General features: G+C 38.0%; 3 long non-coding RNA genes across 3 annotated transcripts; 2 read left to right on the forward strand and 1 right to left on the reverse strand.

Moving 5' to 3' along the window:
- The first annotated feature begins 20457 nt into the window (after positions 1–20457).
- Positions 20458–23871, forward strand: LOC309691376. The gene is made up of 2 exons (XR_014271982.1): positions 20458–23220; positions 23350–23871. It is a non-coding gene; the product is annotated as an uncharacterized lncRNA (long non-coding RNA).
- A 430-nt stretch (positions 23872–24301) lies between these two features.
- LOC309691466 lies at positions 24302–34242 on the forward strand. The gene is made up of 3 exons (XR_014272009.1): positions 24302–24534; positions 32753–32796; positions 33866–34242. It is a non-coding gene; the product is annotated as an uncharacterized lncRNA (long non-coding RNA).
- Positions 25454–32454, reverse strand: LOC309691463. Its single transcript, XR_014272006.1, has 2 exons — positions 25756–32454; positions 25454–25630 (listed from the first exon to the last, which is right to left on the reverse strand). It is a non-coding gene; the product is annotated as an uncharacterized lncRNA (long non-coding RNA).
- Positions 34243–71411: the final 37169 nt, after the last annotated feature.

Genomic DNA, 71411 nt, shown 5'->3' on the forward strand with positions numbered 1-71411 from the left:
TGTCAAAGTTGGCCTCTGTGCTTTTTCAGTGTTAGAAAGACTCTTTCTTGCACTGAGGTCTGCTTATTGTAAATATCTTGTACTTGTTTGAACACCTTTTAATGTCAAAGTTGGCCTCTGTGCTTTTTCAGTGTTAGAAAGACTCTTTCTTGCACTGAGGTCTGCTTATTGTAAATATCTTGTACTTGTTTTTACACCTTTTAATGTCAAAGTTGGCCTCTGTGCTTGTCAGTGTTGGAAAGACACGTTTTTGCACTGAGATCTGCTTATTGTAAATATCTTGTACTTGTTTGAAGACCTTTTAATGTTAAAGTTGGCCTCTTTGCTTTTTCCGTGTTGGAAAGACTCTTTCTTGCACTGAGGGCTGCTTATTGTAAATATCTTGTACTTGTTTTTACACCTTTTCATGTCAAAGTTGGCATCTGTGCTTTTTCCGTGTTGGAAAGACTCTTTCTTGCACTGAGGGCTGCTTATTGTAAATATCTTGTACTTGTTTTTACACCTTTTCATGTCAAAGTTGGCATCTGTGCTTTTTCCGTGTTGGAAAGACTCTTTCTTGCACTGAGGTCTGCTTATTGTAAATATCTTGTACTTGTTTGAACACCTTTTCATGTCAAAGTTGGCCTCTGTGCTTTTTCAGTGTTGGAAAGGCTCTTTCTTGCACTGAGGTCTGCTTATTGTAAATATCTTGTACTTGTTTGAACACCTTTTCATGTCAAAGTTGGCCTCTGTGCTTATCAGTGTTGGAAAGGCTCTTTCTTGCACTGAGGTCTGCTTATTGTAAATATCTTGTACTTGTTTGAACACCTTTTCATGTCAAAGTTGGCCTCTGTGCTTTTTCAGTGTTGGAAAGACTCTTTCTTGCACTGAGGTCTGCTTATTGTAAATATCTTGTACTTGTTTGAACACCTTTTAATGTCAAAGTTGGCCTCTGTGCTTTTTCAGTGTTGAAAAGACTCTTTCTTGCACTGGGGGCTGCTTATTGTAAATATCTTGTACTTGTTTTTACACCTTTTAATGTCAAAGTTGGCCTCTGTGCTTTTTCAGTGTTGAAAAGACTCTTTCTTGCACTGGGGGCTGCTGATTGTAAATATCTTGTACTTGTTTGAAGACCTTTTAATGTTAAAGTTGGCCTCTGTGCTTTTTCAGTGTTGAAAAGACTCTTTCTTGCACTGAGGTCTGCTTATTGTAAATATCTTGTACTTGTTTTTACACCTTTTAATGTCAAAGTTGGCCTCTGTGCTTATCAGTGTTGGAAAGGCTCTTTCTTGCACTGAGGTCTGCTTATTGTAAATATCTTGTACTTGTTTGAACACCTTTTAATGTCAAAGTTGGCCTCTGTGCTTTTCAGTGTTGGAAAGACTCTTTCTTGCACTGAGGTCTGCTTATTGTAAATATCTTGTACTTGTTTTTACACCTTTTAATGTCAAAGTTGGCCTCTTTGCTTTTTCAGTGTTGGAAAGACTCTTTCTTGCACTGAGGTCTGCTTATTGTAAATATCTTGTACTTGTTTTTACACCTTTTAATGTCAAAGTTGGCCTCTGTGCTTGTCAGTGTTGGAAAGACACGTTTTTGCACTGAGATCTGCTTATTGTAAATATCTTGTACTTGTTTGAACACCTTTTAATGTCAAAGTTGGCCTCTGTGCTTTTTCAGTGTTAGAAAGACTCTTTCTTGCACTGAGGTCTGCTTATTGTAAATATCTTGTACTTGTTTGAACACCTTTTAATGTCAAAGTTGGCCTCTGTGCTTTTTCAGTGTTAGAAAGACTCTTTCTTGCACTGAGGTCTGCTTATTGTAAATATCTTGTACTTGTTTTTACACCTTTTAATGTCAAAGTTGGCCTCTGTGCTTGTCAGTGTTGGAAAGACACGTTTTTGCACTGAGGTCTGCTTATTGTAAATATCTTGTACTTGTTTGAAGACCTTTTAATGTTAAAGTTGGCCTCTTTGCTTTTTCCGTGTTGGAAAGACTCTTTCTTGCACTGAGGGCTGCTTATTGTAAATATCTTGTACTTGTTTTTACACCTTTTCATGTCAAAGTTGGCATCTGTGCTTTTTCCGTGTTGGAAAGACTCTTTCTTGCACTGAGGGCTGCTTATTGTAAATATCTTGTACTTGTTTTTACACCTTTTCATGTCAAAGTTGGCATCTGTGCTTTTTCCGTGTTGGAAAGACTCTTTCTTGCACTGAGGGCTGCTTATTGTAAATATCTTGTACTTGTTTGAACACCTTTTCATGTCAAAGTTGGCATCTGTGCTTTTTCCGTGTTGGAAAGACTCTTTCTTGCACTGAGGGCTGCTTATTGTAAATATCTTGTACTTGTTTTTACACCTTTTCATGTCAAAGTTGGCCTCTGTGCTTATCAGTGTTGGAAAGGCTCTTTCTTGCACTGAGGTCTGCTTATTGTAAATATCTTGTACTTGTTTGAACACCTTTTCATGTCAAAGTTGGCCTCTGTGCTTTTTCAGTGTTGGAAAGACTCTTTCTTGCACTGAGGTCTGCTTATTGTAAATATCTTGTACTTGTTTGAACACCTTTTAATGTCAAAGTTGGCCTCTGTGCTTTTTCAGTGTTGGAAAGACTCTTTCTTGCACTGAGGTCTGCTTATTGTAAATATCTTGTACTTGTTTGAACACCTTTTAATGTCAAAGTTGGCCTCTGTGCTTTTTCAGTGTTAGAAAGACTCTTTCTTGCACTGAGGTCTGCTTATTGTAAATATCTTGTACTTGTTTGAAGAGCTTTTAATGTTAAAGTTGGCCTCTGTGCTTTTTCAGTGTTGAAAAGACTCTTTCTTGCACTGAGGTCTGCTTATTGTAAATATCTTGTACTTGTTTGAACACCTTTTCATGTCAAAGTTGGCCTCTGTGCTTTTTCCGTGTTAGAAAGACTCTTTCTTGCACTGAGGTCTGCTTATTGTAAATATCTTGTACTTGTTTGAACACCTTTTCATGTCAAAGTTGGCCTCTGTGCTTCTGCAGTGTTAGAAAGACTCTTTCTTGCACTGAGGGCTGCTTATTGTAAATATCTTGTACTTGTTTTTACACCTTTTCATGTCAAAGTTGGCCTCTGTGCTTTTTCCATGTTGGAAAGACTCTTTCTTGCACTGAGGTCTGCTTATTGTAAATACCTTGTACTTGATTTTTACACCTTTTCATGTCAAAGTTGTCCTCTGTGCTTTTTCCGTGTTGGAAAGACTCTTTCTTGCACTGAGGTCTGCTTATTGTAAATACCTTGTACTTGATTTTTACACCTTTTCATGTCAAAGTTGTCCTCTGTGCTTTTTCCGTGTTGGAAAGACTCTTTCTTGCACTGAGGTCTGCTTATTGTGAATATCTTGTACTTGTTTGAACACCTTTTAATGTCAAAGTTGGCCTCTGTGCTTTTTCAGTGTTGGAAAGACTCTTTCTTGCACTGAGGTCTGCTTATTGTAAATATCTTGTACTTGATTTTTACCGCTTTTCATGTCAAAGTTGGCCTCTGTGCTTATCAGTGTTGGAAAGACTCTTTCTTGCACTGAGGTCTGCTTATTGTAAATATCTTGTACTTGTTTGAACACCTTTTAATGTCAAAGTTGGCCTCTGTGCTTTTTCAGTGTTGGAAAGACTCTTTCTTGCACTGAGGTCTGCTTATTGTAAATATCTTGTACTTGTTTTTACACCTTTTCATGTCAAAGTTGGCCTCTGTGCTTTTTCCATGTTGGAAAGACTCTTTCTTGCACTGAGGTCTGCTTATTGTAAATATCTTGTACTTGATTTTTACACCTTTTCATGTCAAAGTTGGCCTCTGTGCTTTTTCCGTGTTGGAAAGACTCTTTCTTTGCACTGAGGTCTGCTTATTGTAAATATCTTGTACTTGTTTGAACACCTTTTCATGTCAAAGTTGGCCTCTGTGCTTATCAGTGTTGGAAAGACTCTTTCTTGCACTGAGGTCTGCTTATTGTGAATATCTTGTACTTGTTTGAACACCTTTTAATGTCAAAGTTGGCCTCTGTGCTTTTTCAGTGTTGGAAAGACTCTTTCTTGCACTGAGGTCTGCTTATTGTAAATATCTTGTACTTGTTTGAACACCTTTTCATGTCAAAGTTGGCCTCTGTGCTTCTGCAGTGTTAGAAAGACTCTTTCTTGCACTGAGGGCTGCTTATTGTAAATATCTTGTACTTGTTTGAAGACCTTTTAATGTTAAAGTTGGCCTCTTTGCTTTTTCCGTGTTGGAAAGACTCTTTCTTGCACTGAGGTCTGCTTATTGTAAATATCTTGTACTTGTTTGAACACCTTTTCATGTCAAAGTTGGCCTCTGTGCTTCTGCAGTGTTAGAAAGACTCTTTCTTGCACTGAGGTCTGCTTATTGTAAATATCTTGTACTTGTTTGAACACCTTTTAATGTCAAAGTTGGCCTCTGTGCTTATCAGTGTTGGAAAGACTCTTTCTTGCACTGAGGTCTGCTTATTGTAAATATCTTGTACTTCTTTGAAGAGCTTTTAATGTTAAAGTTGGCCTCTGTGCTTTTTCAGTGTTGAAAAGACTCTTTCTTGCACTGAGGTCTGCTTATTGTGAATATCTTGTACTTGTTTGAACACCTTTTAATGTCAAAGTTGGCCTCTGTGCTTATCAATGTTAGAAAGACTCTTTCTTGCACTTAGGTCTGCTTATTGTAAATATCTTGTACTTGTTTTTACACCTTTTCATGTCAAAGTTGGCCTCTGTGCTTATCAGTGTTGGAAAGGCTCTTTCTTGCACTGAGGTCTGCTTATTGTAAATATCTTGTACTTGTTTTTACACCTTTTCATGTCAAAGTTGGCCTCTGTGCTTATCAGTGTTGGAAAGACTCTTTCTTGCACTGAGGTCTGCTTATTGTAAATATCTTGTACTTGTTTGAACACCTTTTCATGTCAAAGTTGGCCTCTGTGCTTTTCAGTGTTGGAAAGACTCTTTCTTGCACTGAGGTCTGCTTATTGTAAATATCTTGTACTTGTTTGAACACCTTTTCATGTCAAAGTTGGCCTCTGTGCTTTTCAGTGTTGGAAAGACTCTTTCTTGCACTGAGGTCTGCTTATTGTAAATATCTTGTACTTGTTTTTACACCTTTTCATGTCAAAGTTGGCCTCTGTGCTTATCAGTGTTGGAAAGACTCTTTCTTGCACTGAGGTCTGCTTATTGTAAATATCTTGTACTTGTTTTTACACCTTTTCATGTCAAAGTTGGCCTCTGTGCTTATCAGTGTTGGAAAGGCTCTTTCTTGCACTGAGGTCTGCTTATTGTTAATATCTTGTACTTGTTTGAACACCTTTTAATGTCAAAGTTGGCCTCTGTGCTTATCAGTGTTGGAAAGACTCTTTCTTGCAATGAGGTCTGCTTATTGTAAATATCTTGTACTTGTTTGAACACCTTTTAATGTCAAAGTTGGCCTCTGTGCTTTTCAGTGTTGGAAAGACTCTTTCTTGCACTGAGGTCTGCTTATTGTAAATATCTTGTACTTGTTTGAACACCTTTTAATGTCAAAGTTGGCCTCTGTGCTTATCAGTGTTAGAAAGACTCTTTCTTGCACTGAGGTCTGCTTATTGTTAATATATTGTACTTGTTTTTATACCTTTTAATGTCAAAGTTGGCCTCTGTGCTTTTTCCGTGTTGGAAAGACTCTTTCTTGCACTGAGGTCTGCTTATTGTAAATACCTTGTACTTGATTTTTACACCTTTTCATGTCAAAGTTGTCCTCTGTGCTTTTTCCGTGTTGGAAAGACTCTTTCTTGCACTGAGGTCTGCTTATTGTGAATATCTTGTACTTGTTTGAACACCTTTTAATGTCAAAGTTGGCCTCTGTGCTTTTTCAGTGTTGGAAAGACTCTTTCTTGCACTGAGGTCTGCTTATTGTAAATATCTTGTACTTGATTTTTACCGCTTTTCATGTCAAAGTTGGCCTCTGTGCTTATCAGTGTTGGAAAGACTCTTTCTTGCACTGAGGTCTGCTTATTGTAAATATCTTGTACTTGTTTGAACACCTTTTAATGTCAAAGTTGGCCTCTGTGCTTTTTCAGTGTTGGAAAGACTCTTTCTTGCACTGAGGTCTGCTTATTGTAAATATCTTGTACTTGTTTTTACACCTTTTCATGTCAAAGTTGGCCTCTGTGCTTTTTCCATGTTGGAAAGACTCTTTCTTGCACTGAGGTCTGCTTATTGTAAATATCTTGTACTTGATTTTTACACCTTTTCATGTCAAAGTTGGCCTCTGTGCTTTTTCCGTGTTGGAAAGACTCTTTCTTGCACTGAGGTCTGCTTATTGTAAATATCTTGTACTTGTTTGAACACCTTTTAATGTCAAAGTTGGCCTCTGTGCTTATCAGTGTTGGAAAGACTCTTTCTTGCACTGAGGTCTGCTTATTGTAAATATCTTGTACTTCTTTGAAGAGCTTTTAATGTTAAAGTTGGCCTCTGTGCTTTTTCAGTGTTGAAAAGACTCTTTCTTGCACTGAGGTCTGCTTATTGTGAATATCTTGTACTTGTTTGAACACCTTTTAATGTCAAAGTTGGCCTCTGTGCTTATCAATGTTAGAAAGACTCTTTCTTGCACTTAGGTCTGCTTATTGTAAATATCTTGTACTTGTTTTTACACCTTTTCATGTCAAAGTTGGCCTCTGTGCTTATCAGTGTTGGAAAGGCTCTTTCTTGCACTGAGGTCTGCTTATTGTAAATATCTTGTACTTGTTTTTACACCTTTTCATGTCAAAGTTGGCCTCTGTGGTTATCAGTGTTGGAAAGACTCTTTCTTGCACTGAGGTCTGCTTATTGTAAATATCTTGTACTTGTTTGAACACCTTTTCATGTCAAAGTTGGCCTCTGTGCTTTTCAGTGTTGGAAAGACTCTTTCTTGCACTGAGGTCTGCTTATTGTAAATATCTTGTACTTGTTTTTACACCTTTTCATGTCAAAGTTGGCCTCTGTGCTTATCAGTGTTGGAAAGACTCTTTCTTGCACTGAGGTCTGCTTATTGTAAATATCTTGTACTTGTTTTTACACCTTTTCATGTCAAAGTTGGCCTCTGTGCTTATCAGTGTTGGAAAGACTCTTTCTTGCAATGAGGTCTGCTTATTGTAAATATCTTGTACTTGTTTGAACACCTTTTAATGTCAAAGTTGGCCTCTGTGCTTTTCAGTGTTGGAAAGACTCTTTCTTGCACTGAGGTCTGCTTATTGTAAATATCTTGTACTTGTTTGAACACCTTTTAATGTCAAAGTTGGCCTCTGTGCTTATCAGTGTTGGAAAGACTCTTTCTTGCACTGAGGTCTGCTTATTGTAAATATCTTGTACTTGTTTGAACACCTTTTAATGTCAAAGTTGGCCTCTGTGCTTATCAGTGTTAGAAAGACTCTTTCCTGCACTGAGGTCTGCTTATTGTTAATATATTGTACTTGTTTTTATACCTTTTAATGTCAAAGTTGGCCTCTGTGCTTTTTCCGTGTTGGAAAGACTCTTTCTTGCACTGAGGTCTGCTTATTGTAAATATCTTGTACTTGTTTTTACACCTTTTCATGTCAAAGTTGGCCTCTGTGCTTATCAGTGTTGGAAAGACTCTTTCTTGCACTGAGGTCTGCTTATTGTTAATATCTTGTACTTGTTTTTACACCTTTTAATGTCAAAGTTGTTGTAAATATCTTGTACTTGTTTTTACACCTTTTAATGTCAAAGTTGGCCTCTGTGCTTATCAGTTTTGGAAAGGCTCTTTCTTGTACTGAGGTCTGCTTTTTGTAAATATCTTGTACTTGTTTTTACACCTTTTAATGTCAAAGTTGGCCTCTGTGCTTATCAGTGTTGGAAAGACTCTTTCTTGCACTGAGGTCTGCTTTTTGTAAATATCTTGTACTTGTTTTTACACCTTTTAATGTCAAAGTTGGCCTCTGTGCTTTTCAGTGTTGGAAAGACTCTTTCTTGCACCGAGGTCTGCTTATTGTAAATATCTTGTACTTGTTTTTACACCTTTTAATGTCAAAGTTGGCCTCTGTGCTTATCAGTGTTGGAAAGGCTCTTTCTTGCACTGAGGTCTGCTTATTGTAAATATCTTGTACTTGTTTTTACACCTTTTAATGTCAAAGTTGGCCTCTGTGCTTATCAGTGTTGGAAAGGCTCTTTCTTGCACTGAGGTCTGCTTATTGTAAATATCTTGTACTTGTTTTTACACCTTTTAATGTCAAAGTTGGCCTCTGTGCTTATCAGTGTTGGAAAGGCTCTTTCTTGCACTGAGGTCTGCTTATTGTAAATATCTTGTACTTGTTTTTACACCTTTTAATGTCAAAGTTGGCCTCTGTGCTTTTTCCGTGTTGGAAAGACTCTTTCTTGCACTGAGGTCTGCTTATTGTAAATATCTTGTACTTGTTTGAACACCTTTTAATGTCAAAGTTGGCCTCTGTGCTTTTTCAGTGTTGGAAAGACTCTTTCTTGCACTGAGGTCTGCTTATTGTAAATATCTTGTACTTGTTTGAACACCTTTTCATGTCAAAGTTGGCCTCTGTGCTTTTTCAGTGTTGGAAAGACTCTTTCTTGCACTGAGGGCTGCTTATTGTAAATATCTTGTACTTGTTTGAAGACCTTTTAATGTTAAAGTTGGCCTCTTTGCTTTTTCCGTGTTGGAAAGACTCTTTCTTGCACTGAGGGCTGCTTATTGTAAATATCTTGTACTTGTTTGAACACCTTTTCATGTCAAAGTTGGCCTCTGTGCTTTTTCAGTGTTGGAAAGACTCTTTCTTGCACTGAGGGCTGCTTATTGTAAATATCTTGTACTTGTTTGAAGACCTTTTAATGTTAAAGTTGGCCTCTTTGCTTTTTCCGTGTTGGAAAGACTCTTTCTTGCACTGAGGGCTGCTTATTGTAAATATCTTGTACTTGTTTGAAGACCTTTTAATGTTAAAGTTGGCCTCTTTGCTTTTTCCGTGTTGGAAAGACTCTTTCTTGCACTGAGGGCTGCTTATTGTAAATATCTTGTACTTGTTTGAACACCTTTTCATGTCAAAGTTGGCCTCTGTGCTTTTTCAGTGTTAGAAAGACTCTTTCTTGCACTGAGGGCTGCTTATTGTAAATATCTTGTACTTGTTTGAACACCTTTTAATGTCAAAGTTGGCCTCTGTGCTTTTTCAGTGTTGGAAAGACTCTTTCTTGCACTGAGATCTGCTTATTGTAAATATCTTGTACTTGTTTGAACACCTTTTAATGTCAAAGTTGGCCTCTGTGCTTTTTCAGTGTTAGAAAGACTCTTTCTTGCACTGAGGGCTGCTTATTGTAAATATCTTGTACTTGTTTGAAGACCTTTTAATGTTAAAGTTGGCCTCTTTGCTTTTTCCGTGTTGGAAAGACTCTTTCTTGCACTGAGGTCTGCTTATTGTAAATATCTTGTACTTGATTTTACACCTTTTAATGTCAAAGTTGGCCTCTGTGCTTTTGCAGTGTTGGAAAGACTCTTTCTTGCACTGAGGTCTGCTTATTGTAAATATCTTGTACTTGTTTGAACACCTTTTAATGTCAAAGTTGGCCTCTGTGCTTATCAGTGTTGGAAAGGCTCTTTCTTGCACTGAGGTCTGCTTATTGTTAATATATTGTACTTGTTTGAACACCTTTTAATGTTAAAGTTGGCCTCTTTGCTTTTTCCGTGTTGGAAAGACTCTTTCTTGCACTGAGGTCTGCTTATTGTAAATATCTTGTACTTGATTTTTACACCTTTTCATGTCAAAGTTGGCCTCTGTGCTTTTTCAGTGTTGGAAAGACTCTTTCTTGCACTGAGGTCTGCTTATTGTAAATATCTTGTACTTGTTTGAAGAGCTTTTAATGTTAAAGTTGGCCTCTGTGCTTTTTCAGTGTTGAAAAGACTCTTTCTTGCACTGAGGTCTGCTTATTGTAAATATCTTGTACTTGATTTTTACACCTTTTCATGTCAAAGTTGGCCTCTGTGCTTATCAGTGTTGGAAAGGCTCTTTCTTGCACTGAGGTCTGCTTTTTGTAAATATCTTGTACTTGTTTTTACACCTTTTCATGTCAAAGTTGGCCTCTGTGCTTTTTCAGTGTTGGAAAGACTCTTTCTTGCACTGAGGTCTGCTTATTGTGAATATCTTGTACTTGTTTGAACACCTTTTAATGTCAAAGTTGGCCTCTGTGCTTATCAATGTTAGAAAGACTCTTTCTTGCACTGAGGTCTGCTTATTGTAAATATCTTGTACTTGTTTTTACACCTTTTCATGTCAAAGTTGGCCTCTGTGCTTATCAGTGTTGGAAAGACTCTTTCTTGCACTGAGGTCTGCTTTTTGTAAATATCTTGTACTTGTTTTTACACCTTTTCATGTCAAAGTTGGCCTCTGTGCTTATCAGTGTTGGAAAGGCTCTTTCTTGCACTGAGGTCTGCTTATTGTAAATATCTTGTACTTGTTTGAACACCTTTTAATGTCAAAGTTAGCCTCTGTGCTTTTCAGTGTTGGAAAGACTCTTTCTTGCACTGAGGTCTGCTTATTGTAAATATCTTGTACTTGTTTGAACACCTTTTCATGTCAAAGTTGGCCTCTGTGCTTATCAGTGTTGGAAAGGCTCTTTCTTGCACTGAGGTCTGCTTATTGTAAATATCTTGTACTTGTTTTTACACCTTTTCATGTCAAAGTTGGCCTCTGTGCTTTTTCCGTGTTGGAAAGACTCTTTCTTGCACTGAGGTCTGCTTATTGTAAATATCTTGTACTTGTTTGAACACCTTTTCATGTCAAAGTTGGCCTCTGTGCTTTTTCCGTGTTGGAAAGACTCTTTCTTGCACTGAGGTCTGCTTATTGTAAATATCTTGTACTTGTTTGAACACCTTTTCATGTCAAAGTTGGCCTCTGTGCTTTTTCAGTGTTGGAAAGACTCTTTCTTGATTTGAGGTCTGCTTATTGTAAATATCTTGTACTTGTTTGAACACCTTTTCATGTCAAAGTTGGCCTCTGTGCTTTTTCAGTGTTGGAAAGACTCTTTCTTGCACTGAGGTCTGCTTATTGTAAATATCTTGTACTTGTTTGAAGAGCTTTTAATGTTAAAGTTGGCCTCTGTGCTTTTTCAGTGTTGAAAAGACTCTTTCTTGCACTGAGGTCTGCTTATTGTGAATATCTTGTACTTGTTTGAACACCTTTTAATGTCAAAGTTGGCCTCTGTGCTTATCAATGTTAGAAAGACTCTTTCTTTCACTGAGGTCTGCTTATTGTAAATATCTTGTACTTGTTTTTACACCTTTTCATGTCAAGGTTGGCCTCTGTGCTTATCAGTGTTGGAAAGACTCTTTCTTGCACTGAGGTCTGCTTTTTGTAAATATCTTGTACTTGTTTTTACACCTTTTCATGTCAAAGTTGGCCTCTGTGCTTTTTCAGTGTTGGAAAGACTCTTTCTTGCAATGAGGTCTGCTTATTGTAAATATCTTGTACTTGTTTGAAGACCTTTTAATGTCAAAGTTGGCCTCTTTGCTTTTTCCGTGTTGGAAAGACTCTTTCTTGCACTGAGCTCTGCTTATTGTAAATATCTTGTACTTGATTTTTACACCTTTTCATGTCAAAGTTGGCCTCTGTGCTTTTTCAGTGTTGAAAAGACTCTTTCTTGCACTGAGGTCTGCTTATTGTAAATATCTTGTACTTGTTTGAAGACCTTTTAATGTTAAAGTTGGCCTCTTTGCTTTTTCCGTGTTGGAAAGACTCTTTCTTGCACTGAGGTCTGCTTATTGTGAATATCTTGTACTTGTTTGAACACCTTTTAATGTCAAAGTTGGCCTCTGTGCTTATCAATGTTAGAAAGACTCTTTCTTGCACTGAGGTCTGCTTATTGTAAATATCTTGTACTTGTTTTTACACCTTTTCATGTCAAAGTTGGCCTCTGTGCTTATCAGTGTTGGAAAGACTCTTTCTTGCACTGAGGTCTGCTTATTGTAAATATCTTGTACTTGTTTGAACACCTTTTAATGTCAAAGTTGGCCTCTGTGCTTTTTCAGTGTTGGAAAGACTCTTTCTTGCAATGAGGTCTGCTTATTGTAAATATCTTGTACTTGTTTGAACACCTTTTAATGTCAAAGTTAGCCTCTGTGCTTTTCAGTGTTGGAAAGACTCTTTCTTGCACTGAGGTCTGCTTATTGTAAATATCTTGTACTTGTTTGAACACCTTTTCATGTCAAAGTTGGCCTCTGTGCTTATCAGTGTTGGAAAGGCTCTTTCTTGCACTGAGGTCTGCTTATTGTAAATATCTTGTACTTGTTTTTACACCTTTTCATGTCAAAGTTGGCCTCTGTGCTTTTTCCGTGTTGGAAAGACTCTTTCTTGCACTGAGGTCTGCTTATTGTAAATATCTTGTACTTGTTTGAACACCTTTTAATGTCAAAGTTGGTCTCTGTGCTTTTTCAGTGTTGGAAAGACTCTTTCTTGCACTGATGTCTGCTTATTGTAAATATCTTGTACTTGATTTTTACACCTTTTCATGTCAAAGTTGGCCTCTGTGCTTATCAGTGTTGGAAAGACTCTTTCTTGCACTGAGGTCTGCTTATTGTGAATATCTTGTACTTGTTTGAACACCTTTTAATGTCAAAGTTGGCCTCTGTGCTTATCAATGTTAGAAAGACTCTTTCTTGCACTGAGGTCTGCTTATTGTAAATATCTTGTACTTGTTTTTACACCTTTTAATGTCAAAGTTGGCCTCTGTGCTTTTTCAGTGTTGGAAAGACTCTTTCTTGCACTGAGATCTGCTTATTGTAAATATCTTGTACTTGTTTGAAGACCTTTTAATGTCAAAGTTGGCCTCTTTGCTTTTTCCGTGTTGGAAAGACTCTTTCTTGCACTGAGCTCTGCTTATTGTAAATATCTTGTACTTGATTTTTACACCTTTTCATGTCAAAGTTGGCCTCTGTGCTTTTTCAGTGTTGAAAAGACTCTTTCTTGCACTGAGGTCTGCTTATTGTAAATATCTTGTACTTGTTTGAAGACCTTTTAATGTTAAAGTTGGCCTCTTTGCTTTTTCCGTGTTGGAAAGACTCTTTCTTGCACTGAGGTCTGCTTATTGTGAATATCTTGTACTTGTTTGAACACCTTTTAATGTCAAAGTTGGCCTCTGTGCTTATCAATGTTAGAAAGACTCTTTCTTGCACTGAGGTCTGCTTATTGTAAATATCTTGTACTTGTTTTTACACCTTTTCATGTCAAAGTTGGCCTCTGTGCTTATCAGTGTTGGAAAGACTCTTTCTTGCACTGAGGTCTGCTTATTGTAAATATCTTGTACTTGTTTGAACACCTTTTAATGTCAAAGTTGGCCTCTGTGCTTTTTCAGTGTTGGAAAGACTCTTTCTTGCAATGAGGTCTGCTTATTGTAAATATCTTGTACTTGTTTGAACACCTTTTAATGTCAAAGTTAGCCTCTGTGCTTTTCAGTGTTGGAAAGACTCTTTCTTGCACTGAGGTCTGCTTATTGTAAATATCTTGTACTTGTTTGAACACCTTTTCATGTCAAAGTTGGCCTCTGTGCTTATCAGTGTTGGAAAGGCTCTTTCTTGCACTGAGGTCTGCTTATTGTAAATATCTTGTACTTGTTTTTACACCTTTTCATGTCAAAGTTGGCCTCTGTGCTTTTTCCGTGTTGGAAAGACTCTTTCTTGCACTGAGGTCTGCTTATTGTAAATATCTTGTACTTGTTTGAACACCTTTTCATGTCAAAGTTGGCCTCTGTGCTTTTTCCGTGTTGGAAAGACTCTTTCTTGCACTGAGGTCTGCTTATTGTAAATATCTTGTACTTGTTTGAACACCTTTTCATGTCAAAGTTGGCCTCTGTGCTTTTTCAGTGTTGGAAAGACTCTTTCTTGATTTGAGGTCTGCTTATTGTAAATATCTTGTACTTGTTTGAACACCTTTTAATGTCAAAGTTGGCCTCTGTGCTTTTTCAGTGTTGGAAAGACTCTTTCTTGCACTGAGGTCTGCTTATTGTAAATATCTTGTACTTGTTTGAAGACCTTTTAATGTTAAAGTTGGCCTCTGTGCTTTTTCAGTGTTGAAAAGACTCTTTCTTGCACTGAGGTCTGCTTATTGTGAATATCTTGTACTTGTTTGAACACCTTTTAATGTCAAAGTTGGCCTCTGTGCTTATCAATGTTAGAAAGACTCTTTCTTGCACTGAGGTCTGCTTATTGTAAATATCTTGTACTTGTTTTTACACCTTTTCATGTCAAAGTTGGCCTCTGTGCTTATCAGTGTTGGAAAGACTCTTTCTTGCACTGAGGTCTGCTTATTGTAAATATCTTGTACTTGTTTGAACACCTTTTAATGTCAAAGTTGGTCTCTGTGCTTTTTCAGTGTTGGAAAGACTCTTTCTTGCACTGAGGTCTGCTTATTGTAAATATCTTGTACTTGATTTTTACACCTTTTAATGTCAAAGTTGGCCTCTGTGCTTTTTCAGTGTTGGAAAGACTCTTTCTTGCACTGAGGTCTGCTTATTGTAAATATCTTGTACTTGTTTTTACACCTTTTCATGTCAAAGTTGGCCTCTGTGCTTATCAGTGTTAGAAAGACTCTTTCTTGCACTGAGGTCTGCTTATTGTTAATATATTGTACTTGTTTGAACACCTTTTAATGTTAAAGTTGGCCTCTTTGCTTTTTCAGTGTTGGAAAGACTCTTTCTTTCACTGAGATCTGCTTATTGTAAATATCTTGTACTTGTTTGAAGACCTTTTAATGTCAAAGTTGGCCTCTTTGCTTTTTCCGTGTTGGAAAGACTCTTTCTTGCACTGAGCTCTGCTTATTGTAAATATCTTGTACTTGATTTTTACACCTTTTCATGTCAAAGTTGGCCTCTGTGCTTTTTCAGTGTTGAAAAGACTCTTTCTTGCACTGAGGTCTGCTTATTGTAAATATCTTGTACTTGTTTGAAGACCTTTTAATGTTAAAGTTGGCCTCTTTGCTTTTTCCGTGTTGGAAAGACTCTTTCTTGCACTGAGGTCTGCTTATTGTAAATATCTTGTACTTGATTTTTACACCTTTTAATGTCAAAGTTGGCCTCTGTGCTTATCAGTGTTAGAAAGACTCTTTCTTGCACTGAGGTCTGCTTTTTGTAAATATCTTGTACTTCTTTGAAGAGCTTTTAATGTCAAAGTTGGCCTCTGTGCTTTTTCAGTGTTGAAAAGACTCTTTCTTGCACTGAGGTCTGCTTATTGTAAATATCTTGTACTTGTTTGAAGAGCTTTTAATGTCAAAGTTGGCCTCTGTGCTTTTTCAGTGTTGGAAAGACTCTTTTTTGCACTGAGGTCTGCTTATTGTAAATATCTTGTACTTGTTTGAACACCTTTTAATGTCAAAATTGGCCTCTGTGCTTATCAGTGTTAGAAAGACTCTTTCTTGCACTGAGGTCTGCTTATTGTAAATATCTTGTACTTGTTTGAACACCTTTTAATGTCAAAGTTGGCCTCTGTGCTTATCAGTGTTAGAAAGACTCTTTCTTGCACTGAGGTCTGCTTATTGTTAATATATTGTACTTGTTTGAACACCTTTTCATGTCAAAGTTGGCCTCTGTGCTTTTTCCGTGTTGGAAAGGCTCTTTCTTGCACTGAGGTCTGCTTATTGTAAATATCTTATACTTGTTTGAACACCTTTTCATGTCAAAGTTGGCCTCTGTGCTTTTTCAGTGTTGGAAAGACTCTTTCTTGCACTGAGGTCTGCTTATTGTAAATATCTTGTACTTGTTTGAACACCTTTTAATGTCAAAGTTGGCCTCTGTGCTTTTTCAGTGTTGGAAAGACTCTTTCTTGCACTGAGGTCTGCTTATTGTAAATATCTTGTACTTGTTTGAACACCTTTTAATGTCAAAGTTGGCCTCTGCGCTTCTGCAGTGTTAGAAAGACTCTTTCTTGCACTGAGGTCTGCTTATTGTAAATATCTTGTACTTGTTTGAACACCTTTTCATGTCAAAGTTGGACTCAGTGCTTGTCAGTGTTGGAAGACACGTTTTTGCACTGAGGTCTGCTTATTGTAAATATCTTGTACTTGTTTGAACACCTTTTAATGTCAAAGTTGGCCTCTGTGCTTATCAGTGTTGGAACGACTCTTCTTGCACTGAGGTCTGCTTATTGTGAATATCTTCTACTTGTTTGAACACCTTTTCATGTCAAAGTTGGCCTCTGAGCTTATCAGTGATGGAAAGACTCTTTCTTGCACTGAGGTCTGCTTATTGTAAATATCTTGTACTTGTTTTTACACCTTTTCATGTCAAAGTTGGCCTCTGTGCTTATCAGTGTTGGAAAGACTCTTTCTTGCACTGAGGTCTGCTTATTGTAAATATCTTGTACTTGTTTGAACACCTTTTAATGTCAAAGTTGGCCTCTGTGCTTATCAGTGTTGGAACGACTCTTTCTTGCACTGAGGTCTGCTTATTGTAAATATCTTGTACTTGTTTGAACACCTTTTAATGTCAAAGTTGGCCTCTGTGCTTATCAGTGTTGGAAAGACTCTTTCTTGCACTGAGGTCTGCTTATTGTAAATATCTTGTACTTGTTTTTACACCTTTTCATGTCAAAGTTGGCCTCTGAGCTTATCAGTGTTGGAAAGACTCTTTCTTGCACTGAGGTCTGCTTATTGTAAATATCTTGTACTTGTTTTTACACCTTTTCATGTCAAAGTTGGCCTCTGTGCTTTTTCCGTGTTGGAAAGACTCTTTCTTGCACCGAAGTCTGCTTATTGTAAATATGTTGTACTTGTTTTTACACCTTTTCATGTCAAAGTTGGCCTCTGTGCTTATCAGTGTTGGAAAGACTCTTTCTTGCACTGAGGTCTGCTTATTGTAAATATCTTGTACTTGTTTGAACACCTTTTAATGTCAAAGTTGGCCTCTGTGCTTTTTCAGTGTTGGAAAGACTCTTTCTTGCACTGAGGTCTGCTTATTGTAAATATCTTGTACTTGATTTTACACCTTTTAATGTCAAAGTTGGCCTCTGTGCTTTTTCAGTGTTGGAAAGACTCTTTCTTGCACTGAGGTCTGCTTATTGTAAATATCTTGTACTTGTTTTTACACCTTTTCATGTCAAAGTTGGCCTCTGTGCTTATCAGTGTTGGAAAGACTCTTTCTTGCACTGAGGTCTGCTTATTGTAAATATCTTGTACTTGTTTGAACACCTTTTAATGTCAAAGTTGGCCTCTGTGCTTTTTCAGTGTTGGAAAGACTCTTTCTTGCACTGAGGTCTGCTTATTGTAAATATCTTGTACTTGTTTTTACACCTTTTCATGTCAAAGTTGGCCTCTGTGCTTATCAGTGTTGGAAAGACTCTTTCTTGCACTGAGGTCTGCTTATTGTGAATATCTTGTACTTGTTTGAACACCTTTTAATGTCAAAGTTGGCCTCTGTGCTTTTTCCGTGTTGGAAAGGCTCTTTCTTGCACTGAGGTCTGCTTATTGTAAATATCTTATACTTGTTTGAACACCTTTTAATGTCAAAGTTGGCCTCTGTGCTTTTTCCGTGTTGGAAAGGCTCTTTCTTGCACTGAGGTCTGCTTATTGTAAATATCTTGTACTTGTTTTTACACCTTTTCATGTCAAAGTTGGCCTCTGTGCTTATCAGTGTTGGAAAGACTCTTTCTTGCACTGAGGTCTGCTTATTGTGAATATCTTGTACTTGTTTGAACACCTTTTAATGTCAAAGTTGGCCTCTGTGCTTTTTCCGTGTTGGAAAGACTCTTTCTTGCACCGAAGTCTGCTTATTGTAAATATGTTGTACTTGTTTTTACACCTTTTCATGTCAAAGTTGGCCTCTGTGCTTATCAGTGTTGGAAAGACTCTTTCTTGCACTGAGGTCTGCTTATTGTAAATATCTTGTACTTGTTTGAACACCTTTTAATGTCAAAGTTGGCCTCTGTGCTTTTTCAGTGTTGGAAAGACTCTTTCTTGCACTGAGGTCTGCTTATTGTAAATATCTTGTACTTGATTTTACACCTTTTAATGTCAAAGTTGGCCTCTGTGCTTTTTCAGTGTTGGAAAGACTCTTTCTTGCACTGAGGTCTGCTTATTGTAAATATCTTGTACTTGTTTTTACACCTTTTCATGTCAAAGTTGGCCTCTGTGCTTATCAGTGTTGGAAAGACTCTTTCTTGCACTGAGGTCTGCTTATTGTGAATATCTTGTACTTGTTTGAACACCTTTTAATGTCAAAGTTGGCCTCTGTGCTTATCAGTGTTGGAAAGACTCTTTCTTGCACTGAGGTCTGCTTATTGTAAATATCTTATACTTGTTTGAACACCTTTTCATGTCAAAGTTGGCCTCTGCGCTTCTGCAGTGTTGGAAAGACACGTTTTTGCACTGAGGTCTGCTTATTGTAAATATCTTGTACTTGTTTGAACACCTTTTAATGTCAAAGTTGGCCTCTGCGCTTCTGCAGTGTTAGAAAGACTCTTTCTTGCACTGAGGTCTGCTTATTGTAAATATCTTGTACTTGTTTGAACACCTTTTCATGTCAAAGTTGGACTCTGTGCTTGTCAGTGTTGGAAAGACACCTTTTTGCACTGAGGTCTGCTTATTGTAAATATCTTGTACTTGTTTGAACACCTTTTAATGTCAAAGTTGGCCTCTGCGCTTCTGCAGTGTTAGAAAGACTCTTTCTTGCACTGAGGTCTGCTTATTGTAAATATCTTGTACTTGTTTTTACACCTTTTCATGTCAAAGTTGGCCTCTGTGCTTTTTCAGTGTTGGAAAGACTCTTTCTTGCACTGAGGTCTGCTTATTGTAAATATCTTGTACTTGTTTGAACACCTTTTAATGTCAAAGTTGGCCTCTGTGCTTATCAGTGTTGGAACGACTCTTTCTTGCACTGAGGTCTGCTTATTGTAAATATCTTGTACTTGTTTGAACACCTTTTAATGTCAAAGTTGGCCTCTGTGCTTATCAGTGTTAGAAAGACTCTTTCTTGCACTGAGGTCTGCTTATTGTTAATATATTGTACTTGTTTTTATACCTTTTAATGTCAAAGTTGGCCTCTGTGCTTTTTCCGTGTTGGAAAGACTCTTTCTTGCACTGAGGTCTGCTTATTGTAAATATCTTGTACTTGTTTTTACACCTTTTCATGTCAAAGTTGGCCTCTGTGCTTGTCAGTGTTGGAAAGACACGTTTTTGCACTGAGGTCTGCTTATTGTAAATATCTTGTACTTGTTTGAACACCTTTTAATGTCAAAGTTGGCCTCTGCGCTTCTGCAGTGTTAGAAAGACTCTTTCTTGCACTGAGGTCTGCTTATTGTTAATATATTGTACTTGTTTTTATACCTTTTAATGTCAAAGTTGGCCTCTGTGCTTTTTCCGTGTTGGAAAGACTCTTTCTTGCACTGAGGTCTGCTTATTGTAAATATCTTGTATTTGTTTGAACACCTTTTAATGTCAAAGTTGGCCTCTGTGCTTATCAGTGTTGGAAAGACTCTTTCTTGCACTGAGGTCTGCTTATTGTAAATATCTTGTACTTGTTTGAACACCTTTTAATGTCAAAGTTGGCCTCTGTGCTTTTTCAGTGTTGAAAAGACTCTTTCTTGCACTGAGGTCTGCTTATTGTAAATATCTTCTACTTGATTTTACACCTTTTCATGTCAAAGTTGGCCTCTGTGCTTATCAGTGTTGGAAAGACTCTTTCTTGCACTGAGGTCTGCTTATTGTAAATATCTTGTACTTGTTTGAACACCTTTTAATGTCAAAGTTGGCCTCTGTGCTTATCAGTGTTAGAAAGACTCTTTTTTGCACTGAGGTCTGCTTATTGTTAATATATTGTACTTGTTTTTATACCTTTTAATGTCAAAGTTGGCCTCTGTGCTTTTTCCGTGTTGGAAAGACTCTTTCTTGCACTGAGGTCTGCTTATTGTGAATATCTTCTACTTGTTTGAACACCTTTTAATGTCAAAGTTGGCCTCTGTGCTTGTCAGTGTTGGAAAGACACGTTTTTGCACTGAGGTCTGCTTATTGTAAATATCTTGTACTTGTTTGAACACCTTTTAATGTCAAAGTTGGCCTCTGTGCTTTTTCAGTGTTGGAAAGACTCTTTCTTGCACTGAGGTCTGCTTATTGTGAATATCTTCTACTTGTTTGAACACCTTTTAATGTCAAAGTTGGCCTCTGTGCTTTTTCCGTGTTGGAACGACTCTTTCTTGCACTGAGGTCTGCTTATTGTGAATATCTTCTACTTGTTTTTACACCTTTTCATGTCAAAGTTGGCCTCTGAGCTTATCAGTGATGGAAAGACTCTTTCTTGCACTGAGGGCTGCTTATTGTAAATATCTTGTACTTGTTTGAAGACCTTTTAATGTTAAAGTTGGCCTCTTTGCTTTTTCCGTGTTGGAAAGACTCTTTCTTGCACTGAGGTCTGCTTATTGTAAATATCTTGTACTTGTTTGAACACCTTTTCATGTCAAAGTTGGCCTCTGTGCTTATCAGTGTTGGAAAGACTCTTTCTTGCACTGAGGTCTGCTTATTGTAAATATCTTGTACTTGTTTGAACACCTTTTAATGTCAAAGTTGGCCTCTGTGCTTATCAGTGTTGGAAAGACTCTTTCTTGCACTGAGGTCTGCTTGTTAAATAAAAAAGTGTAAAATTAAATTTCAATAAACTAACCATAATGCCAGCTCATATGCTCTTAACGCTGCATCTTTAACTCTTTTACAGGATTTGCAGTCTTCTGATTCCTGATGAGTTCCGTAAGTGACAAGCTTACTGACTGTGTTTACTCTTCTGTGTATTAGGTATTAGGAGTAGGTATGGGTGCAGGGGAAGGCTGTGTCCTGGCTGACTCTATTCATGAAAAATATAATCTGTGTTACAACAAGATTGAAATTGAGACTCAGCATTGTTTCCCAATTTTCCAAACCCATATGAACTGTAGCCTCAGCTTTCTGTGCTTAGCTGACAGGAGGGATAGCAGAACAGATGTGTTATAAAATTTTGAGCAATGTCCTTGTACAATATTTAAGCTGCTTGTAAAGTGAAGAAAGTAGACACTTTAATCAGCCCACTCCTACAACCTGAAATGTGTGAAAGTCTAAATATTTATCAGAGGGGCTCACTAAAGATGATTTCAACAGGACAAAACTGCTTAAACTACTTCAATCTCCCACTGTGACCACTGGTGCAGGGCAGGATGAGGGTTTGTAGGTCAGTTCCTGCTATTGCAGCATCACTGAGTGTCTATCTTAAGATAAACATCATTTATTTTTGAGGTCGGTTTTGATCAAGAACATAAGTATAGCCTGCATGAAACAACCAGAGCAGGAGGTTCAATCAAGAACACATATGACATATGACACATATCTGCTTGACACGAAAGCAGTGCACACTGAACTCAGGTAACATTTGTTATTAGAGGAGGTCAAAAAGTGTGTCAGTGAGAAATATCCATCAAAAGCATGATTTACACTAGCTGCAGCTCACAGTCAGCAACTCATCAGTTTTGTTGTTCAAACCAAACAAGAATTTTTCACATCATGTTGTCCTGCAGGAACTCACCGGATCACCTCTCCAGCACTTTGATCCCAAGACAGGAATACAATATGCAGAGTTAGTTTAATTGATTGGAATTCAGCTGTCATCTTCAGAGTGTTTCATTTGATAAAGTTAAGAACGAGAAATCAAGTGGTCAGAGCTATCATGGTGATATTCAGGGTCAGATTCTGTGCTAGTGCAAAACCTTCTTTTGGCCTGAAAAAGCTGCTGTGGGGTTTACAACAGAGGAGCAATTGAAAGCCTGCAGGTCAAATTAGCGTCAGGATGCATTTGCAAAAATGTTTCGTGTGAGTAGAAAGTTCTCTGGGTGATCCAACCGTGCGTTAGTTGATATACAAACATGCAATGAGAACATTTCAGTAATTAGCTGTTAAGTGTCACCCAAACATGAGGAGGCCAGTGAAGGAGCCAGTGACGGTTTAACAAAAAGAATACAGTGTGAGTGCAGGTTTACATGTTTCTCTCTGAGAAAAAGAGACGTCGATGTGTTTCTATTAGTGTGAAATCCTTTTTAGAAATTAGGCACTGTGTGAGGTCATTTAGTAAGAGTCAGTGAATCTTTCACAGTTGTAAAACACATAAAAAGAAACAACATAAGTAACGTATGTTTTTTCCCGAGGGTGGTGGGGTAGGACTTCATGTGTGGGTGACTGAGAATGTCCATTTTATTAGATATGTTGTTGTAACTGTTTCAAAGTCAGTAATGCATGAATCTGCAATGATTTTTCTTCCTTAAAAGAGGACTGTGTACAGTGTCCATTTGTGTCTGTCTCCACGTTGGGTGATTGTGGAGTATGAATATGTGTGCATGAGGGTGGGAATGCCCGTTGGTGGCTGCGTGCGCCTGTTCGACTGTGTCTGTATGTCAGGTCGGTTACACTCCACGTCTCTGGGAACATCTCAGGCCCTCCAAGGTATGGAGGCCTATCTCGATTCACCACACTCCTTGCCGTTAGTTGATGCCCTCAGGCGTCGGTGTGTTGGTGGTTCTGGTGTCCGGGGCTGGGCGCTCAGGTATGTACCGGCTCACTCCCAGTGACTGCTTGGCGAGGTCTGGCACCCGTGGCTCCGTCAGGCCACTTCCGGGGGGTGGGGGGCTCTCAGTCCTCTGGCCTCTGGGCCTGTGGCTCAGGTCACTCTGCCACAGCTGTCTGCCGGCAGAGCCCACAGCCACATCACGGGCCCCCTGTGGCTTCTGCTCCGTGGCTGCTGGGTGACCTCTAATCTGGGGCTCTCCTCAGCGCTTCCCAGGAGGGTGGCATGGCTGCAACTCCGATGGTCCTCCTTGGGCTCTCACATTCTGGGGGCCTCTGGGTGTCTGGGGCCTGGATTTCCTCCATGCCTGCTACATGCACTGGGGGACAGACTATGGCTCCCTGTTAAAAGTAGAATGGGAGGCAGAGTCTTCAGTTTTATCTTTTGTCCTGTCTTCCTCTGCTCATCCCAACAGGTTGTGGCAGATGGCTGTCCCTTCCTCAGCCTGGTGCTACTGGAGGATTCTTTCTTTTAAAATGGAGTTTTTCCTTCCCACTGTTGTCAAAGCGCATGCTCATCAGAAATCATATGATTATTGGGTTTTTTCTGTATTTTTCAAAGATCCACATCAAAAGGAGCAGGTTAAAGTGGTTCTGGCATCTGACAAGGATTCCTCCTGGACGTCTCCCAGGTGAGGTGTACTGGACGAGCTCCCACCAGGAGGAGGCCCTGAATCAGACCCAAGACATGATGGAGTTCCCCTAGATAAGCTGGAGGAGGTGGGTGTGGAAAAGGAGGTCTGGAGTTCTCTGCTTAGGCTGCTGCCCCCACAACCCGGCCACAGATAAGTGAAATAAGTAGATCAAATATAACTTGGTGTTCTAAAGAATATTGTTGTTTCCTTGCAGGACACCAGGAGAGATGAGCCCTCCATCACAGATGGTGTGGTCACCTGCAGGTTCAAGGTCATTGCATCTTCAGCCCACATCTACTGCCACTGTACTTAAGGGAAGTTGGGACAATGTTAAAGACTTTCTTCAGACAATTGCATTTGGATGAGCTAAATTCATGACAGGCACTCAAGCAGTAATGCCTCGACTGACAAACGAACATGCCAAGCTTCTGTGTTGTTTGAGCCAGAGACTGCACTTGTGGATGAACAATAAAAACATTTTATATTTATTATATTAGTAATGTAACTTGCAATAAAAAGTTATGGGAAGCTTAAACTTAGTTTCAGAATAATTAAATCTGAGACTTTGTTTCATTGAAAAGTTATTAAAGTTTTAAAGTGTGTGACAAATAAAATAATAAATTATTAAGTAACACCAGCTACAATATTGGAAATATGTGTGTTGTTCAGCAGAACAGTGTCCAGTATGTTGGCTGAAATGCTTTAAATTTGAAAATAAAAGTTGGGCTGATTTTAACGCATTACAAGAAGTGTTTTAATTATTATTTTCTAAATAAGCAGTGTTTATATTACGTGTAATGAAATAAGTTCAAGGATAATAAAAGGTAATGAGATTTAATTGCATTCAACTTATGTGCAGCAAAACTAAAAATAAGTTACGGAAGTGTTCAAATAATATGTGTGCTTTAAAAAATGCTCGTCTATTTAAAGACTACACAATCTGTGTTAATTCTAATTATACCACAATCCCTTGCCTGTTGTGTTAAATATACATAAACAGTATGTGTTATCAGATGAAAGTACAAAACTCTCAAGAACCCCCCTCCTAAATTTCAGGTGGCATTTTAAAAACATGCCATGACATAACACACAGCTGCTATAATCATACAGTGAGGTCAAATGTCAATTATTGTTATAGGTTCTTGCTATATGTTATAACATAAACACAGCACAGTTGTAAGAATAATAGTTTCTAGGTTCTAAGGCTTTTTGTCAGTTTAATAGTGAGCTTTACGAGACTCATTTTCGTGCCAAAGGCTCGCACAGGCCTAAGTTCCCTTATGACAACTAGAGCTGGGAACAAGACCTCAAGCGATCCTAAGGCTAATTAGCACGGCTAGCATTTAAAAAACATCTGTTAAATGTTGTCATTGCTAGCATATACCTGTATTACAGCATGGTAAGTAGCGAGAACGCAAAGTTTTTGTTACCTTTGAAAAGAAAAATGTGAAGCTATAATATTAGCATGAGCTATGCTAATGTTATTCACTGAAACAAACATCTCAGGTACTGACTTACTGCTTTCTAATATCTGTGTTTATTTCTGGATATACCTACATGGTTATTAGACATCCCACATAAAGGGTGACAAAGGCAGTAACTATAAATTGTTAGGTATTTTGATACCATAGTAGCATTTACAGGATATTGTTTTATACAGGAAAACTGTTACTCAATAAGGCCAATCTACTAGTTGTTTTTCTCTTTCTCTGTGACCCAAGAATTAATGTGTAGGACTCACAAGCTGGTACCCCAAGGTCGAAAACACCACAGAGATGAGACCACTTCCTTACTCCCATCCTCCCTTTTTCTTTATCTCCTGGAAAAGGCTCGTTAAAGGCTAGGTGGTTTGTTTCAGAATTCACTAATGAAAGAACTCTGTATTTTATGTCTAGGAGTGTATTTTGCTGGGATGATCATAAATTGTAGCTGAGCTGATAAACTACACACAGGATACTTCTTTGTTCACAAGGCAGGAAGACGTTTCCTTATTTGGTCTGTACCGGTTTGAACTGGGAAAGCTGACACACGAACCTTTTTTTTCATCTATATAAACTGCTGTGTATCAAATAAACCTTTGAGTTGATTTGGGAAGGCAACCTGAAGCAGTCTGTGTTTCCTTGTTCTCCCAAGCTGCTCCCGACGTCGTAACTAACCCAGCTGAATGGCATACCTGAGTGTTACTTTAAATAATTAGGAATCTTAGAAGGAAAGGACAAAACTCTGCTTATCGCTCACGCCACGGAGGAAACCCGGGAAGGCAATTTCCTTCAATTTTGGTGTCAGAAGTGGGATTACTGACAGAAGGTAAATATGCGTCTTTCATATTTATATAGAGACCATATTATACCTCTCTCAGTGATCGATCCATAAAAAAACGGGATATGCTGACGAAGTTTCACTTAGTGATCCAGAGAGATACACTGACTGACTTCCTCAGTCCCCGAATAAAGTAAATTAACCCTTGTGTGGTGTTGGTGGACACAGGAAGTTGCCTGTTGTCTTGAATATTTTAATTTTGTTTAAATAATAATAATAATAATAATAATTAATTGTTTAATTAAACGTACGTTAAAAAGTGAGAAGTTGCTCACTCAGAAAAAGTGACACAGAAAGTTGCCTGTTGTCTTAAATACTTCTCGTTAAGTGAGAAGTTGCTCATCAAAGAGTGACACAGGGAGTTGCCTGTTATCTTGAAACGTACGTTAAAAAGTGAGAAGTTGCTCACTCACAGAAAGCTAGTAAATAATTAAATTTAATTTTGTTAAAAAAAAAAACGAAAGAAAACTGAAAACGGGTCTCACAGACCCGATTACCATACAAGGGTTAAAAGCAGTAAATTAAAAGCAGAAAGACACAGGAAGTTGCCTGTTGTTTTACGAGAAGTTGCTCGTTAAGCGAGAAGTTGCTCGCTAAGTGAGAGTTGCTCACACAAACAAAAAATTGCTAGCAATAAATTTAAAGTGACCTCAGCTGTGCCGCAGCGAAAATACTAACCTAAATCCTCCTAGCGTGTAAACCCCTCTGGAAATCACTGAACATGGGTCAGAATTATTCAAAGACCACAGACAGGTCCGATAAAAAAATCTAAAGTACCTGTAAAACCAAAAATTAATAAAATACAAAATAAAGTCTCAAATAACGGCTCAGTACAACTCCCATTTCCGGTTACGTGTAACCTACGTCCGCGAATCGGTGAAGACGTCCATGATCACGTATCCAGAACATGCGGGAGTGCTTATGTGACTGACTTTGTTTACAACTTAAGAAGTTCAATGCATTCTAATTTATTTCCGGAGCCTTATCCCGAACGATTATCGCCAGAAAACAGGTCAGTAGAAATGTTGAATATCATTTGTGATAAGAAAAGTAGTCTGCTTAAAAAGTCCTGTAGAAAATATATGATAGAATGCCGCGACGTGATGCATCAAATGTTACCGCTATGGACAAAAGGAGGGTAAATAATGACAAAGTCGCCGATTTCTTTAAGAATCTAAAGAAATTCCTGCTAACAATGTCCAGAGACAAAATTGACTTAAATGCAGTAACTATGTGTAAACAGAAGCCTGATGAATCCATCCTAGTATTCATAAAACGCTTTATGCACTGTTGGACAAGCTAGAGGTGCAAATTTAGCTCAGTTTTCCAGCAGCCGCAGACACCCAAAGCAAAAATGAATTTGTGTATTTAATTTAACACAAAGGGTGAAATGTTTGCTGACACTGATAACAGCTTATGTTTTCTCTGCCCTATGTACCGACATGATGGAGAAGGAACATCCTCTGTGTCAGCTGGACCCTCAGCAGAGAATGAACTCAACATCCTTTTTGTCCGGTACTCTATGTCACACACTGTGCCAAAAAAAACGTGTACAGACGCCACTAACAGGTAATCCCATGACTGGGAGCCACACTTTTGTTTCTCTCACACTGTTCAACAACATGATAACTGCTCACACAAGTGAAGGTCAAACAGTGATTTTGTTACATAACTCAGACATAGGTTACGAAATATGTCGTCACATAGATCTAACCTACCCTATCCACTGTACTATTTCTGCACTTACGTTGCCAGCTGAATACCAGAATATGACATTGTGGTCTAAAAGTGAGAATGATATAGGATTTATTGACTGTACACTTTATCACGTACACCTATTAAAACACAACAAGCAGTATATGTCAAGCAGCATCCCATTTCCACGGAAAAAGCCGCAGCCCTAGATGTCATGATAGGAGATTTATTGACTACAGGAGTAATAAAGCCCACACTCCTGTCAATCCTGTGCCAAAGCCTAACAAACCTGGCGTATGGCGTTTCATACAAGACTTAAGGCAAATTAATGCAGTCAACATTCCTCTGCCACCTCTCGTTTCAGATGTTCACAGCATATTGACATGCATTGCATACACATTTTACCGTGGTGGATTTATGCTCCGCTCCTTTTTCTCATGAAGACACACAGCCGTTATTTGCATTCACACATAGAAATAAGCAGTACACTTGGACTCGTTTGCCCCAAGGCATGGTAGACAGCTCTGCTGCTTTCTCAATGGTGCTTCACTCCTCCAGGGCTGCACCCTGATCCACATGTGGATGACCTCCTCCTCTGTGCTGAAAGTGAAAAACTATGTCAAACTGCTACACACATGCTTCTCCAGCACCTCCAAAAGACTGGCCACAAAGCATCTGCAAAGAAAATGCAGTACTGTCAGACTTCTGTTCAATATTTGGGATTCACACTGTCTCACGGAAAACGTTCCATGACTGCAGACAGGGTCAAAGCTGTGACCTCCGTCCCTCGTCCCACTACACAGAAGGACATGTCGTCCTTCTTAGGCATGGTGAACTATTGCAGACAGTGGATACCAGACTGTTCTTTTCATGACCACATTCTGCGTGAATGCTGCAAAAAAGACAAGCCTCCTCGAATACTGTGATCCACAGAAATGACTGTCTCTTTCAATGCATTAAAGGGAGTGCTGACCTCCGCCACTCAAAGGTGCTGCCTGAATTGTTCAGGAATGCCGGCCTGCCTGAGGGCAGTAGTAGCTTGCTCTATCATGATAAGGGACTGCGAGAAGCTCACACTCTCACATGACACTATTCTACACACCAATCACCAGGTCACGACCATTGTAGCAAACATAACTAAACAACATATGCAAATCTCACTATAAAAGCGAGCAGCACACCTGATTCGCCAGCACATTTATTGATCCTATGCTGTATTCTTCTGACCGACAGGATGGCTCAGACAGGCTTGATGATCATGACTGCATGACACGTATACAGGAATCCACAGCACCACGTCCAGATTTAGAGCAAACACCTATCTCAGACTCAGCCACGGTTTATGTGGACGGGTCCTGTTCAAGGCCGAATGACAACTCATTTCTTTGTGGCTATTCAGTGGTAACAGTGCCTGACATCATACTAGAGGCTCACTCATTACCATTTCACTCAGCACAAAAAGCAGAGCTCATGGCTTTAATACGCGCCTGTGAGCTACATTTGGATAAGCATGTGACGATTTACACAGACAGTCGCTATGCATTTGGCGTTGTGCATGACTTTGGCACATTGTGGAGACAGAGAGGATTTAGATCTGCTGATGGAAAATAAATTGCTAAATTGTGATTTTGTTCAAAGACTTTTTCAGGCTATACAGCTGCCATCGGCCGTTGCAGTTGTAAAAACGAAAGGACACAGTACAGCTGACACAGACGAAGCAACAGGTAATGCCTTAGCAGACGTGACAGCCAAGGCTGCAGCTGCATCACAGCTCCCACCTCCGCAGGAAGTATTATCTGTGCCCCTACAGCTGCCACTTGTTACACTCCCAGACTATTTAGACACAAATGTTGATTTAAAATTCATACAAGAGCAAGCCTCTGCATGTGATTACACCTATTGGGAGAATAATGACTGTACCTTAGAAGACAGAGATGGCCTATACAAAAATCTTAAGGGTTTGATTGCCCTCCCATATTCCCTGATGCCAGTCCTTGCCCGACATTTTCACTGTGTGAGTCATGTCGGACAAAGAGGGGTAATAGGGGCAATAAAATCAAGATTTGTAATTGAGAAAACATCACACGCAGTAAAACGCATATTAGCAACCTGTCTAACATGTGCACGAACTAATGTAGGAAAATCAAAAGCGAAACATCAGCATTTACCACAACCAGATTTTCCATTTCATACATTACAAATTGATTTTACACATATGCCAGCACAAGGAAGCATCAAGTACTTACTGGTAATAGTGGATCAATTTAGTAAATGGGTAGAAGCTTATCCAACCTCAAAAGAAACTGCAGAAGTAGTCTATCAAAAGTTGAGCAATGAAATAATACCCAGATTCGGAATACCTCACCAGATTAACAGTGATAGAGGATCTTCATTCACATTAGAAGTAATTCAAAAGTGTGCTAAAACTTTAATGACCTGGGTCAAATTACTTCCTCAAGTCCTCTGTGAGATTGGAATGACTCAATCTGCAGTAACCAAATTATCTCCATTTGAAATAAGATTATTTCCAACACCATGGTCAGCTTCCAGAGGGGCACCGCTAGTAGAAGGTGATGTATATTGCATTGTCCACTGATGTTCACAACCTGGTAGAAAAACTGAATAATAACTATCAGAAAGTTTGTCTCTCTCAGCCTTTCCCCTCCACAGTTCCACCAGTGGAGACAAGGAGACGCATGTTGGAGAAGTCACTAAACCCAAGGACACTCTGGGAGGCCGTGCGTGTTCCAGCCCCCAGGCTTTACTGGCAGTGACGAAGAACCAGCATCCTCACAGACGGACAACCTCAGTGGATTCATGCCAGCAGGGTTAAGACCAGCCCAATCGGACCATCTCAGGCGTCGGATCAAGCAGACGACATCTCCGGCGAGCCAGCGCCCGGAACTAGAGCAAATAAACACACACGGGTAGATGACATCTCAGGCGAGCCAGCGCCCGGATCCAAAAGTTACATACACACACGCAATCACTGATTAACACACAACGTCTGAAAGAGCCACAACAAGGTACTCAAACATCCAGCAGGAACAGAAAGCCAAAAGTACCACATGATGTCTAACCTGATAAAGCCAGACTCATTTCATCCTGATAATGGAGAAAATGAAATGCCCATTGTCATCATACGACGCTTATTCAATGTCTCTCGAACCTGGGACCAGGCCAGGAGACGAGTGAAGAACTGTTTTTCTTATATATTTAGGTTATTTATCATATCTATCGCATTAACCTTAGGATTTCTCTTTGCTATTTTGTATTGTAAACTGCAACCATGTTCACATTTCTGCAGGTCATATTTTGCTGACTATACCTCATGCTCCATTTTGCAAGACACCTACTTAATGCACTCCTCACGTTCCCTAAAATCAGTAAATAGCAACATAGACGCCACTAATAAACCATTTTATGCACCCTCTAGAACAGGAGCTAACGCCTGGTATGAAAATGCCAGAACAGCCGCTCGTGATTTAGGAAACAGTAACTGTTATGTCTGTTCAAAGGCTAATCCAGAACAGGTAATAGTAGGATACCCCATATCCGGTTTCCCCCTCACTGAGGGACTAGAGAAAATCAGCGGAAATAATGCTCTCTTTAAAGACGCTTTACAGTTGACTCTGAGCCCTCTCGACTGCCTACTTAGACACACACACACACCAACTAACCCTGAGACTCCATTAGGCGAATTATTGAAGTTATCTAATGACACCGCAGGGACCTGCGCCCCAATGAAACGCCCTAAGAATAGGTTAAAGCCCTCACTGCCCTTAGGACAGATCCCTCTCCATTTTAATACTAGTATGATATGCCTGCGCAGACTAAAGTTAACTGGCCCAGACACACACATAGATTATACAAAGGATAACTATACATTCTTCTCTGACTCCCCAGGTGCACGCTGTAATGAGACATGGCTAGCTGTCTCTGTGGCTGAAGTTGTATCATATCTGGAGGAACACACACACAGTTCAAGTTCGAGCAGAGAATCGATCATTGTTCCCCCAGACGGTGTATTAAATGACACTGACTGGGGGGAGTTAGTTAAATCACACATGGTCACGCGCCTAACTAGAGCAATCCCACATGCTTATTGGATGTGCAATAATACTCTTAGATTAGCTTTACCTGTTAATTGGACCGGTACCTGTGGTCTAGTAACCGTTGATGTATGCTGTACTTTCATTCCCAATAATACCGCTCCTAACGGTTCATTCACACAAGCTATGAATAAACTTGAAGCATTGCAGATAGAACTAATTGCCAATGCAGGTCACGGTCAGTGGCTACATAAGTGGCTACAGGACACGTTTGGAAGATGGAAGGAACTAATTGTAGCCTTTGTAACCGTTGCAGCATGTTTTTGATGATTATTGTCTGTTGTGTGGTACCCTGTGTACGTTCAATGATAACCCGTATAGCTACTAGTACAGCTACTTCAATGTATTTGCAATTGGCACAAATTGACCCAGATTATGTGTCAGATGTTACCAATGATGTTCCTGATGTGTATATTGAACATTAGGTTGTGAACTATTACATTTTATGATTTGCTTTTTATATTATGTTATTACATTTGTGATTTTTCCTTTCTATTTGAGTTATTATTTTTAAAAATAATAAAAGAGGGGAACTGTTAGGTATTTTGATACCATAGTAGCATTTACAGGATATTGTTTTATACAGGAAAACTGTTACTCAATAAGGCCAATCTACTAGTTGTTTTTCTCTTTCTCTGTGACCCAAGAATTAATGTGTAGGACTCACAAGCTGGTACCCCAAGGTCGAAAACACCACAGAGATGAGACCACTTCCTTACTCCCATCCTCCCTTTTTCTTTATCTCCTGGAAAAGGCTCGTTAAAGGCTAGGTGGTTTGTTTCAGAATTCACTAATGAAAGAACTCTGTATTTTATGTCTAGGAGTGTATTTTGCTGGGATGATCATAAATTGTAGCTGAGCTGATAAACTACACACAGGATACTTCTTTGTTCACAAGGCAGGAAGACGTTTCCTTATTTGGTCTGTACCGGTTTGAACTGGGAAAGCTGACACACGAACCTTTTTTTTCATCTATATAAACTGCTGTGTATCAAATAAACCTTTGAGTTGATTTGGGAAGGCAACCTGAAGCAGTCTGTGTTTCCTTGTTCTCCCAAGCTGCTCCCGACGTCGTAACTAACCCAGCTGAATGGCATACCTGAGTGTTACTTTAAATAATTAGGAATCTTAGAAGGAAAGGACAAAACTCTGCTTATCGCTCACGCCACGGAGGAAACCCGGGAAGGCAATTTCCTTCATAAATGACCATAACTTTACTGTAAATTACACTGATGGGCTCAGTTCATATAGTTATATCACGTGCACACGCATGTTAGCAACCGTAACCATGCAGGCTGTTGGTATATGAATGCTGCGCAAGGTTCCAGCTGTTCCTTTACACTTGCTCTTGGATTTGTCTTGACCTGCTCCAAGCTCAGCTTGTGGAAAGATAACTTTTGGAGAATATTTCTACAGAAAGCGGATTTTACTACAAAGCAACAACAACTACTGCATCTTTGGATCTTTTGTACTTGTGTTTCATCATAACAGCAAAGCTTGAAGATCGTGGACCCCGACTCGTCGACAGCCACCAGGTACATTTCAAAATTTCTTCAATTATTTCAAGAATCACTAGATGACTATAGTAATTTTACAGGTTCCAGTGTGAATATCACGTTTTAATGTGATCAAAATAAGTGTGTTCTAAGACTTTTCCTGGCAAATCGCTTTTATGCTTTAAATTTTCCAGGAGAGGTGTAGAATTTATTACCGACTGGTGTATGAATGTGAAAAAAGGTTTTACTTTGATTTGAAGCCTTCAAATTTGACACTTTTTTCCAATGAAATGGTTAAAATTAGCTTAAAATTCGTAAAATGCCCCCCTCCCCAAATATACATATGTATATGTGTATATCGGTTTCTATGGTAACAGCATCTCCTCACAATGTTAGGACATATAGGAGTAAACACACCAGGTCCCCTGTAGGTCCTGACATCATTTTCTTCTCAAAGGCTTCATTTGAATAAACTATAACTTTTTCCCAGCTACATATGCGATGATAAATAAAATAAAATGAAATAATATAAAAAAGAATATTAAAACATCAATCATAGTCAAAAATAATCATAAAGTCAAACTGTTACAAAAATGTGTTTTATTTTTAAAATTGTGTGTGGAGTTCTACTGCCTTTTTTGCATTAGCAATATTTAGGACATGGAATTGGTACATGGGGAGATTAAATGTTTCGTTATATTTTACATCGTTAATGAAAGAATTAAAAAAAATATGAGAATGAGCTGCTAAATTATTTATGGATTTTCTGCAGTATGCTATTCATGTCCAGTTCTTTACAAATCAGTACCTATTATCCATGACCTAGTCCAACGTAGTGTTTGCATAAAGGTTTAAAAAGAACAAATAAACAAAATGAATGTATACAAAATACAATACTGTTACCTTAAAAGTGTAGTGTGCACAGAGTGAGCTGCCTTGGCAGAGATTTGGATGCTTCACTTAATGATTGTGGACATAGTTGAAATCTTGTTTTCTTCTCACATGAACAAGTAAAGTGTCATTCAGTCTGATATGAATGTAGCCTGTAGCTTTAGCACTGGGTGCTTACTACATTCCTACTGTTATTTTAAACTTTGTTTCCTTACAGGCTGTCTTGACTACATTGTTGAACGTCCCAAGAACGAGACCTTTCTGAAGTCATCAGGATCCTTGATGACAGTCTCCTGAGCGCCATCTCTTCTGATGAAGCGTGGGACACTGATACCGTGCGTGTCAGTAAAGGTGAGTACATCGCCCTCTCATCCTCCCCCTCTTCTCATGAAGAACTGGATGCTGATGCGTGTCAGTGAAGTGGAAGGTGAGTACCCCCTCCCCACCTTGCTTTCTTGCACTGAGGTCTGCTTATTGTAAATATCTTGTACTTGTTTTTGCACCTTTTCATGTCAAAGTTGGCCTCTGTGCTTTTTCAGTGTTGGAAAGACTCTTTCTTGCACTGAGGTCTGCTTATTGTAAATATCTTGTACTTGTATTTACACCTTTTAATGTCAAAGTTGGCCTCTGTGCTTATCAGTGTTGGAAAGACTCTTTCTTGCACTGAGGTCTGCTTATTGTAAATATCTTGTACTTGATTTTACACCTTTTAATGTCAAAGTTGGCCTCTGTGCTTCTGCAGTTTTAGAAAGACTCTTTCTTGCACTGAGGTCTGCTTATTGTAAATATCTTGTACTTGTATTTACACCTTTTAATGTCAAACTTGGCCTCTGTTCTTATCAGTGTTGGAAAGACACTTTCTTGCACTGAGGTCTGCTTATTGTAAATATCTTGTACTTGTTTGAACACCTTTTCATGTCAAAGTTGGCCTTTGTGCTTTTTCAGTGTTGGAAAGACTCTTTCTTGCACTGAGGTCTGCTTATTGTAAATATCTTGTACTTGTTTGAACACCTTTTCATGTCAAAGTTGGCCTTTGTGCTTTTTCAGTGTTGGAAAGACTCTTTCTTGCACTGAGGTCTGCTTATTGTAAATATCTTGTACTTGTTTGAACACCTTTTCATGTCAAAGTTGGCCTTTGTGCTTTTTCAGTGTTGGAAAGACTCTTTCTTGCACTGAGGTCTGCTTATTGTAAATATATTGTACTTGTTTGAAGACCTTTTAATGTCAAAGTTGGCCTCTGTGCTTTTTCAGTGTTGGAAAGACTCTTTCTTGCACTGAGGTCTGCTTATTGTAAATATCTTGTACTTGATTTTTACCCCTTTTAATGTCAAAGTTGGCCTCTGTGCTTATCAGTGTTGGAAAGACTCTTTCTTGCACTGAGGTCTGCTTATTGTAAATATCTTGTACTTGATTTTTACACCTTTTCATGTCAAAGTTGGCCTCTGTGCTTATCAGTGTTGGAAAGACTCTTTCTTGCACTAACGTCTGCTTATTGTAAATATCTTGTACTTGATTTTTACCCCTTTTAATGTCAAAGTTGGCCTCTGTGCTTATCAGTGTTGGAAAGACTCTTTCTTGCACTGAGGTCTGCTTATTGTAAATATCTTGTACTTGATTTTTACACCTTTTCATGTCAAAGTTGGCCTCTGTGCTTATCAGTGTTGGAAAGACTCTTTCTTGCACTGAGGTCTGCTTATTGTAAATATCTTGTACTTGATTTTTACACCTTTTAATGTCAAAGTTGGCCTCTTTGCTTTTTCAGTGTTGGAAAGACTCTTTCTTGCACTGAGGTCTGCTTATTGTAAATATCTTGTACTTGTTTGAACACCTTTTAATGTCAAAGTTGGCCTCTGTGCTTTTTCAGTGTTGGAAAGACTCTTTCTTGCACTGAGGTCTGCTTATTGTAAATATCTTGTACTTGATTTTACACCTTTTAATGTCAAAGTTGGCCTCTGTGCTTTTTCAGTGTTAGAAAGACTCTTTCTTGCACTGAGGTCTGCTTATTGTAAATATCTTGTACTTGTTTTTACACCTTTTAATGTCAAAGTTGGCCTCTGCGCTTCCTCAGTGTTAGAAAGACTCTTTCTTGCACTGAGGTCTGCTTATTGTAAATATCTTGTACTTGTTTGAACACCTTTTCATGTCAAAGTTGGCCTCTGTGCTTGTCAGTGTTGGAAAGACACGTTTTTGCACTGAGGTCTGCTTATTGTAAATATCTTGTACTTGTTTGAACACCTTTTAATGTCAAAGTTGGCCTCTGTGCTTTTTCAGTGTTGAAAAGACTCTTTCTTGCACTGAGGTCTGCTTATTGTAAATATCTTGTACTTGTTTTTACACCTTTTAATGTCAAAGTTGGCCTCTGTGCTTATCAGTGTTGGAAAGACTCTTTCTTGCACTGAGGTCTGCTTATTGTAAATATCTTGTACTTGATTTTTACACCTTTTCATGTCAAAGTTGGCCTCTGTGCTTATCAGTGTTGGAAAGACTCTTTCTTGCACTAAGGTCTGCTTATTGTAAATATCTTGTACTTGATTTTTACCCCTTTTAATGTCAAAGTTGGCCTCTGTGCTTATCAGTGTTGGAAAGACTCTTTCTTGCACTGAGGTCTGCTTATTGTAAATATCTTGTACTTATTTGAACACCTTTTAATGTCAAAGTTGGCCTCTGTGCTTATCAGTGTTGGAAAGACTCTTTCTTGCACTGAGGTCTGCTTATTGTAAATATCTTGTACTTGATTTTTACACCTTTTCATGTCAAAGTTGGCCTCTGTGCTTATCAGTGTTGGAAAGACTCTTTCTTGCACTGAGGTCTGCTTATTGTAAATATCTTGTACTTGATTTTTACACCTTTTCATGTCAAAGTTGGCCTCTGTGCTTATCAGTGTTGGAAAGACTCTTTCTTGCACTGAGGTCTGCTTATTGTAAATATCTTGTACTTGTTTGAACACCTTTTAATGTCAAAGTTGGCCTCTGTGCTTATCAGTGTTGGAAAGACTCTTTCTTGCACTGAGGTCTGCTTATTGTAAATATCTTGTACTTGTTTGAACACCTTTTAATGTCAAAGTTGGCCTCTGTGCTTTTTCAGTGTTAGAAAGACTCTTTCTTGCACTGAGGTCTGCTTATTGTAAATATCTTGTACTTGTTTTTACACCTTTTCATGTCAAAGTTGGCCTCTGTGCTTATCAGTGTTGGAAAGACTCTTTCTTGCACTGAGGTCTGCTTATTGTAAATATCTTGTACTTGTTTGAACACCTTTTCATGTCAAAGTTGGCCTCTGTGCTTTTTCAGTGTTGGAAAGACTCTTTCTTGCACTGAGGTCTGCTTATTGTAAATGTCTTGTACTTGTTTTTACACCTTTTCATGTCAAAGTTGGCCTCTGTGCTTTTTCAGTGTTGGAAAGACTCTTTCTTGCACTGAGGTCTGCTTATTGTAAATATCTTGTACTTGTTTGAACACCTTTTAATGTCAAAGTTGGCCTCTGTGCTTTTTCAGTGTTGGAAAGACTCTTTCTTGCACTGAGGTCTGCTTATTGTAAATATCTTGTACTTGTTTGAACACCTTTTCATGTCAAAGTTGGCCTCTGTGCTTGTCAGTGTTGGAAAGACACGTTTTTGCACTGAGGTCTGCTTATTGTAAATATCTTGTACTTGTTTGAACACCTTTTAATGTCAAAGTTGGCCTCTGTGCTTTTTCAGTGTTGAAAAGACTCTTTCTTGCACTGAGGTCTGCTTATTGTAAATATCTTGTACTTGTTTTTACACCTTTTCATGTCAAAGTTGGCCTCTGTGCTTTTTCAGTGTTGAAAAGACTCTTTCTTGCACTGAGGTCTGCTTATTGTAAATATCTTGTACTTGTTTGAACACCTTTTAATGTCAAAGTTGGCCTCTGTGCTTTTTCAGTGTTGAAAAGACTCTTTCTTGCACTGAGGTCTGCTTATTGTAAATATCTTGTACTTGTTTTTACACCTTTTCATGTCAAAGTTGGCCTCTGTGCTTTTTCAGTGTTGGAAAGACTCTTTCTTGCACTGAGGTCTGCTTATTGTAAATATCTTGTACTTGATTTTTACCCCTTTTAATGTCAAAGTTGGCCTCTGTGCTTATCAGTGTTGGAAAGACTCTTTCTTGCACTGAGGTCTGCTTATTGTAAATATCTTGTACTTATTTGAACACCTTTTAATGTCAAAGTTGGCCTCTGTGCTTATCAGTGTTGGAAAGACTCTTTCTTGCACTGAGGTCTGCTTATTGTAAATATCTTGTACTTGATTTTTACACCTTTTCATGTCAAAGTTGGCCTCTGTGCTTATCAGTGTTGGAAAGACTCTTTCTTGCACTAAGGTCTGCTTATTGTAAATATCTTGTACTTGATTTTTACCCCTTTTAATGTCAAAGTTGGCCTCTGTGCTTATCAGTGTTGGAAAGACTCTTTCTTGCACTGAGGTCTGCTTATTGTAAATATCTTGTACTTATTTGAACACCTTTTAATGTCAAAGTTGGCCTCTGTGCTTATCAGTGTTGGAAAGACTCTTTCTTGCACTGAGGTCTGCTTATTGTAAATATCTTGTACTTGATTTTTACACCTTTTCATGTCAAAGTTGGCCTCTGTGCTTATCAGTGTTGGAAAGACTCTTTCTTGCACTGAGGTCTGCTTATTGTAAATATCTTGTACTTGATTTTTACACCTTTTAATGTCAAAGTTGGCCTCTTTGCTTTTTCAGTGTTGGAAAGACTCTTTCTTGCACTGAGGTCTGCTTATTGTAAATATCTTGTACTTGTTTGAACACCTTTTAATGTCAAAGTTGGCCTCTGTGCTTTTTCAGTGTTGGAAAGACTCTTTCTTGCACTGAGGTCTGCTTATTGTAAATATCTTGTACTTGATTTTACACCTTTTAATGTCAAAGTTGGCCTCTGTGCTTTTTCAGTGTTAGAAAGACTCTTTCTTGCACTGAGGTCTGCTTATTGTAAATATCTTGTACTTGTTTGAACACCTTTTCATGTCAAAGTTGGCCTCTTTGCTTTTTCCGTGTTGGAAAGACTCTTTCTTGCACTGAGGTCTGCTTATTGTAAATATCTTGTACTTGATTTTACACCTTTTAATGTCAAAGTTGGCCTCTGTGCTTTTTCAGTGTTGGAAAGACTCTTTCTTGCACTGAGGTCTGCTTATTGTAAATATCTTGTACTTGTTTGAACACCTTTTAATGTCAAAGTTGGCCTCTGTGCTTATCAGTGTTGGAAAGACTCTTTCTTGCACTGAGGTCTGCTTATTGTAAATATCTTGTACTTGTTTTTATACCTTTTCATGTCAAAGTTGGCCTCTGTGCTTATCAGTGTTGGAAAGGCTCTTTCTTGCACTGAGGTCTGCTTATTGTAAATATCTTGTACTTGTTTGAACACCTTTTAATGTCAAAGTTGGCCTCTTTGCTTTTTCCGTGTTGGAAAGACTCTTTCTTGCACTGAGGTCTGCTTATTGTAAATATATTGTACTTGTTTTTATACCTTTTCATGTCAAAGTTGGCCTCTGTGCTTATCAGTGTTGGAAAGGCTCTTTCTTGCACTGAGGTCTGCTTATTGTAAATATCTTGTACTTGTTTGAACACCTTTTAATGTCAAAGTTGGCCTCTGTGCTTATCAGTGTTGGAAAGACTCTTTCTTGCACTGAGGTCTGCTTATTGTAAATATCTTGTACTTGTTTGAACACCTTTTAATGTCAAAGTTGGCCTCTGTGCTTTTTCAGTGTTGGAAAGACTCTTTCTTGCACTGAGGTCTGCTTATTGTAAATACCTTGTACTTGTTTTTACACCTTTTCATGTCAAAGTTGGCCTCTGTGCTTATCAGTGTTGGAAAGACTCTTTCTTGCACTGAGGGCTGCTTATTGTAAATATCTTGTACTTGTTTGAAGACCTTTTATGTCAAAGTTGGCCTCTGACCTTATCAGTGTTGGAAAGACTCTTTCTTGCACTGAGGTCTGCTTATTGTAAATATCTTGTACTTGATTTTACACCTTTTCATGTCAAAGTTGGCCTCTGTGCTTTTTCAGTGTTGGAAAGACTCTTTCTTGCACTGAGGTCTGCTTATTGTAAATATCTTGTACTTGTTTGAACACCTTTTAATGTCAAAGTTGGCCTCTGTGCTTATCAGTGTTGGAAAGGCTCTTTCTTGCACTGAGGTCTGCTTATTGTAAATATCTTGTACTTGTTTTTACACCTTTTATGTCAAAGTTGGCCTCTGACCTTATCAGTGTTGGAAAGACTCTTTCTTGCACTGAGGTCTGCTTATTGTAAATATCTTGTACTTGTTTGAACACCTTTTAATGTCAAAGTTGGCCTCTGTGCTTATCAGTGTTGAAAAGACTCTTTCTTGCACTGAGGTCTGCTTATTGTAAATATCTTGTACTTGTTTGAACACCTTTTAATGTCAAAGTTGGCCTCTGCGCTTCTGCAGTGTTAGAAAGACTCTTTCTTGCACTGAGGTCTGCTTATTGTAAATATCTTGTACTTGTTTGAAGACCTTTTAATGTCAAAGTTGGCCTCTGTGCTTGTCAGTGTTGGAAAGACACGTTTTTGCACTGAGGTCTGCTTATTGTGAATATCTTGTACTTGTTTGAACACCTTTTAATGTCAAAGTTGGCCTCTGTGCTTTTTCAGTGTTGGAAAGACTCTTTCTTGCACTGAGGTCTGCTTATTGTAAATATCTTGTACTTGTTTTTACACCTTTTATGTCAAAGTTGGCCTCTGACCTTATCAGTGTTGGAAAGACTCTTTCTTGCACTGAGGTCTGCTTATTGTAAATATCTTGTACTTGTTTTTACACCTTTTCATGTCAAAATTGGCCTCTGTGCTTTTTCATTGTTGGAAAGACTCTTTCTTGCACTGAGGTCTGCTTATTGTAAATATCTTGTACTTGTTTTTACACCTTTTATGTCAAAGTTGGCCTCTGACCTTATCAGTGTTGGAAAGACTCTTTCTTGCACTGAGGTCTGCTTATTGTAAATATCTTGTACTTGTTTTTACACCTTTTATGTCAAAGTTGGCCTCTGACCTTATCAGTGTTGGAAAGACTCTTTCTTGCACTGAGGTCTGCTTATTGTAAATATCTTGTACTTGTTTTTACACCTTTTAATGTCAAAGTTGGCCTCTGACCTTATCAGTGTTGGAAAGACTCTTTCTTGCACTGAGGTCTGCTTATTGTAAATATCTTGTACTTGTTTGAACACCTTTTAATGTCAAAGTTGGCCTCTGACCTTATCAGTGTTGGAAAGACTCTTTCTTGCACTGAGGTCTGCTTATTGTAAATATCTTGTACTTGTTTTTACACCTTTTAATGTCAAAGTTGGCCTCTGACCTTATCAGTGTTGGAAAGACTCTTTCTTGCACTGAGGTCTGCTTATTGTAAATATCTTGTACTTGTTTGAACACCTTTTAATGTCAAAGTTGGCCTCTGTGCTTATCAGTGTTGAAAAGACTCTTTCTTGCACTGAGGTCTGCTTATTGTAAATATCTTGTACTTGTTTGAACACCTTTTCATGTCAAAGTTGGCCTTTGTGCTTTTTCAGTGTTGAAAAGACTCTTTCTTGCACTGAGGTCTGCTTATTGTAAATATCTTGTACTTGTTTTTACACCTTTTCATGTCAAAGTTGGCCTCTGTGCTTTTTCAGTGTTGGAAAGACTCTTTCTTGCACTGAGGTCTGCTTATTGTAAATATCTTGTACTTGTTTTTACACCTTTTATGTCAAAGTTGGCCTCTGACCTTATCAGTGTTGGAAAGACTCTTTCTTGCACTGAGGTCTGCTTATTGTAAATATCTTGTACTTGTTTTTGCACCTTTTAATGTCAAAGTTGGCCTCTGCGCTTCCTCAGTGTTAGAAAGACTCTTTCTTGCACTGAGGTCTGCTTATTGTAAATATCTTGTACTTGATTTTACACCTTTTAATGTCAAAGTTGGCCTCTGTGCTTCTGCAGTGTTGGAAAGACTCTTTCTTGCACTGAGGTCTGCTTATTGTAAATATCTTGTACTTGTTTGAACACCTTTTCATGTCAAAGTTGGCCTCTGAGCTTATCAGTGATGGAAAGACTCTTTCTTGCACTGAGGTCTGCTTATTGTTAATATCTTGTACTTGTTTTTACACCTTTTCATGTCAAAGTTGGCCTCTGTGCTTGTCAGTGTTGGAAAGACACGTTTTTGCACTGAGGTCTGCTTATTGTAAATATCTTGTACTTCTTTTTACACCTTTTCATGTCAAAGTTGGCCTCTGAGCTTATCAGTGATGGAAAGACTCTTTCTTGCACTGAGGTCTGCTTATTGTAAATATCTTGTACTTGTTTTTACACCTTTTCATGTCAAAGTTGGCCTCTGAGCTTATCAGTGATGGAAAGACTCTTTCTTGCACTGAGGTCTGCTTATTGTTAATATCTTGTACTTGTTTTTACACCTTTTCATGTCAAAGTTGGCCTCTGTGCTTATCAGTGTTGGAAAGACTCTTTCTTGCACTGAGGTCTGCTTATTGTAAATATCTTGTACTATATTTTTACATCTTTTCATGTCAAAGTTGGCCTCTGTGCTTATCAGTGTTAGAAAGACTCTTTCTTGCACTGAGGTCTGCTTATTGTGAATATATTGTACTTGTTTTTATACCTTTTAATGTCAAAGTTGGCCTCTGTGCTTATCAGTGTTGGAAAGACTCTTTCTTGCACTGAGGTCTGCTTATTGTGAATATATTGTACTTGTTTGAACACCTTTTCATGTCAAAGTTGGCCTCTGTGCTTCTGCAGTGTTAGAAAGACTCTTTCTTGCACTGAGGGCTGCTTATTGTAAATATCTTGTACTTGTTTGAAGACCTTTTAATGTTAAAGTTGGCCTCTTTGCTTTTTCCGTGTTGGAAAGACTCTTTCTTGCACTGAGGTCTGCTTATTGTAAATATCTTGTACTTGTTTGAAGACCTTTTCATGTCAAAGTTGGCCTCTGTGCTTCTGCAGTGTTAGAAAGACTCTTTCTTGCACTGAGGGCTGCTTATTGTAAATATCTTGTACTTGTTTGAAGACCTTTTCATGTCAAAGTTGGCCTCTGTGCTTCTGCAGTGTTAGAAAGACTCTTTCTTGCACTGAGGGCTGCTTATTGTAAATATCTTGTACTTGTTTGAAGACCTTTTAATGTTAAAGTTGGCCTCTTTGCTTTTTCCGTGTTGGAAAGACTCTTTCTTGCACTGAGGTCTGCTTATTGTAAATATCTTGTACTTGTTTGAACACCTTTTAATGTCAAAGTTGGCCTCTGTGCTTATCAGTGTTAGAAAGACTCTTTCTTGCACTGAGGGCTGCTTATTGTAAATATCTTGTACTTGTTTGAAGACCTTTTCATGTCAAAGTTGGCCTCTGTGCTTCTGCAGTGTTAGAAAGACTCTTTCTTGCACTGAGGGCTGCTTATTGTAAATATCTTGTACTTGTTTGAAGACCTTTTAATGTTAAAGTTGGCCTCTTTGCTTTTTCCGTGTTGGAAAGACTCTTTCTTGCACTGAGGTCTGCTTATTGTAAATATCTTGTACTTGTTTGAACACCTTTTCATGTCAAAGTTGGCCTCTGAGCTTATCAGTGATGGAAAGACTCTTTCTTGCACTGAGGTCTGCTTATTGTAAATATCTTGTACTTGTTTTTACACCTTTTCATGTCAAAGTTGGCCTCTGAGCTTATCAGTGATGGAAAGACTCTTTCTTGCACTGAGGTCTGCTTATTGTTAATATCTTGTACTTGTTTTTACACCTTTTCATGTCAATGTTGGCCTCTGAGCTTATCAGTGATGGAAAGACTCTTTCTTGCACTGAGGTCTGCTTATTGTTAATATCTTGTACTTGTTTTTACACCTTTTCATGTCAAAGTTGGCCTCTGAGCTTATCAGTGATGGAAAGACTCTTTCTTGCACTGAGGTCTGCTTATTGTAAATATCTTGTACTTGATTTTTACACCTTTTCATGTCAAAGTTGGCCTCTGTGCTTATCAGTGTTGGAAAGACTCTTTCTTGCACTGAGGTCTGCTTATTGTAAATATCTTGTACTTGTTTGAACACCTTTTAATGTCAAAGTTGGCCTCTGTGCTTATCAGTGTTAGAAAGACTCTTTCTTGCACTGAGGTCTGCTTATTGTGAATATATTGTACTTGTTTTTATACCTTTTAATGTCAAAGTTGGCCTCTGTGCTTATCAGTGTTGGAAAGGCTCTTTCTTGCACTGAGGTCTGCTTATTGTAAATATCTTGTACTTGTTTGAACACCTTTTAATGTCAAAGTTGGCCTCTGTGCTTATCAGTGTTGGAAAGACTCTTTCTTGCACTGAGGGCTGCTTATTGTAAATATCTTGTACTTGTTTGAACACCTTTTAATGTCAAAGTTGGCCTCTGTGCTTATCAGTGTTAGAAAGACTCTTTCTTGCACTGAGGGCTGCTTATTGTAAATATCTTGTACTTGTTTGAAGACCTTTTCATGTCAAAGTTGGCCTCTGTGCTTCTGCAGTGTTAGAAAGACTCTTTCTTGCACTGAGGGCTGCTTATTGTAAATATCTTGTACTTGTTTGAAGACCTTTTAATGTTAAAGTTGGCCTCTTTGCTTTTTCCGTGTTGGAAAGACTCTTTCTTGCACTGAGGTCTGCTTATTGTAAATATCTTGTACTTGTTTGAACACCTTTTCATGTCAAAGTTGGCCTCTGAGCTTATCAGTGATGGAAAGACTCTTTCTTGCACTGAGGTCTGCTTATTGTAAATATCTTGTACTTGTTTTTACACCTTTTCATGTCAAAGTTGGCCTCTGAGCTTATCAGTGATGGAAAGACTCTTTCTTGCACTGAGGTCTGCTTATTGTTAATATCTTGTACTTGTTTTTACACCTTTTCATGTCAATGTTGGCCTCTGAGCTTATCAGTGATGGAAAGACTCTTTCTTGCACTGAGGTCTGCTTATTGTTAATATCTTGTACTTGTTTTTACACCTTTTCATGTCAAAGTTGGCCTCTGAGCTTATCAGTGATGGAAAGACTCTTTCTTGCACTGAGGTCTGCTTATTGTAAATATCTTGTACTTGATTTTTACACCTTTTCATGTCAAAGTTGGCCTCTGTGCTTATCAGTGTTGGAAAGACTCTTTCTTGCACTGAGGTCTGCTTATTGTAAATATCTTGTACTTGTTTGAACACCTTTTAATGTCAAAGTTGGCCTCTGTGCTTATCAGTGTTAGAAAGACTCTTTCTTGCACTGAGGTCTGCTTATTGTGAATATATTGTACTTGTTTTTATACCTTTTAATGTCAAAGTTGGCCTCTGTGCTTATCAGTGTTGGAAAGACTCTTTCTTGCACTGAGGTCTGCTTATTGTGAATATATTGTACTTGTTTGAACACCTTTTCATGTCAAAGTTGGCCTCTGTGCTTCTGCAGTGTTAGAAAGACTCTTTCTTGCACTGAGGTCTGCTTATTGTAAATATCTTGTACTTGTTTGAAGACCTTTTCATGTCAAAGTTGGCCTCTGTGCTTCTGCAGTGTTAGAAAGACTCTTTCTTGCACTGAGGGCTGCTTATTGTAAATATCTTGTACTTGTTTGAACACCTTTTAATGTTAAAGTTGGCCTCTTTGCTTTTTCCGTGTTGGAAAGACTCTTTCTTGCACTGAGGTCTGCTTATTGTAAATATCTTGTACTTGTTTGAACACCTTTTAATGTCAAAGTTGGCCTCTGTGCTTATCAGTGTTAGAAAGACTCTTTCTTGCACTGAGGTCTGCTTATTGTGAATATATTGTACTTGTTTTTATACCTTTTAATGTCAAAGTTGGCCTCTGTGCTTATCAGTGTTGGAAAGACTCTTTCTTGCACTGAGGTCTGCTTATTGTGAATATATTGTACTTGTTTGAACACCTTTTCATGTCAAAGTTGGCCTCTGTGCTTCTGCAGTGTTAGAAAGACTCTTTCTTGCACTGAGGGCTGCTTATTGTAAATATCTTGTACTTGTTTGAAGACCTTTTAATGTTAAAGTTGGCCTCTTTGCTTTTTCCGTGTTGGAAAGACTCTTTCTTGCACTGAGGTCTGCTTATTGTAAATATCTTGTACTTGTTTGAAGACCTTTTCATGTCAAAGTTGGCCTCTGTGCTTCTGCAGTGTTAGAAAGACTCTTTCTTGCACTGAGGGCTGCTTATTGTAAATATCTTGTACTTGTTTGAAGACCTTTTCATGTCAAAGTTGGCCTCTGTGCTTCTGCAGTGTTAGAAAGACTCTTTCTTGCACTGAGGGCTGCTTATTGTAAATATCTTGTACTTGTTTGAACACCTTTTAATGTTAAAGTTGGCCTCTTTGCTTTTTCCGTGTTGGAAAGACTCTTTCTTGCACTGAGGTCTGCTTATTGTAAATATCTTGTACTTGTTTGAACACCTTTTAATGTCAAAGTTGGCCTCTGTGCTTATCAGTGTTAGAAAGACTCTTTCTTGCACTGAGGTCTGCTTATTGTAAATATCTTGTACTTGTTTGAAGACCTTTTCATGTCAAAGTTGGCCTCTGTGCTTCTGCAGTGTTAGAAAGACTCTTTCTTGCACTGAGGGCTGCTTATTGTAAATATCTTGTACTTGTTTTTACACCTTTTCATGTCAAAGTTGGCCTCTGAGCTTATCAGTGATGGAAAGACTCTTTCTTGCACTGAGGTCTGCTTATTGTAAATATCTTGTACTTGTTTTTACACCTTTTCATGTCAAAGTTGGCCTCTGACCTTATCAGTGTTGGAAAGACTCTTTCTTGCACTGAGGTCTGCTTATTGTAAATATCTTGTACTTGTTTTTACACCTTTTCATGTCAAAGTTGGCCTCTGACCTTATCAGTGTTAGAAAGACTCTTTCTTGCACTGAGGTCTGCTTATTGTAAATATCTTGTACTTGATTTTTACACCTTTTCATGTCAAAGTTGGCCTCTGTGCTTATCAGTGTTAGAAAGACTCTTTCTTGCACTGAGGTCTGCTTATTGTGAATATATTGTACTTGTTTTTATACCTTTTAATGTCAAAGTTGGCCTCTGTGCTTATCAGTGTTGGAAAGACTCTTTCTTGCACTGAGGTCTGCTTATTGTGAATATATTGTACTTGTTTGAACACCTTTTCATGTCAAAGTTGGCCTCTGTGCTTCTGCAGTGTTAGAAAGACTCTTTCTTGCACTGAGGTCTGCTTATTGTAAATATCTTGTACTTGTTTGAAGACCTTTTCATGTCAAAGTTGGCCTCTGTGCTTCTGCAGTGTTAGAAAGACTCTTTCTTGCACTGAGGGCTGCTTATTGTAAATATCTTGTACTTGTTTGAACACCTTTTAATGTTAAAGTTGGCCTCTTTGCTTTTTCCGTGTTGGAAAGACTCTTTCTTGCACTGAGGTCTGCTTATTGTAAATATCTTGTACTTGTTTGAACACCTTTTAATGTCAAAGTTGGCCTCTGTGCTTATCAGTGTTAGAAAGACTCTTTCTTGCACTGAGGTCTGCTTATTGTGAATATATTGTACTTGTTTTTATACCTTTTAATGTCAAAGTTGGCCTCTGTGCTTATCAGTGTTGAAAAGGCTCTTTCTTGCACTGAGGTCTGCTTATTGTAAATATCTTGTACTTGTTTTTACACCTTTTCATGTCAAAGTTGGCCTCTGTGCTTTTTCAGTGTTGGAAAGACTCTTTCTTGCACTGAGGTCTGCTTATTGTAAATATCTTGTACTTGTTTGAACACCTTTTAATGTCAAAGTTGGCCTCTGTGCTTATCAGTGTTGGAAAGACTCTTTCTTGCACTGAGGGCTGCTTATTGTAAATATCTTGTACTTGTTTGAACACCTTTTAATGTCAAAGTTGGCCTCTTTGCTTTTTCCGTGTTGGAAAGACTCTTTCTTGCACTGAGGTCTGCTTATTGTAAATATCTTGTACTTGTTTGAACACCTTTTAATGTCAAAGTTGGCCTCTGTGCTTTTTCAGTGTTGGAAAGACTCTTTCTTGCACTGAGGTCTGCTTATTGTAAATATCTTGTACTTGTTTGAACACCTTTTAATGTCAAAGTTGGCCTCTGTGCTTATCAGTGTTGGAAAGACTCTTTCTTGCACTGAGGTCTGCTTATTGTGAATATCTTGTACTTGTTTGAAGACCTTTTAATGTTAAAGTTGGCCTCTTTGATTTTTCCGTGTTGGAAAGACTCTTTCTTGCACTGAGGTCTGCTTATTGTGAATATCTTGTACTTGTTTGAACACCTTTTAATGTCAAAGTTGGCCTCTGTGCTTATCAGTGTTAGAAAGACTCTTTCTTACACTGAGGTCTGCTTATTGTAAATATCTTGTACTTGTTTGAAGACCTTTTAATGTTAAAGTTGGCCTCTTTGATTTTTCCGTGTTAGAAAGACTCTTTCTTGCACTGAGGTCTGCTTATTGTAAATATCTTGTACTTGATTTTTACACCTTTTAATGTCAAAGTTGGCCTCTGTGCTTCTGCAGTGTTAGAAAGACTCTTTCTTGCACTGAGGGCTGCTTATTGTAAATATCTTGTACTTGTTTGAAGACCTTTTAATGTTAAAGTTGGCCTCTGTGCTTATCAGTGTTGGAAAGACTCTTTCTTGCACTGAGGTCTGCTTATTGTAAATATCTTGTACTTGATTTTACACCTTTTAATGTCAAAGTTGGCCTCTGTGCTTATCAGTGTTGGAAAGACTCTTTCTTGCACTGAGGGCTGCTTATTGTAAATATCTTGTACTTGATTTTACACCTTTTAATGTCAAAGTTGGCCTCTGTGCTTATCAGTGTTGGAAAGACTCTTTCTTGCACTGAGGTCTGCTTATTGTAAATATCTTGTACTTGTTTGAACACCTTTTAATGTCAAAGTTGGCCTCTGTGCTTATCAGTGTTGGAAAGACTCTTTCTTGCACTGAGGGCTGCTTATTGTAAATATCTTGTACTTGTTTGAAGACCTTTTAATGTTAAAGTTGGCCTCTGTGCTTATCAGTGTTGGAAAGACTCTTTCTTGCACTGAGGTCTGCTTATTGTAAATATCTTGTACTTGATTTTACACCTTTTAATGTCAAAGTTGGCCTCTGTGCTTATCAGTGTTGGAAAGACTCTTTCTTGCACTGAGGGCTGCTTATTGTAAATATCTTGTACTTGATTTTACACCTTTTAATGTCAAAGTTGGCCTCTGTGCTTATCAGTGTTGGAAAGACTCTTTCTTGCACTGAGGTCTGCTTATTGTAAATATCTTGTACTTGTTTGAACACCTTTTAATGTCAAAGTTGGCCTCTGTGCTTATCAGTGTTGGAAAGACTCTTTCTTGCACTGAGGGCTGCTTATTGTAAATATCTTGTACTTGTTTGAACACCTTTTAATGTCAAAGTTGGCCTCTGTGCTTTTTCCGTGTTGGAAAGACTCTTTCTTGCACTGAGGTCTGCTTATTGTAAATATATTGTACTTGTTTTTATACCTTTTAATGTCAAAGTTGGCCTCTGTGCTTTTTCAGTGTTGGAAAGACTCTTTCTTGCACTGAGGTCTGCTTATTGTAAATATCTTGTACTTGTTTGAACACCTTTTCATGTCAAAGTTGGCCTCTGTGCTTATCAGTGTTGGAAAGACTCTTTCTTGCACTGAGGGCTGCTTATTGTAAATATCTTGTACTTGTTTGAACACCTTTTAATGTCAAAGTTGGCCTCTGTGCTCTTTCCGTGTCTGAAAGACTCTTTCTTGCACTGAGGTCTGCTTATTGTAAATATCTTGTACTTGATTTTTACACCTTTTCATGTCAAAGTTGGCCTCTGTGCTTTTTCAGTGTTGGAAAGACTCTTTCTTGCACTGAGGTCTGCTTATTGTAAATATCTTGTACTTGATTTTACACCTTTTAATGTCAAAGTTGGCCTCTGTGCTTTTTCAGTGTTGGAAAGACTCTTTCTTGCACCAAGGTCTGCTTATTGTAAATATCTTGTACTTGTTTGAAGACCTTTTAATGTCAAAGTTGGCCTCTTTGCTTTTTCCGTGTTGGAAAGACTCTTTCTTGCACTGAGGTCTGCTTATTGTAAATATCTTGTACTTGTTTTTACACCTTTTCATGTCAAAGTTGGCCTCTGTGCTTTTTCAGTGTTGGAAAGACTCTTTCTTGCACTGAGGTCTGCTTATTGTAAATATCTTATACTTGTTTGAACACCTTTTCATGTCAAAGTTGGCCTCTGTGCTTGTCAGTGTTGGAAAGACACGTTTTTGCACTGAGGTCTGCTTATTGTAAATATCTTGTACTTGTTTGAACACCTTTTAATGTCAAAGTTGGCCTCTGTGCTTATCAGTGTTGGAAAGACTCTTTCTTGCACTGAGGTCTGCTTATTGTAAATATCTTGTACTTGTTTGAACACCTTTTAATGTCAAAGTTGGCCTCTGTGCTTATCAGTGTTAGAAAGACTCTTTCTTGCACTGAGGTCTGCTTATTGTGAATATATTGTACTTGTTTTTATACCTTTTAATGTCAAAGTTGGCCTCTGTGCTTATCAGTGTTGGAAAGGCTCTTTCTTGCACTGAGGTCTGCTTATTGTAAATATCTTGTACTTGTTTTTACACCTTTTCATGTCAAAGTTGGCCTCTGAGCTTATCAGTGATGGAAAGACTCTTTCTTGCACCGAAGTCTGCTTATTGTAAATATCTTGTACTTGTTTTTACACCTTTTCATGTCAAAGTTGGCCTCTGTGCTTTTTCAGTGTTGGAAAGACTCTTTCTTGCACTGAGGTCTGCTTATTGTAAATATCTTGTACTTGTTTGAACACCTTTTAATGTCAAAGTTGGCCTCTGTGCTTATCAGTGTTGGAAAGACTCTTTCTTGCACTGAGGGCTGCTTATTGTAAATATCTTGTACTTGTTTGAAGACCTTTTAATGTCAAAGTTGGCCTCTTTGCTTTTTCCGTGTTGGAAAGACTCTTTCTTGCACTGAGGTCTGCTTATTGTAAATATCTTGTACTTGTTTGAACACCTTTTAATGTCAAAGTTGGCCTCTGTGCTTTTTCAGTGTTGGAAAGACTCTTTCTTGCACTGAGGTCTGCTTATTGTAAATATCTTGTACTTGTTTGAACACCTTTTAATGTCAAAGTTGGCCTCTGTGCTTATCAGTGTTGGAAAGACTCTTTCTTGCACTGAGGTCTGCTTATTGTGAATATCTTGTACTTGTTTGAAGACCTTTTAATGTTAAAGTTGGCCTCTTTGATTTTTCCGTGTTGGAAAGACTCTTTCTTGCACTGAGGTCTGCTTATTGTAAATATCTTGTACTTGATTTTTACACCTTTTAATGTCAAAGTTGGCCTCTGTGCTTTTTCAGTGTTGGAAAGACTCTTTCTTGCACTGAGGTCTGCTTATTGTAAATATCTTGTACTTGTTTGAAGACCTTTTAATGTCAAAGTTGGCCTCTTTGCTTTTTCCGTGTTGGAAATACTCTTTCTTGCACTGAGGTCTGCTTATTGTAAATATCTTGTACTTGTTTGAACAGCTTTTCATGTCAAAGTTGGCCTCTGTGCTTCTGCAGTGTTAGAAAGACTCTTTCTTGCACTGAGGGCTGCTTATTGTAAATATCTTGTACTTGTTTGAAGACCTTTTAATGTTAAAGTTGGCCTCTGTGCTTTTTCAGTGTTGGAAAGACTCTTTCTTGCACTGAGGTCTGCTTATTGTAAATATCTTGTACTTGTTTTTACACCTTTTAATGTCAAAGTTGGCCTCTGACCTTATCAGTGTTGGAAAGACTCTTTCTTGCACTGAGGTCTGCTTATTGTAAATATCTTGTACTTGTTTGAACACCTTTTAATGTCAAAGTTGGCCTCTGTGCTTATCAGTGTTGAAAAGACTCTTTCTTGCACTGAGGTCTGCTTATTGTAAATATCTTGTACTTGTTTGAAGACCTTTTAATGTTAAAGTTGGCCTCTTTGATTTTTCCGTGTTGGAAAGACTCTTTCTTGCACTGAGGTCTGCTTATTGTGAATATCTTGTACTTGTTTGAACACCTTTTAATGTCAAAGTTGGCCTCTGTGCTTATCAGTGTTAGAAAGACTCTTTCTTACACTGAGGTCTGCTTATTGTAAATATCTTGTACTTGTTTGAACACCTTTTAATGTCAAAGTTGGCCTCTGTGCTTATCAGTGTTAGAAAGACTCTTTCTTACACTGAGGTCTGCTTATTGTAAATATCTTGTACTTGTTTGAAGACCTTTTAATGTTAAAGTTGGCCTCTGTGCTTATCAGTGTTAGAAAGACTCTTTCTTGCACTGAGGTCTGCTTATTGTAAATATCTTGTGCTTGATTTTTACACCTTTTAATGTCAAAGTTGGCCTCTGTGCTTTTTCAGTGTTGGAAAGACTCTTTCTTGCACTGAGGTCTGCTTATTGTAAATATCTTGTACTTGTTTGAACAGCTTTTCATGTCAAAGTTGGCCTCTGTGCTTCTGCAGTGTTAGAAAGACTCTTTCTTGCACTGAGGGCTGCTTATTGTAAATATCTTGTACTTGTTTGAAGACCTTTTAATGTTAAAGTTGGCCTCTGTGCTTTTTCAGTGTTGGAAAGACTCTTTCTTGCACTGAGGTCTGCTTATTGTAAATATCTTGTACTTGATTTTACACCTTTTAATGTCAAAGTTGGCCTCTGTGCTTATCAGTGTTGGAAAGACTCTTTCTTGCACTGAGGTCTGCTTATTGTAAATATCTTGTACTTGTTTGAACACCTTTTAATGTCAAAGTTGGCCTCTGTGCTTATCAGTGTTGGAAAGACTCTTTCTTGCACTGAGGGCTGCTTATTGTAAATATCTTGTACTTGTTTGAACACCTTTTAATGTCAAAGTTGGCCTCTGTGCTTTTTCCGTGTTGGAAAGACTCTTTCTTGCACTGAGGGCTGCTTATTGTAAATATATTGTACTTGTTTTTATACCTTTTAATGTCAAAGTTGGCCTCTGTGCTTTTTCAGTGTTGGAAAGACTCTTTCTTGCACTGAGGTCTGCTTATTGTAAATATCTTGTACTTGTTTGAACACCTTTTAATGTCAAAGTTGGCCTCTGTGCTTATCACTGTTGGAAAGACTCTTTCTTGCACTGAGGGCTGCTTATTGTAAATATCTTGTACTTGTTTGAACACCTTTTAATGTCAAAGTTGGCCTCTGTGCTCTTTCCGTGTCTGAAAGACTCTTTCTTGCACTGAGGTCTGCTTATTGTAAATATCTTGTACTTGATTTTTACACCTTTTCATGTCAAAGTTGGCCTCTGTGCTTTTTCAGTGTTGGAAAGACTCTTTCTTGCACTGAGGTCTGCTTATTGTAAATATCTTGTACTTGATTTTACACCTTTTAATGTCAAAGTTGGCCTCTGTGCTTTTTCAGTGTTGGAAAGACTCTTTCTTGCACCGAGGTCTGCTTATTGTAAATATCTTGTACTTGTTTTTACACCTTTTCATGTCAAAGTTGGCCTCTGTGCTTATCAGTGTTGGAAAGACTCTTTCTTGCACCGAGGTCTGCTTATTGTAAATATCTTGTACTTGTTTTTAAACCTTTTCATGTCAAAGTTGGCCTCTGTGCTTATCAGTGTTGGAAAGGCTCTTTCTTGCACTGAGGTCTGCTTATTGTAAATATCTTGTACTTTTTTTTACACCTTTTAATGTCAAAGTTGGCCTCTGTGCTTATCAGTGTTGGAAAGACTCTTTCTTGCACTGAGGTCTGCTTACTCTAAATATCTTGTACTTGTTTGAAGACCTTTTAATGTTAAAGTTGGCCTCTGTGCTTATCAGTGTTGGAAAGGCTCTTTCTTGCACTGAGGTCTGCTTATTGTAAATATCTTGTACTTGTTTTTACACCTTTTCATGTCAAAGTTGGCCTCTGTGCTTATCAGTGTTGGAAAGACTCTTTCTTGCACTGAGGTCTGCTTATTGTAAATATCTTGTACTTGTTTGAACACCTTTTAATGTCAAAGTTGGCCTCTGTGCTTTTTCAGTGTTGGAAAGACTCTTTCTTGCACTGAGGTCTGCTTATTGTAAATATCTTGTACTTGATTTTACACCTTTTAATGTCAAAGTTGGCCTCTGTGCTTTTTCAGTGTTGGAAAGACTCTTTCTTGCACTGAGGTCTGCTTATTGTAAATATCTTGTACTTGATTTTACACCTTTTCATGTCAAAGTTGGCCTCTGTGCTTATCAGTGTTGGAAAGACTCTTTCTTGCACTGAGGTCTGCTTATTGTAAATATCTTGTACTTGATTTTACACCTTTTAATGTCAAAGTTGGCCTCTGTGCTTTTTCAGTGTTGGAAAGACTCTTTCTTGCACTGAGGTCTGCTTATTGTAAATATCTTGTACTTGATTTTACACCTTTTCATGTCAAAGTTGGCCTCTGTGCTTATCAGTGTTGGAAAGACTCTTTCTTGCACTGAGGTCTGCTTATTGTTAATATATTGTACTTGTTTTTATACCTTTTCATGTCAAAGTTGGCCTCTGTGCTTATCAGTGTTGGAAAGACTCTTTCTTGCACTGAGGGCTGCTTATTGTAAATATCTTGTACTTGTTTTTATACCTTTTAATGTCAAAGTTGGCCTCTGTGCTTTTTCAGTGTTGGAAAGACTCTTTCTTGCACTGAGGTCTGCTTATTGTAAATATCTTGTACTTGTTTGAACACCTTTTAATGTCAAAGTTGGCCTCTGTGCTTATCAGTGTTGGAAAGGCTCTTTCTTGCACTGAGGGCTGCTTATTGTAAATATCTTGTACTCGTTTGAAGACCTTTTAATGTCAAAGTTGGCCTCTTTGCTTTTTCCGTGTTGGAAAGACTCTTTCTTGCACCGAGGTCTGCTTATTGTAAATATCTTGTACTTGTTTGAACACCTTTTAATGTCAAAGTTGGCCTCTGTGCTTATCAGTGTTGGAAAGACTCTTTCTTGCACTGAGGTCTGCTTATTGTAAATATCTTGTACTTGTTTGAACACCTTTTAATGTCAAAGTTGGCCTCTGTGCTTATCAGTGTTGGAAAGACTCTTTCTTGCACTGAGGGCTGCTTATTGTAAATATCTTGTACTTGTTTGAACACCTTTTAATGTCAAAGTTGGCCTCTGTGCTTTTTCCGTGTTGGAAAGACTCTTTCTTGCACTGAGGGCTGCTTATTGTAAATATATTGTACTTGTTTTTATACCTTTTAATGTCAAAGTTGGCCTCTGTGCTTTTTCAGTGTTGGAAAGACTCTTTCTTGCACTGAGGTCTGCTTATTGTAAATATCTTGTACTTGTTTGAACACCTTTTAATGTCAAAGTTGGCCTCTGTGCTTATCACTGTTGGAAAGACTCTTTCTTGCACTGAGGGCTGCTTATTGTAAATATCTTGTACTTGTTTGAACACCTTTTAATGTCAAAGTTGGCCTCTGTGCTCTTTCCGTGTCTGAAAGACTCTTTCTTGCACTGAGGTCTGCTTATTGTAAATATCTTGTACTTGATTTTTACACCTTTTCATGTCAAAGTTGGCCTCTGTGCTTTTTCAGTGTTGGAAAGACTCTTTCTTGCACTGAGGTCTGCTTATTGTAAATATCTTGTACTTGATTTTACACCTTTTAATGTCAAAGTTGGCCTCTGTGCTTTTTCAGTGTTGGAAAGACTCTTTCTTGCACCGAGGTCTGCTTATTGTAAATATCTTGTACTTGTTTTTACACCTTTTCATGTCAAAGTTGGCCTCTGTGCTTATCAGTGTTGGAAAGACTCTTTCTTGCACCGAGGTCTGCTTATTGTAAATATCTTGTACTTGTTTTTAAACCTTTTCATGTCAAAGTTGGCCTCTGTGCTTATCAGTGTTGGAAAGGCTCTTTCTTGCACTGAGGTCTGCTTATTGTAAATATCTTGTACTTTTTTTTACACCTTTTAATGTCAAAGTTGGCCTCTGTGCTTATCAGTGTTGGAAAGACTCTTTCTGGCACTGAGGTCTGCTTATTGTAAATATCTTGTACTTGTTTGAACACCTTTTAATGTCAAAGTTGGCCTCTGTGCTTTTTCAGTGTTGGAAAGACTCTTTCTTGCACTGAGGGCTGCTTATTGTAAATATCTTGTACTTGATTTTACACCTTTTAATGTCAAAGTTGGCCTCTGTGCTTTTTCAGTGTTGGAAAGACTCTTTCTTGCACTGAGGTCTGCTTATTGTAAATATCTTGTACTTGATTTTACACCTTTTCATGTCAAAGTTGGCCTCTGTGCTTATCAGTGTTGGAAAGACTCTTTCTTGCACTGAGGGCTGCTTATTGTAAATATCTTGTACTTGATTTTACACCTTTTAATGTCAAAGTTGGCCTCTGTGCTTTTTCAGTGTTGGAAAGACTCTTTCTTGCACTGAGGTCTGCTTATTGTAAATATCTTGTACTTGATTTTACACCTTTTCATGTCAAAGTTGGCCTCTGTGCTTATCAGTGTTGGAAAGACTCTTTCTTGCACTGAGGTCTGCTTATTGTTAATATATTGTACTTGTTTTTATACCTTTTCATGTCAAAGTTGGCCTCTGTGCTTATCAGTGTTGGAAAGACTCTTTCTTGCACTGAGGGCTGCTTATTGTAAATATCTTGTACTTGTTTTTATACCTTTTAATGTCAAAGTTGGCCTCTGTGCTTTTTCAGTGTTGGAAAGACTCTTTCTTGCACTGAGGTCTGCTTATTGTAAATATCTTGTACTTGTTTGAACACCTTTTAATGTCAAAGTTGGCCTCTGTGCTTATCAGTGTTGGAAAGGCTCTTTCTTGCACTGAGGGCTGCTTATTGTAAATATCTTGTACTTGTTTGAAGACCTTTTAATGTCAAAGTTGGCCTCTTTGCTTTTTCCGTGTTGGAAAGACTCTTTCTTGCACCGAGGTCTGCTTATTGTAAATATCTTGTACTTGTTTGAACACCTTTTAATGTCAAAGTTGGCCTCTGTGCTTTTTCAGTGTTGGAAAGACTCTTTCTTGCACTGAGGTCTGCTTATTGTAAATATCTTGTACTTGATTTTACACCTTTTAATGTCAAAGTTGGCCTCTGTGCTTTTTCAGTGTTGGAAAGACTCTTTCTTGCACTGAGGTCTGCTTATTGTAAATATCTTGTACTTGATTTTACACCTTTTCATGTCAAAGTTGGCCTCTGTGCTTATCAGTGTTGGAAAGACTCTTTCTTGCACTGAGGTCTGCTTATTGTTAATATATTGTACTTGTTTTTATACCTTTTCATGTCAAAGTTGGCCTCTGTGCTTATCAGTGTTGGAAAGACTCTTTCTTGCACTGAGGGCTGCTTATTGTAAATATCTTGTACTTGTTTTTATACCTTTTAATGTCAAAGTTGGCCTCTGTGCTTTTTCAGTGTTGGAAAGACTCTTTCTTGCACTGAGGGCTGCTTATTGTAAATATCTTGTACTTGTTTTTATACCTTTTAATGTCAAAGTTGGCCTCTGTGCTTTTTCAGTGTTGGAAAGACTCTTTCTTGCACTGAGGTCTGCTTATTGTAAATATCTTGTACTTGTTTGAACACCTTTTAATGTCAAAGTTGGCCTCTGTGCTTATCAGTGTTGGAAAGACTCTTTCTTGCACTGAGGGCTGCTTATTGTAAATATCTTGTACTTGTTTGAACACCTTTTCATGTCAAAGTTGGCCTCTGTGCTTTTTCAGTGTTGGAAAGACTCTTTCTTGCACTGAGGTCTGCTTATTGTAAATATCTTGTACTTGTTTGAACACCTTTTAATGTCAAAGTTGGCCTCTGTGCTTTTTCAGTGTTGGAAAGACTCTTTCTTGCACTGAGGGCTGCTTATTGTAAATATCTTGTACTTGTTTGAACACCTTTTAATGTCAAAGTTGGCCTCTGTGCTTATCAGTGTTGGAAAGACACGTTTTTGCACTGAGGTCTGCTTATTGTAAATATCTTGTACTTGTTTGAAGACCTTTTAATGTCAAAGTTGGCCTCTTTGCTTTTTCCGTGTTGGAAAGACTCTTTCTTGCACTGAGGTCTGCTTATTTTAAATATCTTGTACTTGATTTTATACCTTTTCATGTCAAAGTTGGCCTCTGTGCTTATCAGTGTTGGAAAGACTCTTTCTTGCACTGAGGTCTGCTTATTGTTAATATATTGTACTTGTTTTTATACCTTTTCATGTCAAAGTTGGCCTCTGTGCTTATCAGTGTTGGAAAGGCTCTTTCTTGCACTGAGGTCTGCTTATTGTAAATATCTTGTACTTGTTTTTACACCTTTTAATGTCAAAGTTGGCCTCTGTGCTTTTTCAGTGTTGAAAAGACTCTTTCTTGCACTGAGGTCTGCTTATTGTAAATATCTTGTACTTGATTTTACACCTTCTAATGTCAAAGTTGGCCTCTGTGCTTTTTCAGTGTTGGAAAGACTCTTTCTTGCACTGAGGTCTGCTTATTGTAAATATCTTGTACTTATTTGAACACCTTTTAATGTCAAAGTTGGCCTCTGTGCTTATCAGTGTTGGAAAGACTCTTTCTTGCACTGAGGTCTGCTTATTGTAAATATCTTGTACTTGATTTTTACACCTTTTCATGTCAAAGTTGGCCTCTGTGCTTTTTCATTGTTGGAAAGACTCTTTCTTGCACTGAGGTCTGCTTATTGTAAATATCTTGTACTTGTTTGAACACCTTTTAATGTCAAAGTTGGCCTCTGTGCTTTTTCAGTGTTGGAAAGACTCTTTCTTGCACTGAGGTCTGCTTATTGTAAATATCTTGTACTTGATTTTACACCTTTTCATGTCAAAGTTGGCCTCTGTGCTTATCAGTGTTGGAAAGACTCTTTCTTGCACTGAGGTCTGCTTATTGTAAATATCTTGTACTTGTTTGAACACCTTTTAATGTCAAAGTTGGCCTCTGTGCTTTTTCAGTGTTGGAAAGACTCTTTCTTGCACTGAGGTCTGCTTATTGTAAATATCTTGTACTTGTTTGAACACCTTTTAATGTCAAAGTTGGCCTCTGTGCTTATCAGTGTTGGAAAGACTCTTTCTTGCACTGAGGGCTGCTTATTGTAAATATCTTGTACTTGTTTGAAGACCTTTTAATGTCAAAGTTGGCCTCTTTGCTTTTTCCGTGTTGGAAAGACTCTTTCTTGCACCGAGGTCTGCTTATTGTAAATATCTTGTACTTGTTTGAAGACCTTTTAATGTTAAAGTTGGCCTCTTTGCTTTTTCCGTGTTGGAAAGACTCTTTCTTGCACCGAGGTCTGCTTATTGTAAATATCTTGTACTTGTTTGAAGACCTTTTAATGTCAAAGTTGGCCTCTGTGCTTTTTCAGTGTTGGAAAGACTCTTTCTTGCACTGAGGTCTGCTTATTGTAAATATCTTGTACTTGTTTGAAGACCTTTTAATGTCAAAGTTGGCCTCTGTGCTTTTTCAGTGTTGGAAAGACTCTTTCTTGCACTGAGGGCTGCTTATTGTAAATATCTTGTACTTGATTTTACACCTTTTAATGTCAAAGTTGGCCTCTGTGCTTTTTCAGTGTTGGAAAGACTCTTTCTTGCACTGAGGTCTGCTTATTGTAAATATCTTGTACTTATTTGAACACCTTTTAATGTCAAAGTTGGCCTCTGTGCTTTTTCAGTGTTGGAAAGACTCTTTCTTGCACTGAGGTCTGCTTATTGTAAATATCTTGTACTTGTTTTTACACCTTTTAATGTCAAAGTTGGCCTCTGTGCTTATCAGTGTTGGAAAGACTCTTTCTTGCACTGAGGTCTGCTTATTGTAAATATCTTGTACTTGTTTGAACACCTTTTAATGTCAAAGTTGGCCTCTGTGCTTATCAGTGTTGGAAAGACTCTTTCTTGCACTGAGGTCTGCTTATTGTAAATATCTTGTACTTGATTTTTACCCCTTTTAATGTCAAAGTTGGCCTCTGTGCTTATCAGTGTTGGAAAGACTCTTTCTTGCACTGAGGTCTGCTTATTGTAAATATCTTGTACTTGATTTTACACCTTTTAATGTCAAAGTTGGCCTCTGTGCTTATCAGTGTTGGAAAGACTCTTTCTTGCACTGAGGTCTGCTTATTGTAAATATCTTGTACTTGTTTTTACACCTTTTCATGTCAAAGTTGGCCTCTGTGCTTTTTCAGTGTTGGAAAGACTCTTTCTTGCACTGAGGGCTGCTTATTGTAAATATCTTGTACTTGTTTGAAGACCTTTTAATGTCAAAGTTGGCCTCTTTGCTTTTTCCGTGTTGGAAAGACTCTTTCTTGCACTGAGGTCTGCTTATTGTAAATATCTTGTACTTGTTTGAACACCTTTTAATGTCAAAGTTGGCCTCTGTGCTTTTTCAGTGTTGGAAAGACTCTTTCTTGCACTGAGGTCTGCTTATTGTAAATATCTTGTACTTGTTTGAACACCTTTTAATGTCAAAGTTGGCCTCTGTGCTTATCAGTGTTGGAAAGACTCTTTCTTGCACTGAGGTCTGCTTATTGTAAATATCTTGTACTTGATTTTTACACCTTTTCATGTCAAAGTTGGCCTCTGTGCTTCTGCAGTGTTAGAAAGACTCTTTCTTGCACTGAGGTCTGCTTATTGTGAATATCTTGTACTTGTTTGAAGACCTTTTAATGTTAAAGTTGGCCTCTTTGATTTTTCCGTGTTGGAAAGACTCTTTCTTGCACTGAGGTCTGCTTATTGTGAATATCTTGTACTTGTTTGAACACCTTTTAATGTCAAAGTTGGCCTCTGTGCTTATCAGTGTTAGAAAGACTCTTTCTTACACTGAGGTCTGCTTATTGTAAATATCTTGTACTTGTTTGAAGACCTTTTAATGTTAAAGTTGGCCTCTTTGCTTTTTCCGTGTTGGAAATACTCTTTCTTGCACTGAGGTCTGCTTATTGTGAATATCTTGTACTTGTTTGAACACCTTTTAATGTCAAAGTTGGCCTCTGTGCTTTTTCAGTGTTGGAAAGACTCTTTCTTGCACTGAGGGCTGCTTATTGTAAATATCTTGTACTTGATTTTTACACCTTTTAATGTCAAAGTTGGCCTCTGTGCTTTTTCAGTGTTGGAAAGACTCTTTCTTGCACTGAGGTCTGCTTATTGTAAATATCTTGTACTTGTTTGAACAGCTTTTCATGTCAAAGTTGGCCTCTGTGCTTCTGCAGTGTTAGAAAGACTCTTTCTTGCACTGAGGGCTGCTTATTGTAAATATCTTGTACTTGTTTGAAGACCTTTTAATGTTAAAGTTGGCCTCTGTGCTTTTTCAGTGTTGGAAAGACTCTTTCTTGCACTGAGGTCTGCTTATTGTAAATATCTTGTACTTGTTTGAACACCTTTTAATGTCAAAGTTGGCCTCTGTGCTTATCAGTGTTGGAAAGACTCTTTCTTGCACTGAGGGCTGCTTATTGTAAATATCTTGTACTTGTTTGAACACCTTTTAATGTCAAAGTTGGCCTCTGTGCTTTTTCCGTGTTGGAAAGACTCTTTCTTGCACTGAGGTCTGCTTATTGTAAATATATTGTACTTGTTTTTATACCTTTTAATGTCAAAGTTGGCCTCTGTGCTTATCAGTGTTGGAAAGACTCTTTCTTGCACTGAGGTCTGCTTATTGTAAATATCTTGTACTTGTTTGAACACCTTTTAATGTCAAAGTTGGCCTCTGTGCTTATCAGTGTTGGAAAGACTCTTTCTTGCACTGAGGTCTGCTTATTGTAAATATCTTGTACTTGATTTTACACCTTTTAATGTCAAAGTTGGCCTCTGTGCTTATCAGTGTTGGAAAGACTCTTTCTTGCACTGAGGTCTGCTTATTGTAAATATCTTGTACTTGTTTGAACACCTTTTAATGTCAAAGTTGGCCTCTGTGCTTATCAGTGTTGGAAAGACTCTTTCTTGCACTGAGGTCTGCTTATTGTAAATATCTTGTACTTGTTTGAACACCTTTTAATGTCAAAGTTGGCCTCTGTGCTCTTTCCGTGTCTGAAAGACTCTTTCTTGAACTGAGGGCTGCTTATTGTAAATATCTTGTACTTGATTTTTACACCTTTTCATGTCAAAGTTGGCCTCTGTGCTTTTTCAGTGTTGGAAAGACTCTTTCTTGCACTGAGGTCTGCTTATTGTAAATATCTTGTACTTGATTTTACACCTTTTAATGTCAAAGTTGGCCTCTGTGCTTTTTCAGTGTTGGAAAGACTCTTTCTTGCACCGAGGTCTGCTTATTGTAAATATCTTGTACTTGTTTGAATACCTTTTAATGTCAAAGTTGGCCTCTGTGCTTATCAGTGTTGGAAAGGCTCTTTCTTGCACTGAGGTCTGCTTACTCTAAATATCTTGTACTTGTTTGAAGACCTTTTAATGTTAAAGTTGGCCTCTGTGCTTATCAGTGTTGGAAAGACTCTTTCTTGCACTGAGGTCTGCTTATTGTAAATATCTTGTACTTGTTTTTACACCTTTTCATGTCAAAGTTGGCCTCTGTGCTTATCAGTGTTGGAAAGACTCTTTCTTGCACTGAGGTCTGCTTATTGTAAATATCTTGTACTTGTTTGAACACCTTTTAATGTCAAAGTTGGCCTCTATGCTTTTTCAGTGTTGGAAAGACTCTTTCTTGCACTGAGGTCTGCTTATTGTAAATATCTTGTACTTGTTTGAACACCTTTTAATGTCAAAGTTGGCCTCTGTGCTTATCAGTGTTGGAAAGACTCTTTCTTGCACTGAGGTCTGCTTATTGTAAATATCTTGTACTTGATTTTACACCTTTTCATGTCAAAGTTGGCCTCTGTGCTTATCAGTGTTGGAAAGGCTCTTTCTTGCACTGAGGTCTGCTTATTGTAAATATCTTGTACTTGTTTTTACACCTTTTATGTTAAAGTTGGCCTCTGTGCTTATCAGTGTTGGAAAGACTCTTTCTTGCACTGAGGTCTGCTTATTGTAAATATCTTGTACTTGTTTGAACACCTTTTAATGTCAAAGTTGGCCTCTGTGCTTTTTCAGTGTTGAAAAGACTCTTTCTTGCACTGAGGTCTGCTTATTGTAAATATCTTGTACTTGTTTGAACACCTTTTAATGTCAAAGTTGGCCTCTGTGCTTTTTCAGTGTTGAAAAGACTCTTTCTTGCACCGAGGTCTGCTTATTGTTAATATCTTGTACTTGTTTTTACACCTTTTAATGTCAAAGTTGGCCTCTGTGCTTTTTCAGTGTTGGAAAGACTCTTTCTTGCACTGAGGTCTGCTTATTGTAAATATCTTGTACTTGTTTGAACACCTTTTAATGTCAAAGTTGGCCTCTGTGCTTATCAGTGTTGGAAAGACTCTTTCTTGCACTGAGGTCTGCTTATTGTAAATATCTTGTACTTGATTTTACACCTTTTAATGTCAAAGTTGGCCTCTTTGCTTTTTCAGTGTTGGAAAGACTCTTTCTTGCACTGAGGTCTGCTTATTGTAAATATCTTGTACTTGATTTTACACCTTTTCATGTCAAAGTTGGCCTCTGTGCTTATCAGTGTTGGAAAGACTCTTTCTTGCACTGAGGTCTGCTTATTGTAAATATCTTGTACTTATTTGAACACCTTTTAATGTCAAAGTTGGCCTCTGTGCTTTTTCAGTGTTGAAAAGACTCTTTCTTGCACTGAGGTCTGCTTATTGTAAATATCTTGTACTTGTTTGAAGACCTTTTAATGTCAAAGTTGGCCTCTGTGCTTATCAGTGTTGGAAAGACTCTTTCTTGCACTGAGGTCTGCTTATTGTAAATATCTTGTACTTATTTGAACACCTTTTAATGTCAAAGTTGGCCTCTGTGCTTATCAGTGTTGGAAAGACTCTTTCTTGCACTGAGGGCTGCTTATTGTAAATATCTTGTACTTGTTTGAACACCTTTTAATGTCAAAGTTGGCCTCTGTGCTTTTTCAGTGTTGGAAAGACTCTTTCTTGCACTGAGGTCTGCTTATTGTAAATATCTTGTACTTGATTTTACACCTTTTAATGTCAAAGTTGGCCTCTGTGCTTATCAGTGTTGGAAAGACTCTTTCTTGCACTGAGGTCTGCTTATTGTAAATATCTTGTACTTGATTTTACACCTTTTCATGTCAAAGTTGGCCTCTTTGCTTTTTCAGTGTTGGAAAGACTCTTTCTTGCACTGAGGTCTGCTTATTGTAAATATCTTGTACTTGATTTTACACCTTTTCATGTCAAAGTTGGCCTCTGTGCTTATCAGTGTTGGAAAGACTCTTTCTTGCACTGAGGTCTGCTTATTGTTAATATATTGTACTTGTTTTTATACCTTTTAATGTCAAAGTTGGCCTCTGTGCTTTTTCAGTGTTGGAAAGACTCTTTCTTGCACTGAGGTCTGCTTATTGTTAATATATTGTACTTGTTTTTATACCTTTTCATGTCAAAGTTGGCCTCTGTGCTTATCAGTGTTGGAAAGACTCTTTCTTGCACTGAGGTCTGCTTATTGTTAATATCTTGTACTTGTTTGAAGACCTTTTAATGTCAAAGTTGGCCTCTGTGCTTTTTCAGTGTTGGAAAGACTCTTTCTTGCACTGAGGGCTGCTTATTGTAAATATCTTGTACTTGTTTGAAGACCTTTTAATGTCAAAGTTGGCCTCTTTGCTTTTTCCGTGTTGGAAAGACTCTTTCTTGCACTGAGGTCTGCTTATTGTAAATATCTTGTACTTGATTTTTACACCTTTTATGTTAAAGTTGGCCTCTGTGCTTATCAGTGTTGGAAAGACTCTTTCTTGCACTGAGGTCTGCTTATTGTAAATATCTTGTACTTGTTTGAACACCTTTTAATGTCAAAGTTGGCCTCTGTGCTTTTTCAGTGTTGAAAAGACTCTTTCTTGCACTGAGGTCTGCTTATTGTAAATATCTTGTACTTGTTTTTACACCTTTTCATGTCAAAGTTGGCCTCTGTGCTTATCAGTGTTTGAAAGACTCTTTCTTGCACTGAGGTCTGCTTATTGTAAATATCTTGTACTTATTTGAACACCTTTTAATGTCAAAGTTGGCCTCTGTGCTTTTTCAGTGTTGGAAAGACTCTTTCTTGCACTGAGGTCTGCTTATTGTAAATATCTTGTACTTGATTTTACACCTTTTAATGTCAAAGTTGGCCTCTGTGCTTTTTCAGTGTTGGAAATACTCTTTCTTGCACTGAGGTCTGCTTATTGTAAATATCTTGTACTTGTTTGAACACCTTTTAATGTCAAAGTTGGCCTCTGTGCTTATCAGTGTTGGAAAGACTCTTTCTTGCACTGAGGTCTGCTTATTGTAAATATCTTGTACTTGTTTGAACACCTTTTAATGTCAAAGTTGGCCTCTGTGCTTATCAGTGTTGGAAAGACTCTTTCTTGCACTGAGGGCTGCTTATTGTAAATATCTTGTACTTGTTTGAACACCTTTTAATGTCAAAGTTGGCCTCTGTGCTTATCAGTGTTTGAAAGACTCTTTCTTGCACTGAGGTCTGCTTATTGTTAATATATTGTACTTGTTTGAAGACCTTTTAATGTCAAAGTTGGCCTCTGTGCTTATCAGTGTTGGAAAGACTCTTTCTTGCACTGAGGTCTGCTTATTGTAAATATCTTGTACTTGTTTTTACACCTTTTAATGTCAAAGTTGGCCTCTGTGCTTTTTCAGTGTTGGAAAGACTCTTTCTTGCACTGAGGTCTGCTTATTGTAAATATCTTGTACTTGATTTTACACCTTTTCATGTCAAAGTTGGCCTCTGTGCTTTTTCAGTGTTGGAAAGACTCTTTCTTGCACTGAGGTCTGCTTATTGTAAATATCTTGTACTTGTTTGAACACCTTTTCATGTCAAAGTTGGCCTCTGTGCTTATCAGTGTTGGAAAGACTCTTTCTTGCACTGAGGTCTGCTTATTGTAAATATCTTGTACTTATTTGAACACCTTTTAATGTCAAAGTTGGCCTCTGTGCTTATCAGTGTTGGAAAGACTCTTTCTTGCACTGAGGTCTGCTTATTGTAAATATCTTGTACTTGATTTTACACCTTTTAATGTCAAAGTTGGCCTCTGTGCTTATCAGTGTTGGAAAGACTCTTTCTTGCGCTGAGGTCTGCTTATTGTAAATATCTTGTACTTGTTTGAACACCTTTTAATGTCAAAGTTGGCCTCTGTGCTTATCAGTGTTGGAAAGACTCTTTCTTGCACTGAGGGCTGCTTATTGTAAATATCTTGTACTTGTTTTTACACCTTTTCATGTCAAAGTTGGCCTCTGTGCTTATCAGTGTTGGAAAGACTCTTTCTTGCACTGAGGTCTGCTTATTGTAAATATCTTGTACTTGATTTTACACCTTTTAATGTCAAAGTTGGCCTCTGTGCTTATCAGTGTTGGAAAGACTCTTTCTTGCGCTGAGGTCTGCTTATTGTAAATATCTTGTACTTGTTTGAACACCTTTTAATGTCAAAGTTGGCCTCTGTGCTTATCAGTGTTGGAAAGACTCTTTCTTGCGCTGAGGTCTGCTTATTGTAAATATCTTGTACTTGTTTTTACACCTTTTAATGTCAAAGTTGGCCTCTTTGTTTTTTCCGTGTTGGAAAGACTCTTTCTTGCACTGAGGTCTGCTTATTGTAAATATCTTGTACTTGATTTTACACCTTTTCATGTCAAAGTTGGCCTCTGTGCTTATCAGTGTTGGAAAGACTCTTTCTTGCACTGAGGTCTGCTTATTGTTAATATATTGTACTTGTTTTTATACCTTTTCATGTCAAAGTTGGCCTCTGTGCTTATCAGTGTTGGAAAGACTCTTTCTTGCACTGAGGTCTGCTTATTGTAAATATCTTGTACTTGTTTTTACACCTTTTAATGTCAAAGTTGGCCTCTGTGCTTTTTCAGTGTTGAAAAGACTCTTTCTTGCACTGAGGTCTGCTTATTGTAAATATCTTGTACTTGTTTTTACACCTTTTCATGTCAAAGTTGGCCTCTGTGCTTATCAGTGTTGGAAAGACTCTTTCTTGCACTGAGGTCTGCTTATTGTAAATATCTTGTACTTATTTGAACACCTTTTAATGTCAAAGTTGGCCTCTGTGCTTATCAGTGTTGGAAAGACTCTTTCTTGCACTGAGGTCTGCTTATTGTAAATATCTTGTACTTGTTTGAACACCTTTTAATGTCAAAGTTGGCCTCTTTGTTTTTTCCGTGTTGGAAAGACTCTTTCTTGCACTGAGGTCTGCTTATTGTAAATATCTTGTACTTGATTTTTACACCTTTTCATGTCAAAGTTGGCCTCTGTGCTTTTTCAGTGTTGGAAAGACTCTTTCTTGCACTGAGGTCTGCTTATTGTAAATATCTTGTACTTGTTTGAACACCTTTTAATGTCAAAGTTGGCCTCTGTGCTTTTTCAGTGTTAGAAAGACTCTTTCTTGCACTGAGGTCTGCTTATTGTTAATATATTGTACTTGTTTTTATACCTTTTCATGTCAAAGTTGGCCTCTGTGCTTATCAGTGTTGGAAAGACTCTTTCTTGCACTGAGGTCTGCTTATTGTAAATATCTTGTACTTGTTTGAACACCTTTTAATGTCAAAGTTGGCCTCTGTGCTTATCAGTGTTGGAAAGACTCTTTCTTGCACCGAGGTCTGCTTATTGTAAATATCTTGTACTTGTTTGAACACCTTTTAATGTCAAAGTTGGCCTCTTTGCTTTTTCAGTGTTGGAAAGACTCTTTCTTGCACTGAGGTCTGCTTATTGTAAATATCTTGTACTTGATTTTATACCTTTTAATGTCAAAGTTGGCCTCTGTGCTTTTTCAGTGTTGGAAAGACTCTTTCTTGCACTGAGGTCTGCTTATTGTAAATATCTTGTACTTGATTTTATACCTTTTAATGTCAAAGTTGGCCTCTGTGCTTTTTCAGTGTTGGAAAGACTCTTTCTTGCACCGAGGTCTGCTTATTGTAAATATCTTGTACTTGATTTTACACCTTTTCATGTCAAAGTTGGCCTCTGTGCTTATCAGTGTTGGAAAGACTCTTTCTTGCACTGAGGTCTGCTTATTGTAAATATCTTGTACTTGATTTTACACCTTTTCATGTCAAAGTTGGCCTCTGTGCTTATCAGTGTTGGAAAGACTCTTTCTTGCACTGAGGTCTGCTTATTGTAAATATCTTGTACTTGTTTGAACACCTTTTAATGTCAAAGTTGGCCTCTGTGCTTATCAGTGTTGGAAAGACTCTTTCTTGCGCTGAGGTCTGCTTATTGTAAATATCTTGTACTTGTTTGAACACCTTTTAATGTCAAAGTTGGCCTCTGTGCTTATCAGTGTTGGAAAGACTCTTTCTTGCGCTGAGGTCTGCTTATTGTAAATATCTTGTACTTGTTTGAACACCTTTTAATGTCAAAGTTGGCCTCTGTGCTTATCAGTGTTAGAAAGACTCTTTCTTGCACTGAGGTCTGCTTATTGTGAATATCTTGTACTTGTTTGAACACCTTTTAATGTCAAAGTTGGCCTCTGTGCTTATCAGTGTTAGAAAGACTCTTTCTTGCACTGAGGTCTGCTTATTGTAAATATCTTGTACTTGATTTTACACCTTTTAATGTCAAAGTTGGCCTCTTTGCTTTTTCAGTGTTGGAAAGACTCTTTCTTGCACTGAGGTCTGCTTATTGTAAATATCTTGTACTTGATTTTACACCTTTTCATGTCAAAGTTGGCCTCTGTGCTTATCAGTGTTGGAAAGACTCTTTCTTGCACTGAGGTCTGCTTATTGTTAATATATTGTACTTGTTTTTATACCTTTTCATGTCAAAGTTGGCCTCTGTGCTTATCAGTGTTGGAAAGACTCTTTCTTGCACTGAGGTCTGCTTATTGTAAATATCTTGTACTTGTTTTTACACCTTTTAATGTAGAAGTTGGCCTCTGTGCTTATCAGTGTTTGAAAGACTCTTTCTTGCACTGAGGTCTGCTTATTGTAAATATCTTGTACTTGTTTGAACACCTTTTAATGTCAAAGTTGGCCTCTGTGCTTATCAGTGTTGGAAAGACTCTTTCTTGCACTGAGGGCTGCTTATTGTAAATATCTTGTACTTGTTTTTACACCTTCTCATGTCAAAGTTGGCCTCTGTGCTTATCAGTGTTGGAAAGACTCTTTCTTGCACTGAGGTCTGCTTATTGTAAATATCTTGTACTTGATTTTACACCTTTTAATGTCAAAGTTGGCCTCTGTGCTTATCAGTGTTGGAAAGACTCTTTCTTGCGCTGAGGTCTGCTTATTGTAAATATCTTGTACTTGTTTTTATACCTTTTAATGTCAAAGTTGGCCTCTTTGTTTTTTCCGTGTTGGAAAGACTCTTTCTTGCACTGAGGTCTGCTTATTGTAAATATCTTGTACTTGATTTTACACCTTTTAATGTCAAAGTTGGCCTCTGTGCTTATCAGTGTTGGAAAGACTCTTTCTTGCACTGAGGTCTGCTTATTGTTAATATATTGTACTTGTTTTTATACCTTTTCATGTCAAAGTTGGCCTCTGTGCTTATCAGTGTTTGAAAGACTCTTTCTTGCACTGAGGTCTGCTTATTGTAAATATCTTGTACTTGTTTTTACACCTTTTAATGTCAAAGTTGGCCTCTGTGCTTTTTCAGTGTTGAAAAGACTCTTTCTTGCACTGAGGTCTGCTTATTGTAAATATCTTGTACTTGTTTTTACACCTTTTCATGTCAAAGTTGGCCTCTGTGCTTATCAGTGTTGGAAAGACTCTTTCTTGCACTGAGGTCTGCTTATTGTAAATATCTTGTACTTGTTTTTACACCTTTTAATGTAGAAGTTGGCCTCTGTGCTTTATCAGTGTTTGAAAGACTCTTTCTTGCACTGAGGTCTGCTTATTGTAAATATCTTGTACTTGTTTGAACACCTTTTAATGTCAAAGTTGGCCTCTGTGCTTATCAGTGTTGGAAAGACTCTTTCTTGCACTGAGGGCTGCTTATTGTAAATATCTTGTACTTGTTTTTACACCTTCTCATGTCAAAGTTGGCCTCTGTGCTTATCAGTGTTGGAAAGACTCTTTCTTGCACTGAGGTCTGCTTATTGTAAATATCTTGTACTTGATTTTACACCTTTTAATGTCAAAGTTGGCCTCTGTGCTTATCAGTGTTGGAAAGACTCTTTCTTGCGCTGAGGTCTGCTTATTGTAAATATCTTGTACTTGTTTGAACACCTTTTAATGTCAAAGTTGGCCTCTGTGCTTATCAGTGTTGGAAAGACTCTTTCTTGCGCTGAGGTCTGCTTATTGTAAATATCTTGTACTTGTTTTTACACCTTTTAATGTCAAAGTTGGCCTCTTTGTTTTTTCCGTGTTGGAAAGACTCTTTCTTGCACTGAGGTCTGCTTATTGTAAATATCTTGTACTTGATTTTACACCTTTTAATGTCAAAGTTGGCCTCTTTGCTTTTTCAGTGTTGGAAAGACTCTTTCTTGCACTGAGGTCTGCTTATTGTAAATATCTTGTACTTGATTTTACACCTTTTCATGTCAAAGTTGGCCTCTGTGCTTATCAGTGTTGGAAAGACTCTTTCTTGCACTGAGGTCTGCTTATTGTTAATATATTGTACTTGTTTTTATACCTTTTCATGTCAAAGTTGGCCTCTGTGCTTATCAGTGTTGGAAAGACTCTTTCTTGCACTGAGGTCTGCTTATTGTAAATATCTTGTACTTGATTTTACACCTTTTAATGTCAAAGTTGGCCTCTGTGCTTTTTCAGTGTTGAAAAGACTCTTTCTTGCACTGAGGTCTGCTTATTGTAAATATCTTGTACTTGTTTTTACACCTTTTCATGTCAAAGTTGGCCTCTGTGCTTATCAGTGTTGGAAAGACTCTTTCTTGCACTGAGGTCTGCTTATTGTAAATATCTTGTACTTATTTGAACACCTTTTAATGTCAAAGTTGGCCTCTGTGCTTATCAGTGTTGGAAAGACTCTTTCTTGCACTGAGGTCTGCTTATTGTAAATATCTTGTACTTGTTTGAACACCTTTTAATGTCAAAGTTGGCCTCTTTGTTTTTTCCGTGTTGGAAAGACTCTTTCTTGCACTGAGGTCTGCTTATTGTAAATATCTTGTACTTGATTTTTACACCTTTTCATGTCAAAGTTGGCCTCTGTGCTTTTTCAGTGTTGGAAAGACTCTTTCTTGCACTGAGGTCTGCTTATTGTAAATATCTTGTACTTGTTTGAACACCTTTTAATGTCAAAGTTGGCCTCTGTGCTTTTTCAGTGTTAGAAAGACTCTTTCTTGCACTGAGGTCTGCTTATTGTTAATATATTGTACTTGTTTTTATACCTTTTCATGTCAAAGTTGGCCTCTGTGCTTATCAGTGTTGGAAAGACTCTTTCTTGCACTGAGGTCTGCTTATTGTAAATATCTTGTACTTGTTTGAACACCTTTTAATGTCAAAGTTGGCCTCTGTGCTTTTTCAGTGTTGGAAAGACTCTTTCTTGCACTGAGGTCTGCTTATTGTAAATATCTTGTACTTGTTTGAACACCTTTTAATGTCAAAGTTGGCCTCTGTGCTTATCAGTGTTGGAAAGACTCTTTCTTGCACTGAGGGCTGCTTATTGTAAATATCTTGTACTTGTTTGAAGACCTTTTAATGTCAAAGTTGGCCTCTTTGCTTTTTCCGTGTTGGAAAGACTCTTTCTTGCACCGAGGTCTGCTTATTGTAAATATCTTGTACTTGTTTGAACACCTTTTAATGTCAAAGTTGGCCTCTTTGCTTTTTCAGTGTTGGAAAGACTCTTTCTTGCACTGAGGTCTGCTTATTGTAAATATCTTGTACTTGATTTTATACCTTTTAATGTCAAAGTTGGCCTCTGTGCTTTTTCAGTGTTGGAAAGACTCTTTCTTGCACTGAGGTCTGCTTATTGTAAATATCTTGTACTTGATTTTACA

Source organism: Aulonocara stuartgranti, assembly GCF_965226115.1.
Source record: "Aulonocara stuartgranti genome assembly, chromosome: 16".
NCBI classification, from domain to species: Eukaryota; Metazoa; Chordata; class Actinopteri; order Cichliformes; family Cichlidae; genus Aulonocara; species Aulonocara stuartgranti.